Here is a 72,089-nt window from a genome sequence, read left to right on the forward strand (position 1 = left end):
AGATCTCACAACTTGAATTATGTAATTTTGTATTTATCCTTTATTTAACTAGGCAAGTCAGTTAAGAACAAATTCTTATTTACAATGACAGCCTACACCGGCCAAACCCGGACAATGCTGGGCCATTTTTGCACCACCCTATGGGACTCCCAATCACAGCCAGTGGATACAGTGGATACAGCCTGGATATGAACCAGGGTGTTTTTTGTGACGCTCTAACACTGAGATGCAATGCCCACGACCGCTGCACCACTCGAGAATATGTGTGTTTATTTATTATGTTTAATTATTTATTTTATTATGTTTTATTATGTTTATTATGGCTGTAAATGGTGATCTATAATATATTACTGCCATGCAAGCTCTTCATTAGCCTGCAATAAGCATTCATTAATGGATGTAGGTTATATGGCTAGGTGCTGTGCATCCTTTCAATGAGCTGGACACCTGTTGACTGTAGACCTGTAGTTTACATCAAACGTGTGCATTTGACATCACAGGCATCCTTCTCCAGACGGTGGTCGCACACAGACACAAAGGCTTGTTGTGTACAACTAATTCAGCGCTTTAGAGTAGCGGTGTGTAAATACGTGGTAGGGGGCAGCTGTTAGTGTTATGTTCAGTAAGACATTCTTATGCGGATTGGTGCAAGAGAGAGAGAGAGAGCTTTACATAATTACGTGCATGCTTTTTCACGTGAAATGCTCCGTTAGAAGCGAGTTCCGGTAGGTTAGAGGCACATCTTTAAGCAAGCGGACAGTAACGAGTAAGTAGGTCAGGGATATTTGCACTTTATTTGTATGAAAAATCGCATTCAAGATGGTGTCTTCCCACCCTTTACCGAATGGCTTCTCGGAAATTGATGTGTTCTCTTTAGGATCTTGTCTACTCGTTGAGGGTGAGTGTCACGTTTTCTGATGGAATTCTGTCATAAATGCGGTAACTACAGAATGCTATGTTAGATCTGATGCTCCTTGGTCAGGAGGTTATGCTCTTAAACCGTGCCGGCAGTGTTATGTGTCTTGATACAATATAGATGAAGTGCTGATGTTGGCCAGGAAATCACATGATATATCCTAGAATGTCACAACATTATTGTTTAGAAGCACTTAAAAAGAAACCGTGCCTGCTTTCATTTTTCAGGGAATTTGCGGCTTGGTTTTGCGCACTGTAGCCAAGTACCTCAACTCCGTGGATGAAGGATTTGAGCACAGACTGAAGTTGTTTTAAATTAGCCTCCTACTCCTTCCAGTCACTGCAGTGGATACTTAATCATGTAAATGATTAAACCCTTACATGCTGACCACACCAATGCGAGCTTTGCAAAAATAAATATACACACGTTATTCAATCATTGCACCCACACTGCTCGCGGGCCTACAAGCGTCTGAGTTTGCCAGGCGCAAAATAGAAGTTGCTTAAAAACTTATTTGTGATAGGTGGGACATTAGCATCCCGCCTGGCCAACATCAGGTGAAATTGCAGAGCGCGAAATTCAAATTAAATTACTATAAATATAAAACTTTCATAAAATCACAAGTGCAATACATCAAAATATAGCTTAACTTCTTCTTAATCCAGCCGATGTGTCAGATTTCAAAAAGGCTTTATGGCAAAAGCAAACCTTGTGATTATCTGAGGACAGCGTCCAGCACACAAATGCATAACAAATAATTTTCAATTAGGGAGTTGCGACACGAAAGTCAGAAATAGCCATATAATAAATGCCTTACCTTTGACAATCTTCTTCTGTTGGCACTCCAAAATGTCCCAGTTACATTACAAATGGTCCTTTTGTTCGATAAAGTCATTTTTTATATCCATAAAAACTCAGTTTAGCTGGCGCACTTCAGTCAATAATCAATAGTCAATTTCCCTCTTTCAAAATGCAAACAAAATTAATCCCAAACGGTACCAATAAATGTATCCAAACAAGTCAATCAACGTTTAAAATCAATCATTTGGTACCTTAATACGCAAATAAACAATACAATTTAAGACGGAGAATCGTTATTGTGTTTACCCGGAGATAAACAAAAAGAATGCGCTGACTCGGCCATGCGCTTGGAAACTACTGCCAAAATGGGAGCCACTTAGAAAAATTACAACTTCTCCCTCATTTTTCCAAAAACCAGCCTGAAACTCTTTTTAAAGACGGTTGACATGTAGTGGAAGCCCTAGGAACTGCAATCGGGGCTGATTTCGGCCTATTATAAAAGTGCCAGGCATTGAAATCAGTCGTATGCTGAATTAAAATAAATAAATAATGCTTTGTCCTCGGGCCATTTCTGTTCTGTTATACTCACAGACATTATTTTAACGGTTATAGAGACTTTAGAGTGTTTTCTATCCAAATCTACCAATATATGCATATCCTATATGCGCTTGTGCACAAATTGATTTTGTTCCCACACACCAAATGCGATCATGACAAGCAGGTTGGAATAGCAAAACAAACTCTCTACCAATTATATTAATTTGGGGACAGGTCAAAAAGCATTAAACATTCATGGCAATTTAGCTAGCTAGCTTGCAGTTGCTAGCTAATTTGTCGTATTTAGCTAACTTAATTTGTCATGGGATATAAAACATTGAGTTGTTATTTTACCTGAAATGCAGGTCCTCTACTCTGACAATTAATCCACACATAAAATGGTCAACCAAATAGTTTCTAGTCATCTCTCCTTCCAGTCTTTTTATAAAGTCCAAAGAAGAACAAAACTGGAAGGAGGAGAGATGACTAGAAATTATTTGGTTGACTGTTTTATATGTGGATTAATTGTTGGAGTAGAGGACCTTGTGCATTTCAGGTAAAATAACAACTCAACGTTTATGTCCCAGGCCAAATTAGCTAGCAACAGCAAGTTAGCTAAATAGAACAAATAAGCTAGCTAGCTAAATTTCCATAAATGTTTAATGCTTTTAAACCTGTACCCAAGTTAATATAATTGGTAGAGAGTATGTTTTGATATTTCAACGTGCGTGTCGTGATCGCATTTGGTGTGGGGGGACAAAATCAATTTGCGCACGCCTGGTTTCGGTATGGTGTTACTGTGTACCTATGTTTGTCCTCTGTTGTTGCCATACTTTTTAATCAAACATTATCCAAATGTGACTTGTTTCAGGAAAGATGGCTTATGTCACTGCAACACAGCAGAGGCAATTGAAAGTAAACCTTTTTTTTTCTTTTATCAAAATGTGTTTTTCTCACATGGAACTGCCTTCATTCTCAGAACAAGAATAGGCTGACGAGTTTCAGAAGAAAGTTATTTGTTTCTGGCCATTTGGAGCCTGTAATCAAACCCACAAATGCTGATGCTCCAGATACACAACTAGTCTAAAGAAGGCCCGCTTTCTTGCTTCTCTAATCCGAACAGTTTTCAGCTGTGCTAACATAATTGCAAATAGGTTTTCTAATGACCAATTAGCCTTTTAAAATGATAAACTTGGATTAGCTAACACAACGTGCCATTGGAACACAGTAGTGATGGTTGCTGATAATGTGCCTGTGTATGCGTATGTAGATATTCCATTAAAAAGCTGCTGTTTCCAGCTACAATAGTCATTTATAACATTAACAATGTCTACACTGTATTTCTGATCAATTTTATGTTATTTAAAACTTTTTTTGCTTTTCTTTCAAAAACAAGGACATTTCTAAGTTAACCCAAACTTTTGAATGGTAGTGTACATTTTCAGATATATGTTTCTAATTTTATTTTATTTTGTCACACTCACAACCGTGAACAATATTTTGTAATTATATTCCCATTCATTTGTAAATAATGATCTTGTTGTGAGTTTATTTTCCTGTAATAGTGAATACAAATAAGCTAAAGTGAAGACGTTGTCAGCTATATGATCATTGTTTGAACTGGCTAGCCAGCTAATTTAACGTTAGCTAGTAAGCTAACAAGCTAGAAACATACAAAAACATTGTTTAGAAAAGTTGCTTTTAGTTGCCTGGTTTGCTAGATTGATATATACTAAATTCATTTCTAAAAGGATGGGTTTATTGGTGTAAAATTACACCAGCTATGCTATTTTGGACCATCAGGCTGCTGATGTCATGCAGCCTGTAGTTTTTGTGTTAATACTTTTTAATAACGAAAATGTCAAGTTTAATGTCGGACAACAATAGAATGTTCATGATGTTATTGCGACAACCATCTACAGACATTGTCGATAGACGTAGTATAAACCAGCCTTTAGTCTTAAAATCTTTGGTTGTTTAGTACACTATTGTTCTCACTCTGTTTAGCACGTGGCCTCACATGTGAATCCTTAAAGAGATGGGTGGGGCTAAGACTTAAGAGGATGTGAACGATGCTGAATGAGTGTAGACAAAGAATAGCTCTCCAGTAGGTGTACCAAAACATTCAAGGGCCATTTTCTCAAAATTGTATCAACTTTCAAAACAGAATTACTTTCCCATTGTTCCTCAACTCTAGTGTATGATATACCATTTGCTAGCACTGAGTCCCTACCAATGTTCCCACTAAGCTGCGTGTGTGCATGGTCGTGCACCTCCTCTAGGACTGCCTCGCTGAAGAAATGCCAGACCTTGCAGAGAAGCAAGAGATTGAACTTCATGAGTTTGCACTATATAGATCAATATTTTTTCCGTGATCGAATCAACGTTATATATCAGACCAAAACAAATCTAACTTTGCGAGATTGAGTGTGATTTTGTTCGGGGCAGAGCTAGAGCACAACAGAGTACAATTCTATTGGAGGTGGTAGCCCATGAGCGGTGTTTCAATCACCCACGAATGAATGTGCTTTTCAGATCAGTTCAGAGCGCAGAGCCGCCCGAGCGTGTGCACATTTTTTGAAATTCTTTGCTAGTTAGCAAGTTATTAGCCCAGTCATAGATAAGTATAGGTCAGCAATGGGGAGTTACGGCTGCCTACAAGAGCACAAATCGTGTAGGCTAAATTTCAAGCTCATTGAAAAGCCAGTCAGGTAAAAAGCTTAGTCTTAGTTAAAGGGCCAGTGTTGTATTTTGAGACAGTCTTGCATATGTAAATAAGCCAATAGGCAGAGGGGTAACCTACATCGTCTAATTCTCTGTATGGTAATAATTACTTTTATTTTGTAAAGAGGTTTCTTGCATCATATAATGCAATTTACAGTCACCTATTTGGCTCATGGTGTTACAGACCAAGTAAAACATTTTTTGTATGTAAAAATGTTTTTAAAAGTCTCATGAAATGAACACCTCATAAAGCCTATCTCCTAGAAATCAAAAGCTATTTCCAAGTGGAAATGTTATTGGAATTACTCCATTGGTTTTGTTAGTAGGTCTACATTATGCTCAAATAGCCACAATAGTCCATTGGCTACTGCCTAAAACTGTAACAGTACAGCCTCAGTGTTCACTGTAAAAAAAAAAACATTAGAGGGAACATGGACTTTTATCCAATGCACAGTACCAGTCAAAAGTTGACATTCAAGGGTTGTTCTTTATTTGTACTATTTTCTACATTGTAGAATAATACAGAAGACAATCACAACTATGAAATAACACATATGAAATCATGTAGGATAAAAAAAAGGATAAAAAGTGTTAAACAAATAAAAATATATTTTATTTATTTCAATGTAGCCACCCTTTGCCTTGATGACAGCTTTGCACACTCTTGGCATTCTCTCAACCAGCTTCATCTGGAATGCTTTTCCAACAGTCTTGAAGGAGTTCCGACATATGCTGAGCAGAGCACCTGTTGGCTGCTTTTCCTTCATTCTGGGGTCCAAATCATCCCAAACCATCTCAATTGGGTTGTGGTCGGGTGATTGTAGAGGCCAGTTCATCTGATGAAGCACTCCATCACTCTCCTTCTTGGTCAAATAGCCCTTACACAGCCTGGAGGTGTGTTGGGTCATTGTCCTGTTGAAAAACAAATGACAGTCCCACTAAGCCCAAACCAAATGGGATGGTGTATCACTGCAGAATGCTGTGGCAGCCATGCTGGTTAAGTGTGCCTTGAATTCTAAATTAATCACAGACGGTGTCACCAGCAAAGCGCCATCACACCTCCTCCTTCATGCTTCACGGTGGGAACCACACATGCAGAGATTATCCGTTCACCTACTCTTCGTCTCACAAAGACATCGTGGTTGGAACCAATAATCTCAAATTTGGACTCATCCGAACAAGGATAGATTTCTCCCGGTCTAATGTCCATTGCTTGTGTTTCTTGGCCCAGGCAAGTCTTTTCTTCTTATTGGTGTCCTTTAGTAGTGGTTTCTTTGCAGCAATTGGACCATGAAGGCCTGATTCATGCAGTCTCCTCTGAACAGTTGATGTTGAGGTGTGTCTGTTACTTGAACTCTGAAGCATTTATTTGTGCTGCAATTTCTGAGGCTGGTAACCCTAATGAACTTATCCTCTGCAGCAGAATGAACTATGGGTCTTCCATTCCTGTGGCGGTCCTCATGAGAGCCAGTTTCATCATAGCACTTGATGGTTTTTGCGACTGCACTTGAAGAAATGTTCCCGTATTGACTGACCTTCATGTTTTAAAATAATGGACTGTTGTTTCAAAGGCTTAGGCTTATTTGAGCTGTTCTTGCAATAATATGGACTTGGTATTTTACCAAATAGGGCCATCTTCTGTATACCACCTCTACTCTGTCACAACACAACTGATTGCCATAAATTAACTTTTAACCAGGCACACCTGTTAATTGAAATGTATTCCAGGTGACTACCTCATGAAGCTGGTTGAGAGAATGCCAAGAGTGTGCAAAGCTGTCATCAGGACAAAGGGTGGCTATTTGAATCGCAAGTAGAAAATATATTTAGATTTGTTTAACACTTTTGGTGTTATTTCATAGTTGTGATGTCTACACTATTTTTCTACAATGTAGAAAATAGTAAAAATAAAGAAAAACCCCTGAATGAGTAGGTGTGTCCAAACTTTTGACTCGTACTATATGAAACACAATTTCAAAAATTGCTACAGAAGACCTAATCGAGCCGGTAGTTCACAAATACAACTGCCGACTGTTTCCTCATTGCTGTTGCTCTAAGATGGCAACTCAGCACAAATCCACATGTGCCAATTGAATCTCAACAAGGAAACAGTTGATGGTTGTATTTGATTAAGATTTTATTAAAACGTATGGATTTCAGCAAACAAAGGCACGCTACAGAGGACAAACTTAAGGGTTTAAGTATTAAAAGTCTGCTCTCAACTCCGTGGGTGAAATCATTTTGGAGTACTTTGCTATGCGCACTGCCGCTGTGTTTATAGCCTTTTCTGATATATGTTCCCTAAAGGTCTTCTGGGATTCTTCCTGAATGCTGTGACAGTCGCTGCTTTCATAAAAATAAGAGAACTGAGAACCCCCAGCAATTTCCTAGTCTTTAGCTTGGCGTTGGCTGATATGGGCATCTCCGCGAATGCAACCATTGCCGCTTTCTCCAGCTTTCTGAGGTGAGTGACGTAGAATAACCTACTAATCCTTTCCATCACCTAATTTACTTTCTACTCACACTGACTCATTGTTGCAACGTTTTCCACTGTGAAATACCATGAATTGAATGGAATATGGAATATTATATACCAGGGTTCTCCAACTGGGGAGGCAGGGTAGCCTAGTGGTTAGAGCATTGGACTAGTAACTGGAAGGTTGCAAGTTCAAATCCCTGCGCTGACAAGGTACAAATCTGTCGTTCTGCCCCTGAACAGGCAGTTAACCCACTGCTCCTAGGCCGTCATTGAAAATAAGAATTTGTTCTTAACTGACTTGCCTAGTTAAATAAAGGTAAAATAAAAACTGGCCCACAGGACAAATTTGGCTCACAAGTGGTTTTATTTTGCCCCCCCACGTTGTTTTAATTCAATCAATCAATCACATTTATTTATAAAGCTCTTCTTACACCAGCTGATGTCACAAATTGCTGTACAGAAACCCAGCCTAAAACCCCAAAACAGCAAGCAATGCAGGTGTAGAAGCACGGTGGCTAGGAAAAGCTCCCTAGAAAGGCCAGAACCTAGGAAGAAACCTAGAGAGGAACCAGGCTATGAGGGGTGGCCAGTCCACTTCTGGCTGTGCCGGGTGGAGATTGTAACAGAACATGGCCAAGATATTCAAATGTTCATAGATGACCAGCAGGGTCAAATAATAATAATCACAGTGGTTGTCGAGGGTTCATCGGGTCAGCACCTCAGGAGTAAATGTCAGTTGGCTTTTCATAGCCGATCATTCAGGGTATCTCTACTGCTCCTGCTGTCTCTAGAGAGTTGAAACAGCAGGCCTAGAACAGGTAGCACGTCCGGTGAACAGGTCAGGGTTCCATAGCCGCAGGCAGAACAGTTGAAACTGGAGCAGCAGGAGGGCCAGGTGGACTGGGGACGGCAAGAAGTCATTAGGCCGGGTAGTCCTGAGGCATGGTCCTAGGGCTCAGGTCCTCTGAGAGAGAGAAAGAGAGAAAAAGAGAGAGAGAGAGAATTTCAGGGAGCATACTTACATTCACACAGGACACCAGATAAGGCAGAAGAAATACTCCAGATATAACAGACTGACCCAAGCCCCCCGACACATAAACTACTGCAGCATAAATACTGGAGGCTGAGACAGGAGGGGTCGGGAGACACTTTGGCCCGTCCGACAATACCCCTGGACAGGGCCAAACAGTCAGGATATTACCCCACCCACTTTGCCAAAGCACAGCCCCCACACCACTAGAGTTAATTGTTGGACATAGACTTAAAAACACCAGGAATTTAACTCCAAGTGATTTTTATTTAAGAAATCTGTTCCCAAGTAAGCCCACGCATAATAGAGAGACACTTGATCATTTACAAATGTAAGCAAGGTTTGAAATTGTTATGTTTTAGTCAAAATATATCTGTTTTGGCTTCTTGCGGTCAATTTGCAGTCTACAAAGTATTTGAATTATGTTCTGGCCCCCCGACTATCCGCTCAATAAAAACTTGGCCCGCGGCTGAATCTAGTTGATGATCCCTGTTCTATACTATTCCTACAATAGTCTATAGTGGAGCAACGCAAAGGAGGTTGTCGCTCTCTCTCGCGCTCTCTGTCATATTCCAGTCAATTGGTTCATCAATATCTCTGCATAGTGTTAGTGTAGTAGATCGATAAGGCCGGGGCAAAGACCAACAGGGTTTAGGGCATACAGTACATGTAACAGACCTCCCGGGGACTGTGCTGTGTGAAGGCGGAGGATTTAGAACTTTGTAATCAGGGGGAGGAACGATGACGTTGCCGTCTAGGTGATTTAGGATGAAAACAGGCACCGGATTCACTTCACATTCAAAATGGTTATTAATGGAATTAATTAATCAGAAACAAGACCCTACAGTCTAGTTCTATGCTCTACCAGTAACCATTGGTTGTTGAGCATTGTAAAAGTCATTCACAACCAGCTGACAAATAGACTATGTTAAGGCCTAATGTATTGTCTTTCCTCCTCTTTACTATGTCCTTCTCCAGGTACTGGCCCTATGGCTCTGATGGCTGCCAGACTCATGGCTTCCAGGGTTTCGTGACAGCTCTCGCCAGCATCCACTTCATTGCTGCCATCGCATGGGACAGATACCACCAGTACTGCACAAGTAAGTGGAATGAGTTTCATAGGTCTCTTAAATCTCATACATATCCACATACACTCATCCCCAACAACAAATGCACACTAGATAGGACCATTTTATTTAAGGAGGCAAGTCAGTTAAGAACAAATTCTTATTTATAATAACAGCCTACCCCGGCCAAAGCCAGACGAAGCTGGGCCAATTGTGCGCCACCCTATGGGACTCCCAATCACGGCCGGATGTGATACAGCCTGGATTCGAACCAGTGCCTCTTGCACTGAGATGCCATGCCTTAGACTGCTGCGCCACTCAGGAGCACATAAACTAGTCTTTGGGTGCAGCTGTTCTTTTGGCCTCACAGCATCCCAAGAGGCCATCTGGCCTTCCGCCTAGGAGTCTATTAATCTGTTAGGTTGTCACTCATATGCATGGCTTTAATGACCTCTCACGAATACATAATCTGCAGATTACACTAACACTGACACACTTTCTATTGTGTGTCATGATTCTGTCAAACTATATATCATAGAGCAATAAGAGAGATACAGTACCACAACAACCAGAAGTAACCAGACTTCTGACAGAGAGAGCTACATTATGTGGCCAGGTCCAGATTGAAATAGGCCCTGGGGCTTTTACATTTTTTTGCCTACTTGCCTAGAATGAAATAGTCATCATTTAGGCAAATAATACAACTCAATCACTGTTTGCAAAAAATACTTCAATGTATGGCTGAGCGCATATAGTATAGAGTAGGCATAGGCTATATCAGATACTACACTTTATATCAATCAAATTGATTTATAAAGCCATTTTTTACATCAGCAGATGTCACAAAGTGCTATACAGAAACCCAGCCTAAAACCCCAAACAGCAAGTAATGCAGATGTAGAAGCATGGTGACTAGGAAAAACTCCCTAGTAAGAAGCCTAGAGAGGAACCAGGTTCTGATGGGTGGCCAGTTCTCTTCAGGCTGTACCAAGTGGAGAATATGAGTACATGGCCATTTACGGCCAGATTGTTCTTCAAGATGTTCAAACGTTCATAGCAGGGTCTTACAAGCTAAAATTAAAGCAGGAAGCACCAGTCACTAGATCAATAAAGTGGTCTGATGAAGCAGATGCTAAGCTACAGGACTGTTTTGCTAGCAGAGACTGGAATATGTTCCGGAATACCTCCGATGGCATTGAGGAGAACACCATATCAGTCATTGGCTTCATCAATAATTTCATCGATAACATCGTCCCCACAGTAATCGTACGTACATACCCCAACCAAAAGCCGTGGATTACAGACAGCATCTGCACTGAGCTTAAAGCCTGGGCTGCTGCTTTCATGGAGTGGGACTCTAACCCGGAAGCATATAAGAAATCCCGCTATGGCCTCTGACGAACTATCACCAGGCAATGCATCAATACAGGACTAAGATCGAATCGACCTACACTGGCTCTGATGCTCATCGGATGTGTCAGGGCTTGCAAACCAGACTACAAGGGAAAGCACAGCCGAGAGCTGCCCAGTGACACGAGTCTACCAGACGAGCTAAACTACTTCTATGTTCGCTTCGAGGCAAAAACACTGAAACATGCATAAGAGCACCAGCTGTTCCGGACGACTGTGTGATCACGCTGTCCGCAGCCAATGTGAGCCAACCTTTAAACAGGTCAGCATTCACAAGGCTGCAGGGCCAGACGACTTACCGGGACGTGTACTGCGAGCATGCGCTGACCAACTGGGAAGTGTTTTCACTGACATTTTCAACCTCTCCCTCTCCGAGTCTGTAATACCAACATGTTTTAAGCACACCAACATAGTACCTGTCTCTAAGAATACTAAGGTAACCTTGCTAAATAACTACCGATCCGTAGCACTCACGTCTGTAGCCATGAAGTGCCTTGAAAGGCTGGTCATGGCTCACATCAACACCATCATCTCAGAAACCCTAGACCCACTCCAATTTACATACCACCCTGCAATCTCCATTGCACTCCACACTGCCCTTTCCCACCTGGACAAAATGAACACTTATGTGAGAATGCTTTTCATTGACTACAGCTCAGCGTTCAACACCATAGTGCATAACCAATTAGCTAAGGACCCTGGGATTTAACACCTCCCTCTGCAACTGGATCCTGGACTGCCTGACGGGCCAACCCCAGGTGGTGAGGGTAGGTAACAACACATCTGCCACACTGACCCTCAACACAGGGCCCCTCAGGGGTGCGTGCTCAGTCCTCCTGTACTCCCTGTTCACTCATGACTGCACGACCAGTTACGACTCCAACACCATCATTAAGTTTGCAGATGATACAACAGTGGTAGGCCTGTTCACCGACAACGTCGAGACAGCCTATAGGGAGGACGTCAGAGACCTGGTCGTGTGGTGCCAGAACAACAACCTCTCCCTCAACGTGATCAAGACAAAGTAGATGATTGTGGATTACAGGAAAAAGAGGCCCGAGCACACCCCCATTCTCATCGACGGGGCTGCAGTGGAGCAGATTGAGAGCTTTAAGTTCCTTGGTGTCCACATCACCAACAAACTAACATGGTCCAAGAACACCAAGACAGTCATGAAGAGGGCACGACAAAACCTATTTGCCATCAGGAGACTGAAAATATTTGGCATGGGTCCTCAGATCCTCGAAAGGTTCTACAGCTGCACCATCGAGAGCATCCTGGGTGTTTTACATCACTGACTGTTATGGCAACTGCTCGGCATCCAAGGCACTACAGAGGGTAGCGCGAACCGCCCAGTACATCACTGGGGCCAAGCTTCCTGCCATTCAGGACCTCTATAACAGGCGGTGTCAAAAAAAGGCCCTAAAAATTGTCAAAGACTCCAGCCACCCTTGTCATAAACTGTTCTCTCTGCAATCGCACGTCCAAGAGGATTTCTAAACAGCTTCTACCCCCAAGCCATAAGACTCCTGAACTTCTAGTCAAATAGTCAAAAGTTTACATTAGCCTAATACATTTAAACTGAGTTTTTCCTGACATTTAATCCTAGTATAAATTCCCTGTCTTAGGTCAGTTAGGATCAGCACTTTATTTTAAGAATGTGTAATGTCAGAATAATAGTAGAGAGAATGATTTATTTGAGCTTTTATTTATTTTATCACATTCCCAGTAGGTCAGAAGTTTACATACACTCAATTAGCATTTGGTAGCATTGCCTTCAAATTGTTTAACTTGGGTCAAACGTTTTGTGTAGCCTTCCACAAACTTCCCACAATAAATTGGGTGAATTTTGGCCCATTCCTCCTGACAGAGCTGGTGTAACTGAGTCAGGTTTGTAGGCCTCCTTGCTTGCACACGCTTTTTCAGTTCTGCCCACATATTTTCTATAGGATTGAGGTCAGGGCTTTGTGATGGCCACTCCAATACCTTGACTTTGTTGTCCTTAAGCCATTTTGCCGCAACTTTGGAAGTATGCTTGGGGTCATTGTCCATTTGGAAGACCCATTTGCGACCAAGCTTTAACTTCTTGACTGATGTCTTGAGATGTTGCTTCAATATATCCACATAATATTCCTTCATAATGCCATCTATTTTGTGAAGTGCACCAGTCCCTACTGCAGCAAAGCACCCCCAGAACATGATGCTGCGTGTTTCACGGTTGGGATGGTGTTCTTTGGCTTGCAAGCCTCCCCCTTTTTCCTCCAAACATAACGATGGTCATTATGGCCAAACAGTTCTATTTTTGTTTCATCAGACCAGAGGACATTTCTCCAAAAAGTACAATCTTTGTCCTCATGTGCATTTGCAATCCGTAATCTGGCTTTTTTTATGGCGGTTTTGGAGCAATGGCTTCGTCCTTGCTGAGCGGCCTTTCAGGTTATGTTGATATAGGAGTTGTTTTACTGTGGTTATAGATACTTTTGTACCTGTTTCCTCCAGCATCTTCACAAGGTCCTTTGCTGTTGTTCTGGGATTGATTTGCACTTTTTGCACCAAAAATACGTTAATCTCGAAGGAGACAGAACGCGTCTCCTTCCTGAGCGGTATGACTTGCGTACTATTGTTTGTACAGATGAACGTGGTACCTTCAGGCGTTTGGAAATTGCTCGCAAGGATGAACCAGACTTGTGGAGGTCTACACATTTTTTTGGCTGATCTTGGCTGATTTCTTTTGATTTTCTCACGATGTCAAGCAAAGAAGCACTGAGTTTGAAGTTGGGCCTTAAAATACATCCACAGGTACACCTCAAATTGACTCAAATGATTAGCCTATCAGAAGATTCCAAAGCAATTACATACTTTTCTGGAATTTTCCAAGTTGTTTAAAGGCACAGTCAACTTAGTGTATGTAAACGTCTGACCCACTGGAATTGTGATAGAGTGAATTATAAGTGAAATAATATGCCTGTAAACAATTGTGGAAACATTACTTGTGTTTTGCACACAGTAGATCTCCTAACCAGCTTTCCAAAACTGTTGTTTGTTAATAACTTCTTAAGGTATAGCGGGCAGCATTTTCACTTTTGGATAAATAGCTTGGCAATTTAAACTTCCTGCTACTCATGCCAAGAATATAAGATATGCCTTGTATTAGTAGATTTGGATAGAAAACACTCGGAAGTTTCTAAAACTGTTTGAATCATGTCTGTGAGTATAACATAACTTATGTAGCAGGCAACCGTTCAGGACTAACCGTTAAGATTTTTTATTTTTTTAGGTCTCTGTCTGTTCACTGAGGTCTCATTGGCAAACGATATTTCTTAGGAACTTGTTTTCAGTTCCTACCGCTTCCACTGGATGTCACCAGTCTTTGGAATTTGGTTGAGGTTATTCATTTGAGGTTATTCATTTGTGCAATGAAGAAGTAGGGCCAACTAGGAACTGCGTAACACTGTTGAGAGTTGCGCAAGACTTGTTGTCTTCCTGTATTGAACACAGATAGACCCGTCTACAATTTGATAGATTATTAACGTTTAAAAATACCTAAAGTTGCATTACAAAAGTAGTTTGAAATATTTTGGCAAAGTTTATAGGCAACTTTTGATATATTTTGCAGTGACGTTGCACATTTTGGAAGCTGTTTTTTCTGGATCAAATGCGCTTCATAAATGGACATTTTGGATATATATGGACAGAATTAATCGAACAAAAGGACCAATTGTGATGTTTATGGGACATATTGGAGTGCCAACAAAAGAAGCTCGTCAAAGGTAATGCATGTTTTATATTTTATTTCAGCGTTTTGTGTAGCGCCTGCAGGGTGCTAGCTCCTTTGTTCACTGCTGGGGTGTAGACGGTGCAGGCTATCAGATAATAGCTTCTTATGCTTTCGCCAAAAAGTATTTTTTTTTTTAATCTGACATGTTGGCTGGATTCACAACAAGTGTAGCTTTAATTGAGTATCTTACATGTGTGATTTAATGAAAGTTTGAATTTTAAAGCATTTTATTTGAATCTGTCGCTCTGCATTTCCCCTGGCAATTGGCCGGTTGAGACATTTGCGTCCCGCCTATCCTTAAGAGGTTTTAAGAGGTTTTTTAAAGTAATGATGGACTGTCATTTCTCTTTGCTTATTTGAGATTGCCATAATATGGACTTGGCTTTTACACAACTGATTGACTCAAATGCTTAAGAAGGAAAGTGTCACATCTACTCCTGCCAAAACCCCTACTGGTCATCCGGTGTCTGCTTGACCTGCAGCCATTTCCCCAGTACACTCTCTCTCTCTCCCTCCCTTTCTGTTTGTGTGTGATTGTGGGCTTGAGTCAGAGCAGATCCCTATCAGCTGCAACTCGTTCCATTATCAAGACCTCTACAAATATTCAGTTCGGCCACTTCCACTCTGCCAGATCGTATTCTCTGCTCAGTCAGTTTATGCTTCTAGCCATTATTATTATTCAAGATCCAGTTACCTTGCTGTACCTGTTTCCCTGCTTGACGCTGTTTATCCTCTCACTGCAGTTTTGCTGCTCTGACTTTGGCTCCTGTCTCCTGTTCCACATCTCACCACCCTGCTACCCAGTTCTGGACTCACCACCGGACCTGTCCCAACCCAGCACACTCCAACTTCAGCCTCCACATCTGGTTTCCTACAACTCATCCAAGCTTCCCCGGATCTGCAATCCATATCTCCCTGTGTTACAATAAATACCTTTGTTCATTCATTTCTGTTTCCTCGTCTGAGTCTGCGCTTGGGTTCCCCTGTCCTGCTCCGCTTAACAGTACGATGTGGCCAAGATATGAAGCCAGCAGACTTGGATACTCTCCACCAAATGCTCATTGGTCAAGGCGCCCTGCTCAGTCAACATGACCAAGCTCTTATAAACCCTTCTGGAGACTATCAATAAGTTTTCATAGAACCTGTCTGTCCTACAGAGTCAAACCTTCACCCAACGCTCACAACCTGTCCCAAGTCCCTCCTCTCCGCCCGGGAGTTGTTTGTTCAACTCCAGAACGCTACGATGGTAATCTCAGGACCTGCAGAGCCTTTTTGGTACAATGTTCACTAGTATTTGAGCCACAGCCCTACGCTTCTGCTAATGAACAGGCCATGATTTTTTTGATTGGTTGCCTCTGTGGAGCAGCGCTTTCCTGGGCCACTGCTGTGTGGGAGAGACAGTCACCCATTTGCTTCTCCTATAGAAGATTCACAGAGGAGATGAGGAAAGTTTTCAACCACCCGGTTTGCGGATAGGACGCTGCTAAACGACTCCTGTCCCTGTCAGGATTTGGCCAGGATTGTTCAGGTTTTGGTCACTAGATGCCCCATTGTGCTTTTTTGACCCTTTTGTTTTTCCCTTGTTCTAGTTATTAGTTGCACCTGTGCCTCATTTCCCTTGAATGTATTTAAACCCTTAGTGTTCCTCAGTTCTTTGCTCTGTGTTTGTATGTTAGCACCCAGCCCCAGCCATGCTGTGAACTTTTGTTTCTCTAGTTGGATTTTCTTGAGGTACTCTGGTTTTGTTCTTGTTTATTTTTTATTATACTTTTGAGGTTTGTTTTTTCCCTGCTGTTCTTACCACTGTGAATTTTCCTTGTGTCTTGGAGGATATACGTTTTTTCTCTTGGAATTACTTTTGACGTTGTGGATTTATATTTTTGCCTGAAGATCTTTTCCTTTTTTCTTTATTAAATCACTGTCTCTAGTACTGCTGTGTCTGCCTCATCTTCTGGGTTCTGCCGACTATTAGTGGCTCAGTTTACTAAGTGACTTTTTCTCACACCGGAGACCCGAGTTTGTAACCGGGTCCTGACAGAAACACAGAGCCAACAAAATGAACCCAGAGGCAGCCAGTTATATTAAACATTCATGAAAATACAAGTGTCTCACATGTATCGAAAGCCTAGAATCTTGCAAATCCAACTGCGTTGTCAGATTTAAAAAAGTATTTACTGCGAAAGAATGCAATGCGATTATCTGAGCATAGAGCCCCATAATTTTTTAAAACCAGCACAGGGGTAACAATCACAAACTGCATTAAAATAAATTGTTTACCTTTGACGATCTTCGTCTGTTTGCAATTCCAATGCTCATTGTTACACAATGAATTATCTTTTGTTTGATAAAATCCGTTCTTATAGCGTAACACGAAACATTTTGTGAACCGCTTGTGTAGTGAGTTCTGTCTCATTCCATTTTCGACGACACATTCCAGGTAAATCACTCACACAAAACGTGACTTTTCCAGTCATGTTTGGTTTCACTGCAATCAACTGGTTTGTTTGTAACACAATCAAACCTGATGGGCCATTTCGTCCATCGCCCATCGTATTGACTGAAAGAAACCGATTTGAAGACAACAAGTAATGACATCATTGTGCACCAATGATTTGCCCGCTGTTTCGTTGATTGACTGTCTTTTAACCCAATGACCACTGATCGTCTTGAAATCTAGCTGGGTAGATAGCCAATGAGCTGAGCTAAACGACAATACGCCATTTTTATGTGTTGCAAGACCAACCATTGTAGTAAGCTCCAGCGTAAAGAGAGTCATGCGCTATTGAATTTTCATACCGGAAGAAGCTACGCATATTACGCACTGCATTGTTTGGTGAATGCACAGATTCAGCTGTTTATATATCAATCATTATGGCGACTAAGTCAGGGAAAGCTAAATCTAAGTCTAGATATACAGATGTACAGTGCCTTGCGAAAGTATTCGCCCCCCTTGAACTTTGCGACCTTTTGCCACATTTCAGGCTTCAGACATAAAGATATAAAACTGTATTTTTTTGTGAAGAATCAACAACAAGTGGGACACAATCATGAAGTGGAACGACATTTATTGGATATTTCAAACTTTTTTAACAAATCAAAAACTGAAAAATTGGGCGTGCAAAATTATTCAGCCCCTTTACTTTCAGTGCAGCAAACTCTCTCCAGAAGTTCAGTGAGGATCTCTGAATGATCCAATGTTGACCTAAATGACTAATGATGAGAAATACAATCCACCTGTGTGTAATCAAGTCTCCGTATAAATGCACCTGCACTGTGATAGTCTCAGAGGTCCGTTAAAAGCGCAGAGAGCATCATGAAGAACAAGGAACACACCAGGCAGGTCCGAGATACTGTTGTGAAGAAGTTTAAAGCCGGATTTGGATACAAAAAGATTTCCCAAGCTTTAAACATCCCAAGGAGCACTGTGCAAGCGATACTATTGAAATGGAAGGAGTATCAGACCACTGCAAATCTACCAAGACCTGGCCGTCCCTCTAAACTTTCAGCTCATACAATAGGAGACAGATCAGAGATGCAGCCAAGAGGCCCATGATCACTCTGGATGAACTGCAGAGATCTACAGCTGAGGTGGGAGACTCTGTCCATAGGACAACAATCAGTCGTATATTGCACAAATCTGGCCTTTATGGAAGAGTGGCAAGAAGAAAGCCATTTCTTAAAGATATCCATAAAAAGTGTTGTTTAAAGTTTGCCACAAGCCACCTGGGAGACACACCAAACATGTGGAAGAAGGTGCTCTGGTCAGATGAAACCAAAATTGAACTTTTTGGCAACAATGCAAAACGTTATGTTTGGCGTAAAAGCAACACAGCTCATCACCCTGAACACACCATCCCCACTGTCAAACATGGTGGTGGCAGCATCATGGTTTGGGCCTGCTTTTCTTCAGCAGGGACAGGGAAGATGGTTAAAATTGATGGGAAGATGGATGGAGCCAAATACAGGACCATTCTGGAAGAAAACCTGATGGAGTCTGCAAAAGACCTGAGACTGGGACGGAGATTTGTCTTCCAACAAGACAATGATCCAAAACATAAAGCAAAATCTACAATGGAATGGTTCAAAAATAAACATATCCAGGTGTTAGAATGGCCAAGTCAAAGTCCAGACCTGAATCCAATCGAGAATCTGTGGAAAGAACTGAAAACTGCTGTTCACAAATGCTCTCCATCCAACCTCACTGAGCTCGAGCTGTTTTGCAAGGAGGAATGGGAAAAAATGTCAGTCTCTCGATGTGCAAAACTGATAGAGACATACCCCAAGCATCTTACAGCTGTAATCGCAGCAAAAGGTGGCGCTACAAAGTATTAACTTAAGGGGGCTGAATAATTTTGCACGCCCAATTTTTCAGTTTTTGATTTGTTAAAAAAGTTTGAAATATCCAATAAATGTCGTTCCACTTCATGATTGTGTCCCACTTGTTGTTGATTCTTCACAAAAAAATACAGTTTTATATCTTTATGTTTGAAGCCTGAAATGTGGCAAAAGGTCTCAAAGTTCAAGGAGGCCGAATACTTTCGCAAGGCACTGTACAAACAACTTTAGAATAAATTGATTGGGAAGGTGAGACAGAGATTGTTGTAGGACGCTTCATTTAGCGATTGTGGAGTAATATTTTTTGAATGGGAGAGGACATCTTTATGGACTGGTAAGTTCTTATCATGCTAATGTCCTTGTTTGAAATTAATAATATAAAATATTATTTGTGATTTTTGTATTTATTTTAGAAGAAATATATAAACATTTAATGTCATGAAATGTGAGATGTGTGTGTCTGCCGCCCCACCCCAACCCACATGAAATAGCCTATTTGAGGCTGTTGAGGAGAGGGTAGGACCACATCAATGGCCAAAGTGAAATGGAGACAGTAGATACAGCTGGTCTGTTGTAATATAATAAAGACAGTAATATAATAAGACAGTAGATCTAGCTGGTCTGTCATAATATAATAGAGACAGTAGATCTAGCTGAAATGTCATAACATAAAAGAGACCGTAGATCTAGCAGGTACTAATAATATAATAATATATTCAACCTTCAACTCTCTATATATATCTGTTTATTATACCTGTTGATACAGGGCTCATATGTGAAACTATTCTAACTGAACATTTTCTTTCACAGTGACACTGACTACGAATGGGAGTCTTATCCGGTGTCCTGTGTGAATGTAAGTATGCTCTCTCTAATTCTCTCTTTCTCTCTCTCGGAGGACCTGAGCCCTAGGACCATGCGTCAGGACTACCTGGAATGATGACTCCTTGCTGTCCCCAGTCCACCTGACCTTGCCGCTGTTCCAGTTTCAACTGTTCTGCCTGCGTCTATGGAACCCTAAACTGTTCATTTTTACTCTTGAGGTGCTGTCCTGTTGCACCCTCTACAACCGATGTGATCTCCACCCGGCACAGCCAGAAGAGGACTGGCCACCCCTCATAGCCTGGTTCCTCTCTAGGTTTCTTCCTAGGTTTTTGCCTCTCTAGGGAGTTTTTCTAGGGGTGTGTTAGAATACCATTTTGGCATTTTGTATATAGTTATTTGTTTCAAAATGTATACCTTCACCAATTTGGCCACTTGGGTACATTTGGGCTACTTGTGTGGGACACCTGGGTGACTTCATGATAAATGTCATGTAGCACACTCATTTTGGAAGTTATCATTCTGAAACTTTGCACAAGTACTGTTGCCGTCTTATATTTTTCACTGAAATTGTCCCCATCATCCTATCTGAATGTTTGTTTTATCTTGTTCATTTTAAAGATGTTGATACAAAAAGAAAAAGCAAACGTATGTTTTTTTTCATTGTTTTATCTAAACAATATCTATTGTGTTTTATTCTCCTACATTACAATCACATTTACACAAACTTCAGAGTGTTTTCTTTCAAATGGTACCAAGAATATGCATATCCTTGGTTCTGTGCCTGAGCTACAGGCTGTTAGATTTGGGTATGTCTTCAGGTGGAAATTGCACAAAGTAGGGGGGGAGCTGCAAGAGGTTTTAAGGTCCTGGAGTGGCCTAGCCAGTCTCCAGACCTTAATCCCATAGAAAATCTGTGGAGGGAGCTGAAGGTTCGACATTCCAAACGTTAGCCTTGAAACCTTAATGACTTGGAGAAGATCTGCAAAGAGGAGTGGGACAAAATCCCTCATGAGATGTGTGCAAACCTGGTGGCCAACTACAAGAAACGTCTGACCTCTGTGATTGCCAACAAGGGTTTTGCCACCAAGTACTAAGTCATGTTTTGCAGAGGGTTCAAATACTTATTTCCCTCATTAAAATGAAAATAAATCTTTAACATTTTTGACATGCGCTTTTCTGGATTTTTTTGTTGTTATTCTGTCTCTCACTGTTCAAATAAACCTACCATTAAAATTATAGACTGATAATTTCTTTGTCAGTGGGCAAACGTACAAAATCAGCCGGGGATCAAATACTTTTTTCCCTCACTGTAGGTGTTCCTTTTGTCCAGGAGGGAAAGGGCAGTGTGGAGTGCAATAGAGATTGCATCATCTGTGGATCTGTTTGGCGGGAGGCAAATTGGAGTGGGTCCTAGGGTTTCTGGGATAATGGTGTTGATATGAGCCATTTACCAACCTTTCAAAGCACTTCATGGCTACGGACGTGAGTACCACGGGTCTGTAGTCATTTAGGCAGGTTGCCTTTGTGTTCTTGGGGACAGGGACTATGATGGTCTGCTTGAAGCATGTTGGTATTACAGATTACATACATGTAAAATGTGACATGACATTTGTTTATTTTATGAATGTGTTGTATATCTGTCTGGTCCTGGAAAGCAATGGGGGTGAGGGGATATTTCATATTTACATTGGAATGGTGGAGAGTAACGGTGTGAGTTTATTTCTCAGGGCACAGTACACACCTTTACTCTCTCTCCATTCCAATGGAAAATATACATTATTGAAATAGAATCTATTCTAATCATTGTATTTCTATGGTTGTGCTTCTCATCAGGGACAAAGCTACAGTGGAGCAGTGCCATCACTCTGACTATCTTCATCTGGCTGTTCACCACCTTCTGGTCCGCCATGCCCCTCATCGGCTGGGGAGAGTATGACTACGAACCCCTCAGAACCTGCTGTACTCTGGACTACAGCAAAGGAGACAGGTAACGAACATACCCACATACCTGCACACGCACATGAACTACAGCATGGGAGACAGATAACACACACACATCTTCACAAATGGCAAAACGACAGATTGATGGGCAGACAGACATATGCGCGTATACACACACACAAATGCACAAAAACATGGCCTACAACAAGGGAGACAGGTCATACTCACATACAAATCAGAAATACATTACTGTTCATTAAATTTGGGGTCACTTAGAAATGTCCTTGTTTTTGAAAGAAAAACACATTTTCTGTCCATTAAAATAACATCAAATTGATCAGAAATACAGTGTAGACATTGTTAATGTTGTAAATGACTATTGTAGCTGGAAACGGCTGATTTTGTTATGGAATATCTACACAGGCACATGCTCCAGCAGGTATATCTCACTGGTCACCCCCAAAGCCAATTCTTCCTTCCAGTTCTCTGCTGCCAATGACTGGAACGAACTGCAAAAATCTTTGAAGCTGGAGACTCTTACCTCCCTCACTAGCTTTAAGCACCAGCTGTCAGAGCATCTCACAGATCACTGCATAGATCATCTGTAAATAGCCCATCCAATCTACCTCATCCCATACTGTGTTCATTTATTTATTTTGCTCCTTTGCACCCCAATTTCTCAACTTGCACATTCATCTTCTGCACATCCTACCATTCCAGTGTTTAATTGCTGTATTGTAATTACTTTGCCACCATGGCCTATTCATTGCCTTTACCTCTCTTATCCTACCTCATTTGCAGATGCTGTATATAGATTTTTCTACTGTATTATTGATTGTATGTTTGTTTATTCCATGTGTAACACTGTGTTGTTGTATGTGTCGAACTGCTTTGCTTTATCTTGGCCAAGTCGCAGTTGCAAGTGAGAACTTGTTCTCAACTAGCCTACCTGGTTAAATAAAGGTTAAATAAAAAATAAAATAAATAAATAGGCGTACAGAGGCCCATTATCAGCAACCATCACTCCTGTGTTCCAATGGAACGTTGTGTTAGCTAATCCAAGTTTATCATTTTAAAAGGCTAATTGATCATTCAAAAGCCCTTTAGCAATTATGTTAGCACAGATGAAAACTGTTGTTCTGCTTAAAGAAGCAATACAACTGTCCTTCTTTAGGCTAGTTGAGTATCTGGAGCATCAGCATTTGTGGGTTTGATTACAGGCTCAAAATGGCCAGAATCAAATACCTTTCTTCTGAAACTCGTCAGACTATTCTTGTTCTGGGAAATGAAGGCTATTACATGCGAGAACTTGCCAAGAAACTGAAGATCTCGTACAACGCTGTGTACTACTCCCTTCACAGAACAGTGCAAACTGTCTTTAACCAGAATAGAAAGAGGAGTGGGAGGCCCCGGTGCACAACTGAGAAAGAGGACAAATACATTAGAGTGTTTTGTTTGAGAAACAGACACCTCACAAGTCCCCAACTGGCAGCTTCATTAAATAGTACCCACAAAACACCAGTCTCAACGTCAACAGTGAAGAGGCAACCACGGGATGCTGGCCTTCTAGGCAGAGTTCCTCTGTCCAGTGTCTGTGTTCTTTTGCCATCTTAATTTTTAAATGTTTTATTGGCCAGTCTGAGATATGGCTTTTTCTTTGCAACTCTGCCAAGTATTGTCTCTTTCTGTAGTGTTTTTGGCTCCCCAAATGCACTTATTTCATAACATCCTCTGTTCTTTCTTCTCCTAAACAGGAACTATGTGTCCTACCTCATCCCCATGGCCATTTTCAACATGGCCGTCCAGACTTTTGTTGTCATTACCTCCTACAAGTCCATCGGCCAGAAATTCAAGAAGACCGGAAACCCCAGGGTAAGAAGTGTTAACTCGAAATAACACAACGACAAGGTTCCAGTTTAACAACGTTTGCTAAACCGTATTAGCACACGACATGGTTGCCATTTGCACTCAGGCCAGGTTCATCAACAACGAGACTGCTGCTCAGGCCCACTAATAACAGAGTGATAGCCTGTAATAACAGAAAAATAGGGATACTTAAAACTTAACATCCTCCCACTTTTCTTTAAAGGCAAATAAAACATCAACAACATAATTAAATGTCCAAGTATTATTCAAGTCCCCCATTACAAATGGGTTGTGTGACAAAGTTTTTATTTGTATTCCTCATTCTGCCACTTTCCATTACTGAGAGCCTGTAGGAGCACAAGACCGGATGCTCCCTTGTTAGTCTGACAGTCAGCAAACTGTTCCTTTGTGGTCGACCACCAAATCTTATGGATTCTCTGTGCTTGAATAAGTTCTTTGATGCTGCTAATCTCAAGATTAAGTATTTTCTGTGACAGACTTGGTTGACTTCACAGCATCAACTAAGGAGTAGTTGTCAGTGACACAAACTACAGGTAGAATGTGCCGTTTTGTCTCACCATTTCCATCCACAAGAGAAAGTGTTTCTCCACAAGTGTGCTTCGGACAACCCTTCTGATCCTTTTGACTGCCAACAGATAGGTGAGAATCTTCCTCCTTCACCCATTAATACGATTAGATGTCCACCTTGAGTGCCTCCACTTGAAAGGTTCCCTAAGGAAGCATCACTGAAGACAATTCGTTTCAGAGTCATCTTTTCCAACATGCTGAAACTTTAGTCACTTGTTGTGATTTCAGTTTGCGAACAACTTTGTTTGCCTCATGAATGGCTTGTACAGTTGCGTGTTTTGTGTTGGATGCCGAGTTGCAGCCATCGAACATTACATCAGGTCTGCTCTGTCTAGCAACCCATAGAATTTAACCTATATTTGACCTCAATTGATCAGCTTCAATTCCACGGAGAGGGGAATTCCTTTGTACGGCTCTTGAAGAATCCGTGTGGATAGGTTGAAGATTCTTGATTTCGCTCTCCTGTTGCATCAGTATTGTTCCATCAAATGTAATAAACTCTATGCCAACGTAAAAAAAAAATGATCATGCTCCTCACGGCCGACCTGGAAAACAGCTTTGAGGTGTGGAATCCCAGTTGTAGCAAAGGTCTGTGAGCCATCCCAGATGAAGTCATCAACGTGACAGGCAAGTACTCCAGTCACATTGCAGTCTTGATCAAGCCAATAGAAGACTGCAGGATCCACTTTTAACATGTTTCCACCTGTACTCAACATTGTTGCCTTGACTTTGTTGTACCAGTAGAGTGATGCATCTGCCAGGCCATACACACACCTTTTTTAGTTTCCACAGTGTTCCTTCGCTCTTAGCTTCAGGCAGAGGTCAGATGTGAATGTCCCTTTACAGCTCTATTCCCTGCAAAAATACAGATATGATGTCTATGGAATGAAGATGGCAGATCACTGTCATCAGCAATCTGAGTGACTGAGGCACATGTCGGTGAGTCTTTTGCGAGTCCTTTAGCAGCCAGCTCCTCAAAACCTCTAGGCACTAGGCGTGCTTTTGTCACTATTCCAGTTAAGGATTCTTTAAGGGTACACACCCACCTTGTTGAGACACATTTTTGGGCAATGTCTTTGACTTCCTCAAACACTAAATTTTTCCTCCAATTACTGAACTCATCTAGCTTAGCTGAGTCAAATGACACGTCCTTTGTTTCAAGTACATCATCATTTTGAATGTCATTCTGTTTTTCTTGATTTTCCTTTGGTTCAATTCTGAGAATATCAGCAAGTGACAAGACAGCTGACCCTGTTGTACCAGAAAGTGTAGTTGGTTCAGAGTACTGCAAGTTGTACCAGTTCTGGTGTTTTCCTTTGGCTTTTCCTGCTCGCCCATTGACGATTGCTGCATGTAGAATACCACTTATTTAACAGTTTGTCCAGTTTTCAGATTGGAACAACCATGTTGTCTTAACACATGTGACTGTTGTTGAATATTTTCCTCATTTGAACGCTCAACAGTATTACCTGTGGCGTGGTTGAAGGTGTTTTCTCCATTTCCTATGTCAGTTTCAGTGTCCATATCATTTGATGACATCTGGTAGGTTTGTGTCTGTTAATGTGTCCTTTTTGTCATTTTCATAAGGAGGCTGATTCTCAGCAACAGCCCCTCTATCTTATTGATCATTTACTTTCCGCAATCTTGAGTGATTGCACCCTGACAATGGTGCCTCCGTGATTCACAAATATCACCACACCATCTTGGCCAATGAACACTCCCGGTCTTTTCCACTCTTGACAGTCAACTCATTTGTAGTATGCTTTGTTTCCAGTCTCGTACTTCTCATCGGTGGGTCGAAGCTGTTTATGCAGAGCCTTGCAAATTCTCTCTGAACACTCTGCTTCAATGAACGCTTTTCTCGCTGCATGTAGTGCTGAAAGGTGCTGTCGCACCCATGCACTCACACTGGTCTCTTCTAGTGCTGGTGGCTTGTCAACCAGTACAGAGGGAAGATTAGGGTTCTGCCCGAACACTAGTTGGTATGGGCTGTAGCCATGAACATTGTGCATTGAGTTTTTTGCCATCAAAGCCCAATCTAGGGCTGTTTTCCAGTCACATCCATTGTCTTGCTTCACTTTCAGCATAATCTCTGGGAGTGATTGATTATGTCTCTCCAGAAGTCCATTGCTCCATGGACTGTATGCAGCAGTTGTCTTTACTTCCGTGTTTAATTTCTCTGCCATTTTTCTTATTTCATTATTATTCAATTCTCCTCCATTGTCACTGTACAATTTCTGGGGCAGGCCATGCACACTTATCCAGGAATTAATGAATTGCTTGACGATTTCACTTAGTTTCTTTGTATTCACAATGCTTCCAGCACTGACGTGTGGGAAGTTGTCGATTATGTGAAGGTACCACACACTTGGTCCTAGCTCATGTAGATCTACAGCCACTGTTTCATTGTACTTGGAAGCCAGTTGCAAACCAACAGCTGGTCTTGGCTTAGGTTTGCTGTATTTCTGACATGTCTCACAACTGTTAACTATCTGCTGTAGAATGGAAATACTCTCATCATCATTATTCCCTGAACTGCTGAGTCATTTCTGAAGTCTGTCAACTATAGCATGTCCAAACTGTTTGTGAAGCTTTAACAATACTTTGTGTTTTTCCTTTGTGTTCTTGTTATCTGTGGCTGTCATAATCTCCATGTGCTCTGTGTCTGTCAGAATCACATTTTTACATGGACTCTGTGTGATGTCTTTGTCTAAAATGTTTACACAATAGTATCAAATCAAAGTTTATTTGTCACGTGCGCCGAATACAACAGGTAGACCTTACAGTGAAATGCTTACAGGCTCTAACCAATAATGCGGAGGAAAAAAGTATGTGTGTGTGTGTGTGTGTGTGTCCTAGACTTGGCACTCCGGTACCGCTTGCCATGCAGTAGTAGAGAGAACAGTCTATGACTGGGGTGGCTGGAGTCTTTGACAATTTTCAGGGCCTTCCTCTGACACCACTGGCAGGCAACTTTGCCCCAGTGATGTACTGGCCATACACACTACCCTCTGAAGTGCTTGCAGTCGGAGGTCGAGCATTTGCCGTACCAGGCAGTGATGCAACCGGTCAGGATGCTCTCAATGTTGCAGCTGTAGAACCTTTTGAGGATCTCAGGATCCATGCGAATTCTTTGTAGTTTCCTGAGGGGGAATAGGCTCTCTTCACGACTGTCTTGGTGTGTTTGGACCATTCTAGTTTGTTGTTGATGTGGACATCAAGGAACCTGCTCCACTACAGCCCCGTTGATGAGAATGGGGACGTGCTCGGTGCTCCTTTTCCTGTAGTCCACAATCATCTCCTTAGTCTTGGTTACGTTGAGGGATAGGTTGTTATTCTGGCACCACCCGGCCAGGTCTCTGACCTCCTCCCTATAGGCTGTCTCGTCATTGTTGGTGATCAGGCCTACCACTGTTGTGTCATCAGCAAACTTAATGATGGTGTTGGTGTCGTGCCTGGCCATGCAGTCATGGGTGAACAGGGAGTACAGGAGAGGACTGAGCACGCACCCCTGGGGAGCTCCAGTGTTGAGGATCAGTGTGGCAGATGTGTTGCTACCTACACTCACTACCTGGGGGCGGCCCGTCAGGAAGTCCAGGATCCAGTTGCAGAGGGAGGTGTTTAGTCCCAGGTTCCTTAGCTTAGTGATGAGCTTTGAGGGTACTATGGTGTTGAACGCTGAGCTGTAGTCAATGAATAGCATTCTCACATAGGTGTTCCTTTTGTCCAGGTGGGAAAGGGCAGTGTGGAGTGAAATAGAGATTGCATCATCTGTGGATCTGTCTGGGCGGTATGCAAATTGGAGTGGGTCTATGGTTTCTGGGATAATGGGATAATGGTGTTGATGTGAGCCTTCATTTCAAAGCACTTCATTGCCACGGACGTGAGTACCACGGGTCTGTAGTCATTTAGACAGGTTGCCTTTGTGTTCTTGGGGACAGGGACTATGATGGTCTGCTTGAAGCATGTTGGTATTACAGACTCATTCAGGGACATGTTGATAATGTCAGTGATGACACCTGCCAGTTGGTCAGCACATGCCCGGAGCACACGTCCTGTTAATCCATCTGGCCCCGCAGCCTTGTGAATGTTGACCTGTTTAAAGGTCTTACTCACATCGGCTATGGAACAGCTGATGCTCTCATGCATGCCTCAGTGTTGCTTGCCTCGAAGCGAGCATAGAAGTGATTTAGCTCGTCTGGTAGGCTCGTGTCACTGGGCAGCTCGCTGCTGTGCTTCCCTTTGTAGTCTGTAATAGTTTGCAAGCCCTGCCACATCCGACGAGCGTCGGAGCCGGTGTAGTATGATTCAATCTTAGCCCTGTATTGATGCTTTGCCTGTTTGATGGTCGTCGCAGGGTATAGCGGGATTTCTTGTAAGCTTCCGGGTTAGAGTCCAGCACCTTGTAAGCGGCAGCTCTACCCTTTAGCTCAGTGTGAATGTTGCCTGTAATCCATGGCTTCTGGTTGGGGTATGTACGTACAGTCACTGTGGGGACGACGTCCTCAATGCACTTATTGAGAAAGCCAGTGACTGATGTGGTGTATTCCTCAATGTCATCGGAAGAATCCCGGAACATGTTCCTGTCTGTGATAGTTTAGCATCTGCTTCATTCTTCCTGCTTTATTTTTTGCTTGTAAGCAGGAATCAGGAGGATAGAGTTGTGGTCGGATTTACCAAATGGAGGACGAGGGAGAGCTCTGTACGCATCTCTGTGTGTGGAGTACAGGTGATCTAGAATGTTTTACCCTCTGGTTGCACATTTAACATGTTGATAGAGATTTGGTAGAACTGATTTAAGTTTCCCTGCATTAAAGTCTCCGGCCACTAGGAGCGCCGCCTCTGGGTGAGTGATTTCCTGTTTGCTTATTTCCTTATACAGCTGGCTGAGTGCGGTCTTAGTGCCGGCATCTGTCTGTGGTGGTAAATTAACAGCCACGAAAAGTATAGCTGAGTACTCTCTAGGCAAGTAGTGTGGCCTGCAGTTTATCATAATATACTCTACTTCAGGCGAGCAAAATCTAGAGACTTCCTTAGATTTCATGCACCAGCTGTTGTTTACAAATATGCACAGACCGCACCCCCCCCCCCCCCCCCCCCGGTCTTAGCGGAGTGTGTTGTTCTATGCTCCTCGTCATTCAGCCACGACCCCGTGAAACATAGGATATTACATTTTTTGATCTCCCGTTGGTAGGATATTTGTGATCGTACCTCGTCTAGTTTATTGTCCAATGATTGCATGTTGTCGAGTAATATTGACGGTAACGGCAGCTTTCCTAGTTGCCTTCTGCGGGTCCGGACGAGGCATCCGGCTCTTCTTCCTCTGTGTCGCTTCCTTTTGCGAATAATTGGGATGTCTGCCCTGTGGGGTGTTTGGAGAATATCGTGTGAGTCCTGCTTGCTGCTGATGTTTTGTTGAAAAAATCTTTGTCTAATCCGAGGTGAGTGATCACTGTCCTGATATCTAGAAGCTCTTTTCTGCCGTAAGATATGGTTGCAGAAACATTATTGTCACGACTTCTACCGAAGTCGTTGCCTCTCCTTGTTCGGGCGGTGTTCGGCGTTCGACGTCACCGGTCTTCTAGCCATCATTGATCCATTTTTCATTTTCCATTGGTTTTGTCTTGTCTTCCCACACACCTGTTTTCAATCCCATTCATTACCTGTTGTGTATTTAACCCTCTGTTTCCACTCATGTCTTTGTCAGAGATTGTTTTATTGTCAGTGTTGTTTATTTTGTTGTGTTGGTGCGCGTCGGGTCCTCGTACCCATGTTTGTTCATGTCTGTACTTTTAGTGTTATGGAGCATGTTCCATGGACATTTATTAAAAGACTCCATTTACACTCCATTTTGACTCTCCTGTGCCTGACTTCCCTGCCACCTATACACACGGCGCTGACAGAATCTCTGACCAAAACATATTAAGTCAGCAGGAGAGGACACTACGCTCATGGAGGTGGAGGAACGTGTCCGGGAACAAGCGGAGGCGATTGACTGTTTGAGCACTGTAATGGATCACATTGTCCAGAATATGGATCGCTGGGAGAGACAGGGAGTTTCTTCAGCGCAACCACCACTACAACCGGAATCTCCCTTGAACGCTTTTTCCCCTCCGGAACCGAAGATCCATTTATCCCTACCCACGGGATACAGCGAAGATACTGTCAGCTGCCAGGGTTTCCTCCTTAAGCTGAACTTGTATCTGGCCACGGTCTCCCCAGTACCATCTGACCGTGAGAAGAGTTGCGCCCTCGTCTCATGCCTCACCGGGAAAGCCCTGGAATGGGCCAGCGCTGTGTGTAGAGAGGAGGATACGGCGTTGGACCATTTTGAGGAGTTCACCCGCCATTTCCGGATAGTATTCGACCATCCACCCGAAGGCAAAGCGGCGGGTGAGCGCCTCTATCATCTGAGGCAGGAGACGAGGAGTGCACAGGAGTTTGTTTTGGAGTTTAGGACCTTGGCTGCCAGCGCTGGACGGAGCAACAGGGCCCTGATCGACAATTACCGTTGTAGTCTACGCGAGGACGTCCGTCGGGAGCTGGCCTGTAGAGACACCACCCTCACCTTCGACCAGCTGGTGGACATGTCCATCAGGCTGGACAACATGCTGGCTACTCGTGGACGTCTAGATCGGGGTCTGGTTGTTCCATCCTCCCGCACCCTCTCTCCCGAACCTATGGAATTGGGAGGGATGGTGCGCAGGGAGACCGGAGGGGGTTCCCGCTCGAGCACCATTCATGGTCGCAGAGGGCACACTGCTGGTCGGTGCTGGGTTGGTTCCTCTGGGAATAGAGAAGGCAGGCAGGCAGGGCAGTCTGGCATCACCCCAGGTGAGTAGGCACCATTCTCATCCAGAGTCCTCTGTTGCACTAATGTTTGTCTCGGTCTCTTTTCCTGATTTTTCCTTGCTTTCCCAGTATAAGGCGCTAGTAGATTTAGGTGCGGCTGGGAATTTATTTAATAAAAGTTTAGCTCATAGTTTAGGGATCTCTATTGTTTCTGTGGATATGCCTTTCCCTATTCATGCCTTAGATAGTCGACCATTAGGGTCAGGGTTTATCAGGGAGGTAACCGCACCTTTGTGTATGATAACGCAGGAGGGTCACAAGGAGAAGATTAGTCTTTTACCTATTGATTCTCCTGCGTATTCTGTGGTGTTAGGCCTACCCTGGTTAGCTTGTCATAACCCCACTGTTTCTTGGCCACTGAGGGCTCTCACGGGGTGGTCGCGAGAGTGCTCAGGTAGGTGTTTAGGGGTTTCCGTTGGTGCTACTACGGTGGAAAGTCCAGACCAGGTCTCCACCGTGCGCATTCCCCCCGAATATGCCGATTTGGCTCTCGCCTTCTGTAAAAAGAAGGCGACTCAATTACCACCCCATCGACGGGGGGATTGTGCGATAGATCTCCTGCATATCCCAGGAGTCACGTGTATCCCCTGTCGCAAGCGGAGACGGTGGCTATGGAGACATATGTCTCTGAATCCCTGCATTCAGCCATCCATTTCACCCGTCTCTTCGAGTTTCTTTTTTGTGAAAAAGAAAGATGGTGGTTTACGCCCGTGCATTGATTATCGAGGTCTAAATAAAATCACAGTGAAATATAGTTACCCGCTACCTCTGATAAATACGGTTATTGAGTTAATGCACGGGGCACGCTTTTTCACAAAATTGGATCTCAGGAGTGCGTACAATCTGGTGCGTATTCGGAAGGGTGATGATTGGAAGACGGCATTTAGCACCACCTCAGGTCATTATGAGTACCTTGTCATGCCATATGGGTTGATGAATGCTCCATCAGTTTTCCAATCATTTGTAGATGAGATCTTCAGGGACCTGCACAGGCAGGGTGTATTGGTGTATATCGATGATATTCTGATATACTCCGCTACACGCGCCGAGCATGTGTCCCTGGTGCGCAGGGTGCTTGGTCGCCTGTTGGAGCATGATCTTTATGTCAAGGCTGAGAAATGCTTGTTCTTCCAACAATCCATCTCCTTCCTAGGGCATCGGATTTCCACTTCAGGAGTAGAGATGGAGAGTGACCGCATTACAGGCGTGCGTAATTGGCCGACTTCAACCACGGTAAAGGAGGTGCAGCGTTTTTTAGGGTTTGCCAATTACTACCGGAGGTTTATCCAGGGTTTTGGTCAGGTGGCTGCTCCCATTACCTCACTGCTAAAGGGGGGCCCGGTGCGCTTGCAGTGGTCGGCTGAGGCGAACAGGGCTTTTGGACACCTGAAGACTCTGTTTACCTCGGTGCCTGTGTTGGCTCATCCGGATCCCGCTTTGCCATTCATAGTAGAGGTGGACGCATCCGAAGCTGGGATAGGAGCAGTGCTCTCTCAGCGTTCGGGTACGCCACTGAAGCTTCGCCCCTGTGCTTTCTTTTTGAAGAAGCTCAGCCCGGCGGAGCGAAACTATGATGTGGGGAACCGAGAGCTGTTAGCTGACGTAGAAGCCTTGAAGGCGTGGAGGCATTGGCTTGAGGGGGCTAAACACCCTTTTCTCATCTGGACTGACCACCGCAATCTGGAGTACATCCGGCAGGCGAAGAGACTGAATCATCGCCAGGCAAGGTGGGCCATGTTTTTCACTCATTTTGTGTTTACTCTTTCTTACAGACCAGGCTCCCAGAAAGTTAAGGCAGACGCATTGTCTCGGCTGTATGACACAGAGGAGCGGTCCATGGATCCCACTCCCATACTCCCAGCTTCGTGTTTGGTGGCGCCATTAGTGTGGGAGCTGGACGCGGACATTGAGCGGGCGTCACGTGCAGAGCCCTCTCCCCCTGAGTGTCCAGCTGGTCGTCTGTATGTTCCGTCTGCTGTCCGCGACCGATTGATCTATTGGGCTCACACGTCACCCTCCTCTGGTCATCCTGGGATAGGTCGGACGATGCGCTGTCTTCATGGAAGGTACTGGTGGCCCACTTTAGCTATGGACGTGAGGATTTATGTTTCCTCCTGCTCGGTGTGCGCCCAGTGCAAGGCTCCTAGACACCTGCCCAGAGGTAAGCTACAACCTCTACCCGTTCCTCAACGGCCGTGGTCGCACCTGTCGGTGGATTTTTTGACTGATCTTCCACCTTCACAGGGTTACACCACGATCCTGGTCGTTGTGGATCGGTTTTCAAAGTCCTGTCGTCTCCTCCCTTTGCCCGGTCTCCCTACGGCCTTACAAACTGCAGAGGCCCTGTTTACACATGTTTTCCGGCACTATGGGGTGCCTGAGGATAAAGTGTCTGATCGGGGTCCCCAGTTCACATCAAGGGTCTGGAAGGCGTTCATGGAGCGTCTGGGGATCTCGGTTAGTCTTACCTCAGGTTTTCACCCCGAGAGTAATGGACAGGTGGAGAGAGTTAACCAGGATGTGGGTAGGTTTCTGCGGTCTTATTGCCAGGATCGGCCGAGGGAGTGGGCGAAGTTCGTGCCCTGGGCAGAGATGGCTCAGAACTCGCTACAACACTCCTCCACTAACCTTACCCCTTTTCAATGTGTATTAGGCTATCATCCGGTTCTGGCTCCTTGGCATCAGAGCCAGACCGAGGCTCCTGCGGTGGACAATTGGTTTCGGCGCGCTGAGGAATCCTGGGAGGCAGCCCACGTCCACCTTCAGCGCGCCATAAGGCGCCAGAAAAGTGGTGCAGACCGTCGCCGCAGTGAGGCCCCGGTGTTCGCACCAGGGGACAGGGTCTGGCTCTCGACCCGAAACCTGCCCCTCCGCCTGCTCTGCTGGAAGCTGGGTCCGCAGTTTGTGGGGCCGTTTAAAGTCCTGAGGAGAGTGAACGAGGTATGTTATAGGTTACAACTGCCCACTAATTACCGTATTAACCCATCGTTCCATGTGTCTCTCCTCAGGCCGGTCATGGCTGGCCCGCTCCAGGAGGCTGAAGTACGTGATGTTCCTCCGCCTCCTCTAGACATCGAGGGGGTCCCGGCGTACTCTGTTAGATCCATTTTGGATTTGAGACGTTGGGCGAGGGGCCTTCAGTACCTCGTGGACTGGGAGGGGTACGGGCCGGAGGAGAGATGCTCGGTTCCGGTGGAGGACGTGTTAGATCCTTTCATGTTATCAGAATTCCACCGTCTCCATCCGGATCGCCCTGCACCTCGCGCTCCAGGTCGTCCCCGAGGGAGGGGTGTACTGTCACGACTTCTGCCGAAGTCGTTGCCCCTCCTTGTTCGGGCGGTGCTCGGCATTCGACGTTACCGGTCTTCTAGCCATCATTGATCAATTTTTCATTTTCCATTGGTTTTGTCTTGTCTTCCCACACACCTGTTTTCAATCCCATTCATTACCTGTTGTGTATTTAACCCTCTGTTTCCCCTCATGTCTTTGTCAGAGATTGTTTTATTGTCAGTGTTGTTTATTTTGTTGTGTTGGTGTGCGTCGTGTCCTCGTACCCATGTTTGTTCATGTCTGTACTTTTAGTGTTATGGAGCATGTTCCGTGGACATTTATTAAAAGACTCCATTTACACTCCATTTCGACTCTCCTGCGCCTGACTTCCCTGCCACCTTTTTGGGGCTCCTGAACTATTACGGAAAGTTTGTGGCAAAGTTGTCCACATTGTTGCATCTGCTTCACCAACTGCTGCAGGCCGATACAAAGTGGAATTGGTCCCCACAATGCGAAGAAGCATTCGAGACTTGCAAACAGCATCTGCTAAAGAGCAAGTGGCTTGCCCACTACAACACAGAGATGAAGCTGAGACTCGCGCGTGATGCATCTCCATACGGAGTAGGAGCCGTCATCTCACATGTTCTACCATCAGGTGAAGAACACCCAATTGCATTTGCATCACGGACTCTGTCACCAAGTGAGAAAAAGTATGCTCAAATTGAGAAGGAAGCCCTGAGCATAATATTCGGAGTGAAGAAGTTTCACAAATACCTCTACGGAAGGAAGTTCCAACAGCTGACAGATCACAAGCCTCGGTTGGCCATCCTTGGACTAAAATCAGCTATACCAACCCTTGCTCATTGACGAACTGCCCATATCTGCTTCAGACATAGCAGAGGAAACAAGGAAACACCCAGTGCTTTCCAAAGTCTTGGACTTAACATTAAGCGATTGGCCAACCTTCATAAATGACGATAACCTTCGTCCATTCATCGACAAGAAAGACCAGTTGTCCACTGATCAAGGATGTGTTCTGTGGGGATCAAGGGTGGTGGTACCTCACAAATTCCAGAGGAGACTGCTATCTGACCTGCATGAGGGACATCCAAGGATCACTCGAATGAAAGCACTCGCTCGCAGTTATCTGTGGTGGCCTGGACTGGATCAGTACATTCAACAGCATGTAGGCCACTGCTCACCTTGTGAAGCTGATCGCAACAAGCCTGCTGCTGTACCTCTTCATCCATGGTCCTGGGCTGCTACACCTTGGGAACGCGTTCATGTGGATTACGCCGATGTACATCGATGTACATTCCAAGTGGATGGAAGTGTTCCCTACTCAACTGACCACAGCTGAGAAGACCATCAATCGTCTCAGAAACCTGTTCTCATCCTTTGGACTAGTCAAGGAGCTCGTTTCGGACTATGGCCCTCCTTTCACGTCAAACGATTTTGAAATGTTTCTTAAGAGCAACAGAGTAAGGCACATCCTGTCACCACCTTACCATTCGGCATCAAACGGAGCAGCCGAGAGAGCCGTGCAAACCTTTAAGAAGGCCTGGACTAGACTCGAAGTTCAGTCTGTGCCCAACCACCAAAGGCTTCCCCTGTTCCTGTTTTCTTACTGTAACACACCACACACAGTAAGGGAATGTACACCAGCTGAACTGTTTCTGAAACGCCAACCACGTACCCGCCTGACATTGTTGAAACCAGACTTGTCAAGCACTGTGGCAAAGCACCAGCTACAGCAGAAGAAAGCTCATGACAGACACTCAAAGACTGTCAGAGAATTCACAGAGGGAGAGAGGGTGATGGTACGTAATTTCAGACACCCCAAGCACCTGTGGAACTCAGGTGTGATCTTGCAATGCAGAGGACCTTTGACTTACCAAGTCCAAATTGGTCATCGCCAGGTCAACGTTCATGTGGATCATCTGCTATGGTCCAACGCCCCAGCAGAGACATGCCGAGAGAACAAGAACAATAACGACCCCCAGGACTATTCTCCTGACTGGACGTACGGTAGAGACAGAGCCTGACCTTCCACCTGAACCTGGCCCACCACCGGAAGCCCAGGAGGAGCGGAGATATCCTATTCGACAGCGAAGGGCACCTCAAAAGCTTGACCTGTGAGTTGAGCTGGTTAAGGAGGTAACAGACAGTAAAACAAACAAACACAAAAATATGTCCTCGATAAAAGGAAAGAAAAAGGACATTACCTGGGTTAGTTATTAGGACACAAACTCCATCTTCGGGGCAGAATAATTCCCTGGATTTGGGCTGGGCTCTGAAAAGTCTGTTTCAACCCAGTAGTTGAAAAATGTTTAAGAATGCATTGTTCAGATATTGCATTAGTAGTTCCCTAACCTCTATGGGGGAGGTGTGTAGTATCTGGGATCTACATCTGTTTATATTAGTTACTATGCTGTTACTAAGCAGTAATGTATTACGGCGGTGTTACATTACTACACCTAATAGGAAATGCACATGCGCACTAGGGTGCCGGGAACTGTAGAGCACGAGGGGTTTTTCACTAAACGAAAACTAACTGTACTCCCGTCTCCTGCCTGGTCATTTCTCCACAACACAAATATTATACCCTAGAGCGATAATACCACCGCAAGTGCTTGCTTTTTATCGTCCAGATTAGTGACCCGTGTCCAGGATCCCAAGTTAATTTTTCCAACTTTCATACAACCTCTTCTTATCGAACCGAGGTGGCACATTGTCGTTATTAGCCATCTTCTGCTACCAATGTTAACTCGAAATGACACAACGACAAGGTTCCAGTTTAACAATTTTTACTAAACCTTATTAGCACACTACATGGTTGCCATTGCACTCAGGCCAGGTTCATGAACAACGAGACTCCTGCGCAGGTGCACTAATAACAGATTTATAGCCCCGTAATAACATAAATATATGGATACTTAAATCATGAACTTAACAAGAAGCATGTCCACTATTATTGTCATACATGGCCCTGTTCTGATACTGTCAACATGCACACTTCCCTCCCTGCTACCTTGACGGAATCACTGCTCTAACATGGCTTGATAGGTGAATGCAAGTGATTCATTGATTATATTTCCAAATTTCACAGAACCAGTCATGTCATATCAGTGATACTTTCAAAGATTGCTGCATTTAAAAAAGTATCCACTCAGTTCCAATATGTTCCCCCTGTCTATCGATGACTGACCACTTAGGGAGGAGAAACAATCCCCATAGTGCTAATGTTAATCTATTTAGTTTTTTCAGCCCTGCAATGTGTAGACCAGGGGTGGGAAATTCCAGTCCTCGAGGGCCTGATTGGTGTCACAGTTTTGCAGCAGTGCCAGCTAACACACCTGACTCCAATAATCACATAATCATGATCTTCAGTTTAGAATAAAATGCAGTTTAGAATGCAATTTGATTAATCAGCTGTGTTTGCTAGGGATGGAGAAAAAGTGTGACACCAATTAGGCCCTCGAGGACTGGAGTTGCCCAACCCTGGTGTAGACCATGGAAGGCCCCAAGGTTTGGAATGCAGCCACTGTGACTTAAATTAATCTATTGTACTGTTGAATAGTCACAGTAGACTAGTAGAGTGTACTGTAGGTCCCACTTAGGGCATTGGCGGTCAAGAAATGTTGTCAGCCTGTGATTGTCAAGCAAATAACTGCCGGTCTCACGGTAATTGACTGGTAATTTACATCTTCTGGCTTCCACGGCATACCCTACAAGCCACCAATGCAGACATTTGGAACATCTACATTTTAAAAAGTCTAATAAATCTATTTAATATAGCTTACACCATCACAATAAATCCATTATTTAATTTAGACAGATCTAAAGAAACATGATATGAAGAAAATGTAGTCTATTTCAGAAGAATAGAATAGCAAACTGTTGTCCTTTTGTTAGGTCCTGATCTGACTATGCCATATGGCTTTGGGCTACACTAGTTCATTTAGCAGACAAGATTTGCTTAAAATTCCTTGTCATTATTTTATATTATTTTATTTTATAGTATGAAGAATACAGTTGAACATATCTGAATAAAATAAAAAGGAAATTTTCTCCAAATGATTTCCGAGAGTGTGCGCACATGCGGCTATTCTGTGTTGAGCAGTTAACGAAGAAACAGAAGTCCTCTGTACTTAATTTTGAGTTATTTATGTAACATTAGTTGTGATGCAAATGTTAGACTATTTGTTTTGATTTTTAAAACATTCTAAGGCTGCTTGATGCGACTAAATGTTCCAAACATACTCTGAGACAGTTGTGGGATGCGATAGATCCCAAATGAATACAACCACTCGCATCAAAAAAACTTTTAAAAGCAATGAGGCTGATGCAACAGATCAGAACTTAAAATGTTGATAAACTCTTAGGCTATCTCTTCACATTATAAGCGCAGCAATACACACACGGCAGTAGGCTATAAGCGCGAATGTTCTAAAATGCAATCAATTAGTGGGAAAACACCATTCTCAAAGTTGACCGCAAATGCGATTATGCATGTAAGGGAACACCCCCCTGAAATGGACAAAAATGAATGGGAAGTCATTGGCACTGGACAAACCATATACACGGTGTCCAATACCACTCAATTTAGGCGTTGTTTCGTTCAAAGTTGATTGCAAATGCCATATGGCAAATGCCAGGTGTAACACTTTAAAAATCCAACAGGTGGCGAGTGCGCTCCACTGTGGTTTTTCATATTGCAAATGCAACACAAGTCAACATCCAAAAGTAAAATTTTGAAAAAGTGAAAAAAAAACAACAACCTAGCAACCCCTTTAAAAAAGTGCTTTCTGGACCGTTTTTCAAAATTCTTTTGATTTTTGTGACAATTACACATGTATAAGAACTGTATCAACATACTTTAGTCATATTTTATTATCATATTTTTTTTAAAACTTGTGCATAAGGCATATGTTTACTCCATTTTGCAATATGATTTCATAGGAAGTCAAAAGTCAAAAGTCAAAAATAGCAAAATTTTTGAAACAACTTCACACACCCTTAAAAAAAAGCTTTCTGGAACGTTTTTCGAAATTGTTTCGAATTTTGTGTCAATTACACACGTATAAGAACTGTATCAACATACTTTAGTCATATTTTATTATCATCATTTTTTTTTTATGTACTTGTGCATTTAAGGTTTTGTCCATTTGCAATAAGATTTCATAGGAAGTCAAAAGTCGAAAATGTGAACTTTTTAAAAAAAACTTATCACCCCCTTAAAAAAGTGCTTTCTGGACCGTTTTTTGAAATTCTTTCAGTTTTTGTCAATTAATCATGTGTAAGAACTGTAAAATATACTTTTGTCAACTTTTATTATCATATTTTTTTTTTACACGTGCATTTGCAATATGTTTCAATGGGCATTTACCATCATGAATTTGACATGCTCAAAAATACTGCAGAAATGCAAAATTGAAATGCAAAAGTTCTCTCACTGTCACCCAAAAGCAAATGACATTGAGCGCCAGGCTTCATTTGGGGCCTACTTTTTTTCAAGGTCGCTGCACTCAGAGCGAGCTACGGTCAAGCGGGGCGTCTCGTTGAACTTGGCACAGTCTGGAGACTATGGTGATGCATTTTGGTGATGGTCCCTCTCCGTTTAAACATATTGCAAATGTACAAAAGTCAACTAGCAAGTCAGTGTCCATCAGTCAATTAGATGTCATTCTGACACCAAACTGATACCAATTGACACCAAACCCACTTTTTCCGACTCATTTAGAAGCCAACCATCACATATTTCAGAGCAGGCCCATAATTCAAAGCGCCTTCAGTATAAAACATAATAAAAACGTAAAACACATAGTTAGGTTCTAGCTGCGGGTCCAGTTCGGACATAATGTGTAGGCCTATGTGAGGCGACCCCGAATCCCGAGTTTCGGCTCGATAGGTCCTTCGGTGCCCGAGCAAGACCCTAATTGGTGCTTGAAAACCCACTTTTTTCCATGCCTTGCTACGGGGTCCTTGAATGAGCTAATCACACATATGACATTTCGGAAAGATCTGACTTTTTTAACCCTTCGAAACAGCCCCTGAGACACCAATGATGGCACTTCCGGTTGGCACAGGAAGCTATAAGTAAACACATATCCTCATTGGGGTATGCTTTTACAGAAACCTGAGTTTTAAGTCTTTACGTTAAGAACTGACTGATTTACACAGGGTTAAATGCACTATTTCTATCAAACTGCAGGTAGGGTATGGATATACACTTTTAGGGTGAATTTAATCACTTCTGGTTGCTCCAGGAAGCTTAGAATCAACACAGGTAGACCTCATAGTGGCCTGATGGACTGTCATCGAAGACAGGTTCATACGGCATTCATAACCCACATAGGCTTCAGGTTGAATTTAGGGGTGCAGGCAATGTATTCCTATGGGGAGAGAAGTCATTGTAATCTGTGAGTACAAAAAACCCTGATTTACTGTTAAGGGTTAATGCCACACGGTCAAGGTTAGGCTTGCACAGATCGGGAGGACCTCAGGAACGTACCTGAGGTCGAATTGTGCTTCTCACCCTAACGGTTCTCTCACTGTCACCCAAAAGCAAACAACATTTAGGGCCAGGCTTCATTTTGGGCCTACTTTTTTTCACGGTCGCTGCACTCAGAGAGAGCTGCGGTCAAGCGGGGCATCTCGTTGAACTCGGCACGGCCTAGAGAATATGGAAATGCCATTGCAGGCTCTGTGTGTCTTTAAGCACCTCACTTTGTCACTCCATCCTTGCTGTGTGTATGTGTGTGTGTGTGTGTGTGTGTGTGTGTGTGTGTGTGTGTGTGTGTGTGTGTGTGTGTGTGTGTGTGTGTGTGTGAGAGAGAGAGAGAGAGAGCTTTTCTTTGACATCTGTTGGGAGAAATGACTGACTTACAGTTCATGGGTGTTCCCTAATCACACATTGATTAGCTCTGACCTTTTTAACCCTTGGAAACAGCACCTATGACACCATTTTAAGGCACATCCGGTTTACACAGGAAGCTGAAAGTGAACACATATCCTCCTTGGGGTAGGCAATTATAGAATTTTGAGTTTTACGTCTTTATGTTAAGAAATTACTTAATTACTTAGTTTAGTGAGTGTATGTTATTTCAGAAAATCACAGAAAATCACAGAAATCTCGCAGAGCTCCGCAGCACACTTCGTATGAACACCCTGCAACTGGATCTGTAACTGTTTAAAAAAAAACAACGATTTTTGAACATCACCAATTTGACATTGTACGATTTCTCTTAAAAGACGATAGATAAATGTCTGGTTCTTTTTTTATTGACACCGTAGGTTCCTTTACTTTGACGTGAAGCAGAAAAATTATTGCTCTATTTTAATTTTGGACCTTTAATCCCAGAAAAATGGCCATAACTCAAAAACCGTTGAGGCCTAGACGCCATCTTGTTCGGGGCCAATTGCCCATTATGCCAAACCTACGCTCACCAAGTTTCGTCTTTTCCGTTTTGGAGATAAGGCCACGTCGTGATTCGTGGTGTTTTGTACATTTGCAATATGATTCCATTCGCCCTCTTGTGGGATTTATCGGGACAGCGGAGAAATGACCAAAATTGTATTATTTTATAAAACGGAAACCGATTGTCCGAGAGAGTTCATTTGATGACTTCCGGCCCTGCCGCATTGCTCGACGCCGTCCGCAAATTTTACAAACGTTTTCGGACGTCTGGTAAGGGACCGTACATTTGCAATATGAACTTTCTCACTAACCATATGGCGAATGTCAAAATGTTCCCTTAAGGTATGCAATGCTTTATTATAAAGGTAATTTTATGGTGAAAATGATCTCCCCCAACCTTGAAACTCACACACTGCCTATGTATGCCAGTTAGGCTCTACATCGGTTGTAAAGCAGATTAATGTGCTTAATTTTAAGAAGTTATTTGGCCACTTTATTTATGATACAAACCTTATAAATATATAGGCCTATTGGCTAGGCTACAACGTGTGACTACAATTTGAAAAAGTAGAGAAAAAAAGGCATGCACTGTTTCTTGCCATCAAATCAAACTTTATTTGTCACATGCGCCGAATACAACAAGTGTAGACTTTACTATGAAATGCTTACTTACAAGCCCTTAACCCAACAGTACAGTTCAAGAAGAGTTAAGAAAATGTTTACCAAGTACACTAAAATAAAAATCAATAATAAACAGTAACACAATAAGAATAACAATAACGAGGCTATATACAGGGGGCACCGGTACCGAGTCAGTGTGCTGTGGTACAGGTTAGTTGAGGTAATTTGTACATTTAGGTGGGTGTGAAGTGACTATGCATAAACAGCAAGTAGCAGCAGTGAGGGGGGGCCCGCCTTTTCCTGTAGTCCACCATCAGCTCCTTTGTCTTGCTCACATTGAGTTCTCTGACCTCCTCCCTATAGGCCGTCTCATCGTTGTCGGTGATCAGGCCGACCACTGTTGTGTCGTCACCAAACCTAATGATGGTGTTGGAGTCATGTTTGGCCACACAGTCGTGGGTGAACAGGGAATACAGGAGGGGCCTAACTACACACCCCTGAGGGGCCCCAGTGTTAAGTGTCAGCGTGGCAGACGTGTTGTTGTCTACTCTTACCACCTGGGGACGGCCCGTCAGGAAGTCCAGGATCCAGTTGCAGAGGGAGGTGTTTAGTACCAGAGTCCTTAGCTTAGTGATGAGCTTCGTGGGCACTATGGTGTTGAATGCTGAGCTGTAGTCAATTAACAACATTCTCACCTTTTGTCCATGTGAGAGAGGGCAGTGTGGAGTGTGCTTGAGATTGCGTCATCTGTGGATCTGTTGGGGCGTTATGCAAATTGGAGTGGGTCTAGGGTGTCCTGGAGGATGCTGTTGATGTGAGCCATGACCAGCCTTTCAAAGCACTTCATGGCTACCGACGTGAGTGGCATGGGGCGGAAATCATTTAGGCAGGTTACCTTCGCTTCCTTGGGCACAGGGATATGGTGGTCTGCTTGAAACATGCAGGTATTATAGACTCGGTCAGGGAGAGGTTGAAAATGTCAGTGAAGACACTTGACAGTGTACACGATGGGCATCATTCAGTGATAATACATAATTCACAAGTGAAAGGCTAATGTTATCACCCATCAGACTTTTCTTAATTCAAGTTTGTCTTTACATATACTAAATACTACTATATGTGTGAAATTAGTTTTGATTTAGAATGGACCATAATCATGTACCTGTCCTTGAAAAGGGTCAGGGGAAAAAATGTATGTCATCTATGTACTTAAATAGCGAATGGAGGACGCTTTTCCCATGATTCATTTTCATGCCAGCCAGGTAGGCTATACTCCTGTCGTAAAGTGAAGCAATTTGCTTAATATTAGCAAAGTTGAGGAATAAACATAGTAGGCCTAGATTATAGAAACCTGATGGGATCCTCCTCCTTTTTAATAAAGGCCACAATGTCATAGCCTATAGAAATGTTGCGCAACATGAGCTCATGGGCTCTCCTGAGTGTTTAATTTGATTTTCGAATGCATTTGCATTGATGTCAGAGTGATTAGAGGGGCAATAGAGTGCTGAGTACCAGGAAGTTATCAACTATGGTAGGCTACTAATGACCATCAGCGACATCAGAGCTTGACTAAACGGTCACGTTGAATTTGACTGCGGTCATGAATCATGACTGCCCGGTGACCATAACATCCCTAGGTCCCACGAGACTGGAGGGACTGAATCAGGTTGCCTCTCCCTTTATATGTTGCATAAGCCAATTACTCGCGGTGGTGTAGCTAGGACTTACACTGTGGTACCCGGAGCACAAAGGCGTCTATGCTGCAGGAAACAATGAGCTCTTCTTACTAAGGCAGCACTGTTACTGTTATGTAACCTTCAAATAGCATCACACACACAGACATGCTCTCTCTCTCGTGCTCTCGCTCTCTCAGATAAGCTTTATTAGCATGAATGATAAATGCCACTATTGCTAAAGAAAAGTTAGATAATGACAACAATAACAGTAAAAAATAAATAACAGTAATACTGATTACAGAAAGGGGAAAACATATATGTTCTCTCTTTGTCTCTCTCTGTCTCTCGCTCTCTTGCTCTCTCTCATACATACACACACACACAAGGCCCCACTTTCAAAGTGTGTCCAATAACTCAAATGCACAAATCACGTCATTATTACTTTGGAAACACAAAACACAGAAATCAAAGCCCCCTCTCCTCTCAGATGCCCCAGTGTTGGGTTTCTGCTAGGAAGGTCTACAACACTGTAAACAACCACGTCATTAACATTCCTGTATGGATACAAAGGTTGTATACATGGTAAGTGGCATTGCAGTCTTTGCGTCATTTGTACTCAAAAAGAACACATACTCTAACAAAACTGTTAACCCTAAGTATAGTGTAGTATGAGTATGAAACATGGAATTACTCTGAATGGTCAGTGAACAACATTTTACTGTACCTGTTTTGGTGCATTATGTCTTTGTTTAGAAGCAAAACTCTGAGTTGAGTTGATTATGAAATGATGGTAAGCCAGATATTGTGTTTTTATCCCAGCCGTTATCCAAGGCTTGTGACCAGACCGTCACATGCATGCAAGCCCCATGACCCGAGACGTTTTTCCGCTCTTTCTTCCAATATTCATTGTCGAACAGTAACAATCCTTTCTCTCTCTCTCCCTCCCGCTCCTCTTTTCTTTCAACCCTTACCTCTCCTTCTACTCCCCCTTACGCTGTTCTCTCTCTCCTCTCTCTCCTCTCTCTCTCTCTAATGAATTGAAATGGCATTATTTGAATGGAGAGTGTAACCACATACATTACCAAAGCAAACATAGAGGAACATATTAAATCAATGGTGATGGAAATAAGTAATAACACTGCCCCTCTCTCTACAGTTCAACACTGCCACTCCCCTGAAGACATTTTTGTTCTGCTGGGGACCCTATGGAGTTCTGGCCTTTTACGCTGCTGTTGAGAATGCCAACCTGGTCTCTCCCAAGATAAGGATGGTGAGGACAATACACATGTGTGCGTACACACACACCACACACACACATACACACACGCATCTCATCTAACAGTAGACCGCATATAGATTTCTCAAGGTCATATTACTTTGTCTGTGACAAAAGTCTTTGACACCATTTACCAAATACACAAACACTTTTGGTTTCTGTGTAATATAGTAGCCATTAATTGCACTGCTTGATGATCTAACTAATGGTCCTTTGGTCCCCAAAGGGGCCATTACACTACTTGTGTAGTGCAATGGCCCATGCAGCAATCAAGCTCACAACTCTGGTGTGCCAAATATCGTACTCCAACCAACTGAGTCAATCAAGCCCTCTATATATATCTGTATTTTATCAAACTTGCTGTACAGTACTTTGACACAAATGTGTACCACCTTTTTGAACTTGCTAGTACTGAGACATTGACATTGCTCTGTTTGGCTTTGTGTTTGTAGCTGGCTCCTATTCTGGCAAAGACCTCTCCCACCTTCAACGTTTTCCTATATGCCCTGGGCAATGAGAACTACAGAGGAGGCATCTGGCAGTTCCTTACTGGGGAAAAGATTGAAGAGCCTCAAATTGACAACAAGACCAAATAAACTAAGCATGCGACAATCACATAAACATGTTTTTTAATTTAACTAGGCAAGTCAGTTAAGAACAAATTCATATTTACAACGATGGCCTAGGAACAGTGGGTTAACTGCCTTGTTCAGGCAGAGGAGTTGATCTAGCACCGTTTTGGTTGCTGGCCCAACGCTCTAACCACTAGGCTACCTACCGCCCCAAACAAACTGTCCTTGTTGTTTTCTAACAGGTACGAACGTTGTCGTGGATTCATTCATGTCAATGGACCTGGACTTCACCTTATTGCATTTGTGTGTGTTTGTGTGCAAGTCAAATCAAATCAAATTTATTCATATAGCCCTTCGTACATCAACTGATATCTCAAAGTGCTGTACAGAAACCCAGCCTAAAACCCCAAACAGCAAGCAATGCAGGTGTAGAAGCAAGTGACATTTTAGTCAGGGGTTAACGTGGAGTGATATTGTGGTGTTTGTTGTGACATTGGGATGTATTTTATGTTCACATTGTCATGCCCTGATCTGTTTCACCTGTCCTTGTGATTGTCTCCACCCCCTCCAGGTGTCGCTTATTTTCCCCAGTGTATTTATCCCTTTGTTTCCTGTCTCTCTCTGCCAGTTCGTCTTGTATGTTTGTCAAGTCAAACAGTGTATTTTTCCCATTCTCCTTTTGCTATTCTCTTTTTGATAGTCTTCCGGGTTTTGACCCCTGACTGGACTACTTTCCCGCCTGCCTGATCATCCTGCCTGCCCTGACCTTGATTCTGCCAGCCCTTCGGTACTTTTTGAGCTCTGAAATGTTTTTGACCCTTTTGCCTTACCATTCTCTTGCCTTACCCTATTGGATTATTAAATATTGTAGGACTCCAACCATCTGCCTCCTGTGTATGCATCTGGGTCTCGCCTTGTGTCATGATACAGTGCCTTGCGAAAGTATTCGGCCCCCTTGAACTTTGCGACCTTTTGCCACATTTCATGCTTCAAACATAAAGATATAAAACTGTATTTTTTTGTGAAGAATCAACAACAAGTGGGACACAATCATGAAGTGGAACGACATTTATTGGATATTTCTAATTTTTTTAACAAATCAAAAACTGATAAATTGGGCGTGCAAAATTATTCAGCCCCTTTACTTTCAGTGCAGCAAACTCTCTCCAGAAGTTCAGTGAGGATCTCTGAATGATCCAATGTTGACCTAAATGACCTAAATAATGATAAATACAATCCACCTATGTGTAATCAAGTCTCCGTATAAATGCACCTGCACTGTGATAGTCTCAGAGGTCCGTTAAAAGCGCAGAGAGCATCATGAAGAACAAGGAACACACCAGGCAGGTCCGAGATACTGTTGTGAAGAAGTTTAAAGCCGGATTTGGATACAAAAAGATTTACCAAGCTTTAAACATCCCAAGGAGCACTGTGCAAGCGATAATATTGAAATGGAAGGAGTATCAGACCACTGCAAATCTACCAAGACCTGGCCGTCCCTCTAAACTTTCAGCTCATACAAGGAGAAGACTGATCAGAGATGCAGCCAAGAGGCCCATGATCACTCTGGATGAACTGCAGAGATCTACAGCTGAGGTGGGAGACTCTGTCCATAGGACAACAATCAGTCGTATATTGCACAAATCTGGCCTTTATGGAAGAGTGGCAAGAAGAAAGCCATTTCTTAAAGATATCCATAAAAAATGTCATTTAAAGTTTGCTACAAGCCACCTGGGAGACACACCAAACATGTGGAAGAAGGTGCTCTGGTCAGATGAAACAAAAATTGAACTTTTTGGCAACAATGCAAAACGTTATGTTTGGCGTAAAAGCAACACAGCTCATCACCCTGAACACACCATCCCCACTGTCAAACATGGTGGTGGTAGCATCATGGTTTGGGCCTGCTGTTCTTCAGCAGGGACAGGGAAGATGGTTAAAATTGATGGGAAGATGGATGGAGCCAAATACAGGACCATTCTGGAAGAAAACCTGATGGAGTCTGCAAAAGACCTGAGACTGGGACGGAGATTTGTCTTCCAACAAGACAATGATCCAAAACATAAAGCTAAATCTACAATGGAATGGTTCAAAAATAAACATATCCAGGTGTTAGAATGGCCAAGTCAAAGTCCAGACCTGAATCCAATCGAGAATCTGTGGAAAGAACTGAAAACTGCTGTTCACAAATGCTCTCCATCCAACCTCACTGAGCTCGAGCTGTTTTGTAAGGAGGAATGGGAAAAAATGTCAGTCTCTCGATGTGCAAAACTGATAGAGACATACCCCAAGCGACTTACAGCTGTAATCGCAGCAAAAGGTGGCGCTACAAAGTATTAACTTAAGGGGGCTGAATAATTTTGCACGCCCAATTTTTCCGTTTTTGATTTGTTAAAAAAGTTTGAAATATCCAATAAATGTCGTTCCACTTCATGATTGTGTCCCACTTGTTGTTGATTCTTCACAAAAAAAATACAGTTTTATATCTTTATGTTTGAAGCCTGAAATGTGGCAAAAGGTCGCAAAGTTCAAGGGGGCCAAATACTTTCGCAAGGCACTGTACACACTCTAGTTTAGGATGGGCTGTTTGCAGTAGATACATCATGCCCACGGCTCCTATATTGTTCAATGTTGTGAAAATGTTAAGCTTTAAATGATAAGCAGTTTTTACAGTTATTACATTTCAAGCCTGTTGTCAGACTTGGGCAAAAAATACATTATTTTAAATTAGATATTAATATTTTATATTATTATATAAATTATTACTTCCTGTCCAGCTAAAATAGCCTACAACATATTTCATCTCCATTGACTGAAATAGATAATTTGGTAACACTTTACTTAAACTCTTGAAGCTAGGGGGCACTATTTTTATACTCGGAAAAATAATGTTCCCAAATTAAACAGCCTATTTCTCAGGACCAGATGCTACAATATGCATATAATTGACAGATTAGGATAGAAAACACTCTAAAGTTTCCAAAACGGTCAAAGTTTTGTCTGTGAGTTAAACAGAACTGATATTGCAGGCTAAAACCTGAGGAAATTCCAATCAGGAAGTGCCCCTGTTTTTGAAACCTCTCTGTTGTTATGCATCCCTATTGCCCATTTAAAGGGATATCAACCAGATTCAGGCTTTTATTATGAAGAATGAGCGTGAACGACCACATTGTGTAAGTGGATAGGTGGAGGCTCTCAGAGTGGATTGTGCGCAAAAGAGAAAGGCGGCCATTGTTACTCCTGGTCCTAGTGAAAACTACGGGAACGTTATTTTTCCAAAAATGAAAATACTGCCCCCTAGTCACAAAAGGCTAACTGGGAGTCTTGTGAGTGAAAACATCCAAAGATCATCAAAGGTAAACGATTAATTTGATTGCTTTTCTGATTTTCGTGACCAAGTTACCTGATGCTAAGTGTACTTATTGTTTTGTCGAGCGATCGATAAACTTACACAAACGCTTGTATTGCTTTCTCTGTAAAGCATAATTTCAAAATCTGAGACGACAGGTGGATTAACAAAAGGCTAAGCTGTGTTTTGCAATATTGCACTTGTGATTTCATGAATATGAATATTTTCTAGTAATATTATTTGACTGTGGCGCTGTGCTATTCAGCTTGCTGATGACAATTTTACCGGATCCGGGATGGGTGGTTCAGGGAGGTTAAGTCTGCAGGTATAATGATTAATTCTCATCCAGTTTAAATAGCCTAGAACATATTTCCTCTCCATGGAATAAAATAGATAATTTTGTAACACTTTACTTTAGTCTTCTGCTGTAATGCTTCACCACTTGTTATGAGCATGTACAAGCCTTTATGATGTCTTATTATAAGACTTATAATACATTATGTCGCTGTTATTTATTCATTTTGTTTGCCGGCACTGTTTATATTTTGGTGCAGAAATGCCACAATACTTTTGCGATAATATTCTATACGAATTGCAGGAACTCAAGCAGTAAAACATTTGAGGTGCCGGTACTTAACCAGTGAGCTCCTGCCCAAGCACTGATTATAATGGTTCATACTGTACATGGGTATAACAACTCTTGCTACAACAATACATTATAACCACATCAAAGAGCATCATACTTGCTGGCTTTAAGCAGAGTGTTACCAATTTTTCATTCGTCAAACATGACGAATTGCATTGAATTTGCATTCCTTTGAAGCTGGATAAGTTAATGTAAAGAGTAGACATTGCCAGTCAGAAATCCCTTATTAGCTCTAGTCCCAATGTAGCTCTATAATGGTCATCCATATATTGGGAATTCCAATCTTGCTTTGTAGGCTATAAGGGGCAAAGGTCCTGGTTGAGCTACCAAGCAGTAAAGCAGCAACACTCGGTAATCCTACCAACAATGGTGCTTTCCATGAAAAAAAAATCCCACCAGCCACCTTGATATCATAAGAAAGAAAGAGATTTATTGTACGTCCTCTTCTCACCTCCAGGCTTAGTTTCAAAGACAAATAGAAGTCTTTGTTTTGTTATCACATCATTCATTTTAGAAAGTAAACTACTAAAATAGAAATACAGATTTTAATTGTTGATATGTTATAACTGTTTACACAAGTTATAACTGGTCAGTGAATGTAAGCAATCACCTTCATTAGGATGTGCCAAATGTGGCATTAGACAATCACACATGGATTGATTAAGGTGATGTTACTGAGATGATGTTCCTTGACATTAATTGATTTGAATTAAAGAGCAAAAGTTAGTGTTTGAGACCCATTCATTCCACCTAACTCTTAGATGTGTACTGTATGTATGATTCAGGTTACGTGGAGAGTACAGTACAGTATGGCAACCAGCTTTGGTTAATATGTGTTGCCTCTTCAACATGATTACCTCAATACTGTAGTAAAATGGCACAGTAGTTTTCAGTGTTACTTAGGTGTCATTGTAAGATCATGTTGGACAATGGGAACGTAGAAACAAAGAAACGTATAACAAAACTGATTATCATATATTCAATATACCGTTACTGATGGTTGATGCTCGGAAAAGTAAGAATGCACACAATACTTTCATAGGAAATATAAAATAGTATGGGAGATCAGATAGCTACAATAACGAATAACAATGATGAGGTAATAAGTTGATTCTATTGATACAGTGGTAACACTTTTCTTAAAGCCTGCTTTATAACATACTATAAGCATGTAAGCCTTTCTAATTTCTTATAATATTATATTTTTATATTGATAAAAAAAATGTGTGTTTAATAGTTAAGATTATTATTTGATGAAAGGACATTATATGGGATCATATGTGTTTATGGCAGGTCTTACAATTAATTGATAATGCCCTCTAAGCTGGTTTTTGGAGGATATATTGGCACGGGTGTTGTTAAACCTGAGATGAAGTTGTGCCAATATATCCTCCAAACACTGGCCTCGAGGGCATTATCACTTTTAAACAACTGGTTTCCAACAAATTCAAATAATAATTGACATATTTTAAATTGGAACATATTTCATCCTATCACAAGATATAGTCCCGATACAAGTCTAGCGTTGTTACCCATGCTGCCTGGTCGTTCATTATATCAGTTAGGCTGCTAGAGGTGAACCAGTCATGAAGTGTTTTTGTTCTATATCTACAAACGTTCGCTCAAAATGTATCTTTATCATGCTGGCTGGCAAAGTTCTTATTCCTTGCTTGCTATCGGCACAGTCACGTCAAACAGCCAGAATAATAGAAAAGTAGCTGCATTTGCACGTGACATTTATTTTGATAAGCCTACATCCATAAAATGAACTAGTGATGTGCGATTTTGCCTGGCATAGATATTTCCATCATTTAACGGCAGCTCTTATCCAGAGCAACTTACAACAGAGTTCATACATTTTTCATGCTGGTCACCAGTGGGAGTTAAACCCCTAATCTGACTGTAAGGGGTGTTCAACTGGCGGCAGAAAAGTCAGACGCAGGAGAGAAATAACTGGGTTTCCAACAGAGCAGTTTATAAAAACAAAAACACCGGAAAACATAATAATAAAAATCTATGGGTTAACATAACCTGACGCACACCAGTACAGACGTACACAAACACTTACAATAAACAATCTCCAACAAGGACATGCGGGGAAACAGAGGGCGCACAACATATAATTGATGGGATTGGAACCAGGTGTGATGGAAGACAAGACAAAACCAATGGCAAATTAAAAATGGATCAGTGATGGCTAGAAGGTCGGTGACATCGAACACCGCCCGAACAAGGAGAGGGACTGACTTTGGTGCAAGTCGTGACAGTACCCCACCCTGACGCGCGGCTCTAGCTGCGCGTCGGCACCGACCTTGGGGACGACCCGGAGGGCGAGGCAAAGGGCAATCCGGTTGGAGACTGTGAAAATCTCGCAGCATAGAAGGATCCAACAAGTCCTCCACCAGGACCCAGCATCTCTCCACCGAACCATACCCCTCCCTGTCCATGAGGTACTGAAGGCCCCTCGCCCGACGTCTCAAATCCAGTATGGAACGAACAGAGTACACCGGGGCCCCCTCGATGTCCAGAGGGGGCGAAGGAACCTCCCGCACCTCAGACTCCTAGAGTGGGCCAGCCACCACCGGCCTGAGGAGAGACACATGGAACGAGGGGTTAATGCGGTATTCGGGGGGAAGCTGTAACCTACCTCGTTCACTCTCCTCAGGACTTTAAATGGCCCCACAAACCACGGACCCAGCTTCCGACAGGGCAGGCGGAGGTGCAGGTTTCGGGTCGAGAGCCAGACCCTGTCCCCCGGTGCGAACACCGAACACACTGCTGAAGATGGACATGGGCGGCGTCCCATGTCTCCTCCACGTGCCGGAATAGTCGTCCACCGCAGGAGCCTCGGTCTGACTCTGATGCCAAGGAGCCAGAACTGGCTGATACCCCAATACACACTGGAAGGGAGAAAGGTTAGTGGAAGAGTGGCGGAGCGTGTTCTGGACCATCTCTGCCCAGGGCACAAACGCTACCCACTCCCCCGGCCGGTCCAGGCAATAAGACCTCAGAAACCTACTCACATCCTGGTTAACTCCTTCCACCTGCCCGTTACTCTCGGGGTGAAAACCTGAGGTAAGGCTGACCGAGACCCCAGACGTTCCAAGAATGCCCTCCAGACCCTCGACGTGAACTGGAAACCCAGATCAGACACTATATCCTCAGGCACCCTGTAGTGCCGGAAGACGTGTGTAAATAGAGCCTCCGCAGTCTGTAGAGCTGTAGGTAGACCGGGCAAAGGGAGGAGACGACAGGGCTTAGAAAAATGATCCACAATGACCATGATTGTGGTGTTACCCTGTGAAGGAGGAAGATCAGTCAGGAAATCCACCGACAGGTACGACCATAGCCATTGTGGAACGGGTAAGGGTTGTAAACTTACCTCTGGGCAGGTGTCTAGGAGCCTTGCACTGGGCGCACACCGAGCAGGAGGTAACATAAACCCTCACATTCTTAGCTAAAGTAGGCCACCAGTACTTCCCACTAAGACAGCGCACCATCCAACCGATACCAGGATGACCAGAGGAGGGTGACGTATGGGCCTAATAGATAAACCCATACGGTACGCTCCTCTGTGTCATACAGCCAGGAAATTGCATCCGACTTAACGTTCTGAGAGCCTGGTCTGTAGGAAAGGGTAAATACAAAATGGGTGAAAAACATGGCTCGCCTTGCCTGGCGAGGGTTCAGTCTCCTCGCCGCCCGGATGTACTCCAGATTGCGGTGGTCAGTCCAGATGAGAAAGGGGTGATTAGCCCCCTCAAGCCAATGACTCCACGCCTTCTAGGCATTGACGACAGCCGACAGCCAACAGCCCCCGGTCCCCCACTTCATAGTTTTTCTCTGCTGGGCTGAACTTCTTCAAGAAGAAGGCACAGGGGCGGAGCTTTGGTGGCGTACCCGAGCGCTGAGAGAGCACCGCTCCTATCCCAGCCTTGGACGCGTCCACCTCCACGATGAATGCCAAAGAGGGATCCGGGTGGGCCAACACGGGAGCCGAGGTAAACAGAGCCCTCAGGTGACTAAAAGCCCTGTCCGCCTCAGCTGACCACTGCAAGCGCACCGGGCCCCCCTTCAACAGTGAGGTAATGGGAGCCGCCACCTGACCAAAACCTCAGATTAACCTCTGGTAGTAGTTGGTAAACCCTAAGAACCGCTGCACCTTGTTTACCGTGGTGGGAGTCGGCCAATTATTCACGGCTGTAATGTGGTCACTCTCCATCTCCACCCCTGAAGTGGAAATGCGATACCCTAGGATGGAGACGGACTGTTGGAAGAACAGGCATTTCTCAGCCTTGACGTACAGGTCATGCTCCAACAGGCGACAGAGCACTCTGCGCACCAGGGACACATGCTCAGCGTGTGTAGCGGAGTATAACAAAATGTCATCAATATACACCACTACACCCTGCCTGTGCAGGTCCCTGAAAATATTGTCTACAAAGGCTTGGAAGACTGATGGCGCATTCATCAACCCGTATGGCATGACGAGGTACTCTTAGTGCCCAGAGGTGGCGCCCTCCCTGCTGCCTCGATTCCCAGAGGAACCAACCAGGCACCGACCGGCAGTGTGACCTCTGCGGCCACAGATGGTGCACGAGCAGTAAACCCCTCCGGTCTCCTTGCGCACCGCCCCTCCCAGCTCCATGGGTATCGGAGAGGGGGTGCGGGAGGATATGACCACCAGACCCTGATCTGGACGTCCGCGAGTAGCCAGCAGGTTGTCCAGCCGGATGGACAGGTCCACCAGCTGGTTGAACGTGAGGGTGGTGTCTCTGCAGGCCAGCTCCCAACGGACATCCTCGCACAAACTTCAACAGTAATGGTCGATCAGGGCCCTGTTGTTCCATCCCGGGTCGGCAGCCAGGGTCCTAAACTCCAGGGCGAACTCCTGGACGCTCCTCGTCTCCTGCCTCAGATGGTAGAGGCGTTCACTCACCGCTCTACCCTCGGGCGGGTGGTCGAAGACTTCCTGGAAACGGCATGTGAACTCCTCAAACTGGTCCAAAGCCGCATCTCCCTCTCTCCACACGCCGTTGGCCCACTCCAGATCTTTCCCCGTGAGGCACGAGACGAAGGCGGACACCCTCTCACAACCCGATGGACCTGGGTGGACGGTTTCCAGGTAGAGGTCTACTTGTAACAGGAACCCCTGGCAGTTCGCAGCCCTCTCGCCGTACTCCTGGAGCAAGGAGAGACGAATCCCACTGGGTTCAGGTGGGAAAGAGGGGCTCAGGGTAGACCCCGGCTGTGCTGGTGGAGGCGCCGGAAGTCTCTCCCAGCGGTCCATTGTCTGGACAACGCGGTCCATGGTGGTGTCAAGTTGGTGTAGTATTGCTGCATGCTCCTGGACGTGCTCCTCCACTCCTATGGCCGGTGTACCGTCTCCTGCGAAAAATGGATCAGTGATGGCTAGAAGGTCGGTGACGTTGACCGCCGAACACTGCCCGAGAGGGACCGACTTCGGCGCAAGTCATGAAACTGGCGTTGCAAGCGCCATGCCCTACCAACTGTGGTCACTCGGCACGACACTGTTCAGAGGAGCGAGCCAACTACAGAGCTAACATAATCATTTAAAACTGAATCTGGAAAGACAGCAAATTAGCTGCATTTGGTTTCATTATAACAATTTTTCTATCGACTTTTCTTTGTATATTGCATATCCATAAAAATTATGCTGATTCATTTTTTTGACTGGCTGTGAAAAGTTGTCAGTCTTGTCCTGACACGTTATTCCTCAACAGTGGAGATTGTTTCAGTATTGAAATTTTATGTTATAAAGGTCGGAGAGACACACAGCAATGTTTATAGGAATCTCTACTGATGAAAATCAGATGCTAGTCTAAAAGAAAGGGAAAATAATGTCTAGATGCTTTTCTACACAGGAGATCAAGTTCATAAATTCCCTGGTTGGGCTAATGAGACAGTGGATTCCGCAATAAAAATGGAACAGCAAATAGGCATTTCAACCTCATAGCCGGTGATAACTTCTGGAATGGACACCGGCTGGAACGTGGTTTTAACCAGTCAGCATCCAGGATTATACCCACCTGTTGTATAATGCGTTATAACTGAATCAGGAGAAACTAAGATGATCTGTTTTGCAATTGTAAAAATGTTGGGTGTAGGACTATAATTATGGTATCTGGAGTCTTGTTCAACAGTTCTGTGTCCAGTGGCCTCACTTATCAACCGTGCATGCATTTCTCTCTAAATTCTGGCATACGTGGAGATTCTAGGATTTGCATGCTCAACAAATTATTGAGATATGGAGATAGATTTATATCAAAATATTGTAAATACATAAGTAGTAAGTCACAAACAGAAGAGATATTGTGTGAATACAGAATACACAGTCTGCCGATATGCCCACATAGTTTCATAAACGTATCTCATTATCCAAAAGCAAATGAGCCATCATTAACAAAAACAAACGACGATTGGCAAATAAATGCAAGACTGGTTTTGATAGTTTTTTGCTCATTAACACTGCATAATTTACAAATATATTTATTGCTTTGCAAACACAAATTGGCAAATATTTTTTTCTGAATGTGACCACATTTGCGACTACACATTACATTTGTGACCTGCATTTTACATATTTCTGACTTGCATTACATTTTTGACTTGCCTCAGATTTGTGAGTTTCTCCACATATTTGTGAGTTGCTCCACATATTTCTGAGTTTCTCCACATATTTGTGAGTGGCCTCAGATATTTGTGAGTTGCGTTTTACAGATCAATTTGTGCAGATTATTATTTCACTGTTAGTCTACACCTGTTGTTTACGAAGCATGTGACAAATACAATTTGATTTGTAGACCATTTTGTGGTTTGGTTGGAATGCACTTCATTTTCAGAAAGCTACCGCTAAGAGTGTTGTTTATAAAGTGTACATGATGCTGCCTTGTTTGACTCGCAGTTGATCGTTTGTTGATAGTTGGAGCATCTATAGTATCAACTAAGTACAGTGTGGGAAAAAAATATTTGATCCCCTGCTGATTTTGTATGTTTGCCCACTGACAAAGAAATGATCAGTCTATAATTTTAATGGTAGGTTTAGTTGAACAGTGATTTTTTTTAGGTTGATAATCTTGATTATGATTTATGTTTATACATTTTTCAATTGTCCATTATTGTTTGGTTTATTATTAGGTTAGGCATAATGTCAGCAGTGTGGTTAGGGTGAAGGTTAGAAATAGACCGTGTTTAGTGTCAAGACTGTCCTGTGAGGATCCAAATGGGTCAGATCAGGTTTGTAATGAATAATTCAACCAGACCCCCTTTCACCCACACATTCAAAAATTGAAAACTGGAACAATATTTCTAACATAAGTATGTGGAGAATGGTCAGTGATGAGTTATAGAAAACGAATGTTGTTTTTATTTTGTGATGTGTGAGGATCGACGCTGGAGACAGGAAGCAGGTACAGAGAGAGCATTTAATAAACTACGGACAAAGTAACGACATCAATGCTGACACAGGGATGAGGCAATCAAATAATGGAGTTCAGGTGGGTCCCAATGAGGCACAGGTGTGCGTAATGACGGGGAAAGGTGTGCATAATGATAGGCAGTCTGGCGCCATCGAGCACCAGTAAGGGAGAGTGGAAGCAGGCGTGACATTTGGCGCTTTACATGTTATTTTTTAAGTCTTGGACATTTCATAAGTGTGAAGCCGAAAGAGGAGACAAAGTTGTAAAGTTTGTTTTTAATCTTACGATAGAGGGAAGGCAGAATGTTGTTTGAGTAGGGGTCATATTTTTGACTACTGGTAAGAATAGGATAGTTTGTTATGCGCGCTGGGCTATGTTGGGCTGTAAGGGATTCAGGTGTGAATAAGAAAGTTTCGTGATAAGTTTCTGACGATTGTTGCTTGGTTTATTGTTTAGGTAACTAGTAAATTTTGAGCAGGAAGTTAATGTATTCTAACATTATAACCTGTTTCCATTACGTGGAACAATGTCAGGTCATTAAAGTGGATGTTAAGGTTTTCTTCCGTCGAAGGAGAGGAGGACCAAAATGCAGCGTGGTTATTTCAATACATCTTTAATAAAAGATAAACACGAACAAAACAATAAACGTGAAAAACCTAAAACAGCCCTATCTGGTGCAAACAAAGACAGGAACAATCACCCACGAAACACTCAAAGAATATGGCTGCCTAAATATGGTTCCCAATCAGAGACAACGATAAACACCTGCCTCTGATTGAGAACCACTCCAGGCAACCATAGACTTTTCTAGACAACCCCACTATCCACAATCCCATAACCTACAAAAATGACCTATTATCTGACACACCACAATAAATAACCCATGTCACACCCTGGCCTGACCAAAATAATAAAGAAAACACAAAATACTAAAACCAGGGCGTGACAGTGGATTACAGTTGGAGTTTGATTGTATTTTTGCTGACTGTGTTTTTTTATTTTTATTGAGATGCAAACATAAGTCCCTGAGCAACTTTGTCATCTGAACCATTACAGTAGTGAGTTCTTGGATAGCTTGTTATTTGAATGCATTTATCACTATCATCTGCATACATGGGAACTTCAGACCCTGTACAGACAGAAAGAAGATCATTAATGTACGAGCTGAACAGTATTGACCTTTGGGTCATGCAAACATTGTAGCTATGAGTGGAGAAAAGTTAGTTTTGACTATCACACTGATGAGAGAGAACCACCTTTTTAAAGGTTTTAGATTTGTTAAAAAACAGGTTTGTTTTTACTAAATTTATGCAACAGGTTGAAATGATTAGATTGCTGGAAAGGGGTTCTGGGTTTGTTCATTGTTTACTGTTTATTGTTTATTTTAGGTGTTGATTTCACTTGATAAAACATTGTATTATCTGATGTGTTTGAGTAGGATTCTTTCTTCCGGGACGGATGGAAGTCACCTAAAGAATGTATGTTTTTTGAGATATAGGAGAACACGTCTACATTTGTATTAAATGCCTGGGATTAAATATCACTACACTAGTAATATTTACTACATTTGCAACAGAGGAAAAATGATTACATTTAGAAAGTAACGACACCAGGATAATTGTGTCTAAGGGTAGCGCATGTTCAATTAAGCATACATATACATTGATGTAGATTAAAATTAATGATTTGAGGGAGTACAGTGGAATTATCATTATTATCAGGTTTTGATGGTAGTTAACTTTTGGGCACTGATTCTTCTGGTGTCCTTTTCGTCTTCTTCAGATAGCTTTGCAGTTCAAAGTGGATAGCCATGATAATGTCCCAATTTCAATGTCTCACCTTAGACGTCATCACCTTTACCAACCATTATGTCTTGTCCATTCGTCAACCAGTATACCAGCAACATAAGAGAAGTTTAGAACAGATTTCTCTCAGTGCTCACTCCACGTGGACTCCTCTCACACTCCTGAGAGAAACATGAGAGAAAATCAGTTGATAGCTTAGATCGGATACTGTACACCGGTTTCTCTCGGTAGAAGTGGTGTGGACAGGGCCGTATTCAACGCCTTTGTCACTCTTCTTCAGCCAGTTAGAGGGGGGGTTGAGGTACACACACTGTTCGGTCCAATTATCTCTTCCATGCATTAAGATACGTTCTCGAAAGAACAGATCAGAACAACAGTTTAGTTCAGTTCATTAAGTATATGATAAATTATTACTTTTACCAATTATTCTTAATACAAATGTCTAAACATATGTCAAATAGAATAACAACACATTCTATTGAAACTATTCTTTCAAATTGTCTTATAATCCCCAACACACTGTCAACTTCATCGCAGAGCCAAAGGATCAGGAAGATAGACATATAACCCATCGGGAGTATCCACTTTGAATATCAGAAAGGGAAGAGGACAGGAGGGACCATTGTCTTCATATGTGAATGTATCTGGTAAAACGTCTTAGGCCTGAAATCCCGTTAACGGGATCGATATGACAATAGTCAGTGAAAGTGCAAGGCGCCAAATTCAAAACAACAAATCTCATAATTCAAATTCCTCAAACATACAAGTATCTTATACCATTCTAAAGGTAATCTTGTTGTTAATCCCACCACCGTGTCCGATTTCAAATAGGCTTTACAGCGAAAGCACCACAAACGATTATGTTAGGTCAGAGCCAAGTCACAAAAACACACATAGCCATTTTTCCAGCCAAAGAGTGGAGTCACAAAAATCAGAAATAGAGAATGAATCACTAACCATTGATCTTCATCAGATGACATTCATAGGATTTCATGTTACACAGTACATGTATGTTTTGTTCGATAAAGTTCATATTTATATCAAAAATCTCAGTATACATTGGCGCGTTATGTTCAGTAGTTCCAAAAACATCCAGTGATTTTGCAGAGAGCCACATCAATTTACAGAAATACTCATTATAAATGTTGATGAAAATACAAGTATTATACATGGAAATATAGATAAACGTCTCCTTAATGCAACCGCTGTGTCAGATTTCAAAAAAGCTTTACGGAAAAAGCAAACCATGCAATAATTTAAGTACGGCGCTCAGACAACAAATACACATATTCGCCATGTTGGAGTCAACAGAAGTCAGAAATATCATTATAAATATTCACTTACCTTTGATGATATTCATCAGAATGCACTCTCAGGATTCCCAGTGTCACACCCTGACCGTAGTTTGCTTTGTATGTTTCTATGTTTTGTTTGGTCAGGGTGTGATCTGAGTGGGCATTCTATGTCTAGTTTGTCTATTTCTATGTTTGGCCCGATATGGTTCTCAATCAGAGGCAGGTGTTAGTCATTGTCTCTGATTGGGAACCATATTTAGGTAGCCTGTTTGGTGTTGGGTTTTGTGGGTGATTGTTCCTGTCTCTGTGTTTGCACCAGATAGGGCTGTTTTGGGTTTTCACGGTTCTTGTTTTGTTAGTTTGTTCATGTGTAGAGTCTTTATTAAAGAACCATGAATAGAAACCACGCTGCATTTTGGTCCGCCTCTCCTTCAACTCAAGAAAACCGTTACACCCAGTTCCACAATAAATGTTTGATTTGTTCGATAATGTCCATCATTTATGTCCAAAGAGCTACTTTGTTAGCGCGTTTTGTAAACAAATCCAAAGTCACGAAGCGCGTTCACTAGGAGCAGAAGAAATGTCAAAAAGTTCTGTTACAGTCCGTAGAAACATGTCAAACGATGTATAGAATCAATCTTTAGGATGTTCCAACCGGAGAATTACGTTGTCTTCAGAGCAAAGCAACCTCTCACATGAGCTACCTCTCATGTGAATGCGCGTGACCATCTCGTGGCTGCTGGCAGACCTCTGACTCATTCCCCTCTATCATTCAGCCCCCCTTCAAAGGGGAAGCCTCAAACAAGTTTCTAAAGACGGTTGGCATCTAGTGGAAGCCTTAGGAAGTGCAATGAGTTGAAAAACGACCAACCTCAGATTTCCCACTTCCTGGTTGGATTTTGGGAAATGGGACTGAGTAGCAGGCAGTTTTACTCTGGGCACCGTATTCATCCAAGCTACTCAATACTGCCCCCAGCCATAAGAAGTTAATGACAGCTTTGCACACTTTTGACATGATCTCAACCAGAACTCAAGGAGTTCCCACATGATTCAGCACTCAATCCCTCTCCTTGGTCAAATATCTCTTATACAGCCTGGAGGTGTGTTGGGTCATAGCCCTGTTGAAAAACAAATGATAGTCCCACTAAGCGCAAACCAGATGGGATATCGCAGCAGAACGTTGTGGTAGTCATGCTGTTTAAGTGTGCCTTGAATTCTAAATAAATCACTGACAGTGTCACCAGTAAAGCACCATCATACCTCCTCCATGCTTTACGGTGGGAACCACACATGCGGAGATCATCTGTTCACCTACTCCGCGTCTCTCAAGGACACGGCGGTTGGACCCAAAAATCTCTACATATTTTAAGGACAGTTTTCCATCGGTCTAAAGTCCATTGCTCGTGTTTCTTGGCCCAAGCAATTCTCATTTTCTTATTGGTGTCCTTTAGTAGTGGTTTCTTTTCAGCAATTCGTCCACAAAGGGTTGATTCTCGCAGTCTCCTCTGAACAGTTGATGTTGAGATGTGTCTGTTACTTGAACTCTGTGAAGCATTTATTTGGGCTGAAATCTGAGGTACTATTCACACTAATGAATGTATCCTCGGCAGCAGAGGTAACTCTGGGTCTTCCTTTTCTGTAGTGGTCCTCGTGAGAGTTAGTTTCATCAAAGTGCTTGATGGTGCACTGCACTTGAAGAAACTTTCAGTTCCCAGATTGACTGACTTTCATGTCTTAAAGTAATGACGGACTGTCATTTCTCTTTGCTTATTTGAGATGTTCTTGCCATAATATGGACTTGGTCTTTTGCCAAATAGGGCTATCTTCTGTAATACCACCCCTACCTTGTCACAACAAAACTGATTGGCTCAGACGCATCAAGAAGGAAAGAAATTCCTCAAATGTACTTTTAATAAGTACATTAAAAAGATACACTGCTTCTTAATGCAATCGCTTTGTTACATTTATTTTTAACGTTACAGAAATCGGTCACTATTCAATATTCTGAGACGGCGCTCAGATATAAGCTATATTTCTACGCTATGTTGGAGTCAACAGAAACACAGATTTCAGCATAAATATTCCCTTACCTTTGATGGTCTTCGTTCAGAATGTACTGGAAGGGTTCATACTCACCCAAAACATTGTTTGGTTTCAAGTCTTGCGTCTTTGTATTAGCTACTGCTAATAACATCAGCTGAAATGCACCCAAAATGTCCTCTGGTCCGGAAAAGTTGCGCATCAAAACTTCAAAATTACATATTATATGTCGACTAAACAGGTCAAACTAAGTGAAGAACCAAGCTTTAGGATGTTATAAACATAGAAAACAATTTTCTATTCAACCGGTCATTGTTTGTCCTTCTCCGGATTGCTGGAACAAAGGAATGGCTGGGACCAATTCGCGCCCTAACGCACAGGTATTTTCTCGCGGCACTCACTCAATTCACTCCCATAGGGCCAATTCTCGCGGGATTTGAACGATTAAACGCTCTACTGAATGAGGACATCTAGTGGAAGACATAGAAAGGGTCCCCAGATCCATAGATGGTTGGGAAGGGTGGGGGCGACGACGTCAAAGTTGCCCCAACTTTCATGACCACAAAACTAGTTTGGAAGAATGCCTGCCCTGTGAGTTCTGCTATACTTACAGACATAATTCCAACGGTTTTAGAAGCTTTAGAGTGTTTTCTATCCAATAATAATTATTATATTCATATATTAGCAATTTTTGACAGATCTTTTTTCAGTTTACTATGGGCACGCAATTTCTCCAAAGGGGGCAGTAGTCAGCCATATCTTTAACAGGTTTTAACCTGTTAACCTCTCTTATTTTCACATCCGGATGAAAAGCGTGCCCAAAGTAAACTGCCTGTTACTCAGGCCCAGAAGCTATATTATGCATATAATTGGTAAATTTGGACAGGAAACACTCAAGTTTCTAAAACTGTTAAAATAATGTCTGTGAGTATAATAGAACTGATTTGGCAGGCAAAAACCCGAGGACAAACCATCCATTAAAAAAAAAAAAATGTCAGCCTACCACTTTTTCCAATGGTTCTCATGTTTATTATGGGCCAAAGTCCTCCTAGATTGCAGTTCCTAGAGCTTCCACTAGGTGTCAACAGTCTTTAGAAAGAGTTTCATGCTGGTTTTTGGAAAAATGTGCCAGAAATTGTAGTTTTTCTAGGTGGCTCCCATTTTGGCTGTAGTGTTTCCAAGCGCGTTCTTTGGTATTTTTCTCCGGTAAAGACAATAACGATTCTCCGCCTTAAATTTGATCATTTATTTACATATTAGGGTACCTAAGGTTTGATTATGAATGTTGCTTGACTTGTTTGGAAAAGTTTATTGGTAACATTTTCGATTCATTTTGTATGCATTTTGATGGAGGGAAACTGGGTTTCAATTATTGAACAAAATGACCATTTGTGATAGATTATAAATTGATATATTGACTATAAACATCGTTTGTCATGTTTCTATGAATTTACTGATAGTATTTAGATTTTTCGTCTGCCTGTTGTGACTGCCTTTGAGCCGTTGGATTACTGAACAAAATGCGCAAACAAAACGGGTTTTTGGATATGAAGAGGGACTTTATCAAACAAAACAAACATTTATTGTGTAACTGGGAGTCTTGTGAGTGCAACCATATTAAGATCATCAAAGGTAAGTGATTAATTTTATTGCTATTTCTGACTTTTGTGACTAATCTGCTTGGCTGGCAATAATGTTTTGTGTGCTGTGCTCTGTCTTCAGATAATCGCATGGTATGCTTTCGCCTAGTTAAAGACTTTTGAAATCTGACACAATGGTTGGATTAACAGAGGGTTCATCTTTAAGCCGATGTATAACACTTGCATGTTTTTGAATTTGGCGCTCTGAAATTTCACCGAATGTTGGCCAGGTGGGACGGTAGCGTCCCTCACCCCCTAGAGAGGTTAACAAGAAGTTAAGCTTTATTTTTGATGTATTACACTTGTGATTTTATGAAAGTTAATATTTGTAATTCTGTAGTTTGAATTTCACGCTCTGCAATTTCACCGGTATTGGCCAGGTGGGACGCTACCTACCCATAAGAAATTAATTGAAATGCATTCCAGGTGACTATCTCATGAAGCTGGTTGAGAGAATGTCAAAAGTGTGTGAAGCTGTCATCAAGGCAAAGGCTGGCTACTTTGAAGAATCTCATATATAATATATTTTGACTTGTTTCACACATTTTTGGATACTACATGATTCCATATGTGTTATTTCATAGTTTTGATGTCTTCACTATTATTCTAAAATGTAGAAAATAGTGAAAATATAGAAATACCTTTGAATGAGTAGGTGTGTCCAAACGTTTGACTGGTACCCTACATAAAAAATATATACTCTATATATTTTTTCATGTTTATTTTTGAAGGATTAGCAAATCCACAGTAATCTGGATTGGGGAGATTTGCATCACGCTGCTCTTTAGAAAGCTCCCTGTTCTATTTCATTAACCTTTTCACATGTGAGTTCTAAATATCTCTAACGGTCGCCCCAGCATGAGTTTTTGTGCACGTGATGTCAGAATGAATTCACTGTTCCAAAATGTGATTGTTATGCAACAGGACAGTTAATCTTCGCTGCCCTCAAACCAGGACACACTTCCTGCTTTTATTTATAGGCTGTTTCAACTTGCCAAATTCAAAAGATTTTCTTACAAGTTTTATTTTCTAACAACAGTTTGAATTGAGGTGTCATTAAATGACAAAAGTAGCCCATTTCATTTTACAGGCATTTTATTTTTTAGGCTACTATCAAGTTTCAGGAGAAGACCCAGATGCAGACAGTGTCGAAGTTTATTACTAGATCAGAAAGCAGGCAGAGGTCAGTAATCCAGATGAGAGTCCATAACATACAGAACGGCAGGCAGGCTCATGGTCAGGGCAAGCAGGATGGTCATAACTGGGAAATCAGAACTAGAAAAAGTCAGGAGCAAGGGGAAAACCACTGGTAGTCTTGACGAACAAAACAAACTGGCAACAGACAAACAGAGAACACAGGTATAGATACACTAGGGATAATGGGGAAGATGGGCAACACCTGGAGGGGGGTGGAGCAAGCACAAAGACAGGTGAAACAGATCAGGGTGTGACATTTACTGAACTGGACAAAATTCTCCAAGCACTTATTAATTGTTTCCGAATATTAAGTATGCAGACATTTGCAAATCTCCAGTCAGAACAGGACCTGCACAAACTTTTTCCAATTTTCCAGCTGGTGCCCGCATTGCCTTCATTGTTGTTTTCCATACTACATGATAATAACTTTGTGTGTAAATAATGTGTGTGTTTCTATCAAAGCAAGTGCCTTATTACATTATAATTGTTTTCGTGCTGTCATTTCTACTGTAGCGCACTGTATGTATGGATCATAATATATTTGTGTATATTCCTTATAACAGCTGACATGCAAGGTACTAATTGTATAACCTTTATGGTGTTATACTCAATTGTGCTTATGTAGCTAGATACATTCTTCTATTAGCTCTGTAAAACAATACTAATTGCATCAGATAAATATTAGCTTTTGTTGTTTTTTGAAGCTACTCTGGCCTTATGACCATGGTTTGTTTTCATTTGGCCTATTTAGCATAGCTCTGTTCCGCCCTGCCCTGCCCCCTTGTGAAGCTTTCTTACTGTTATATAACTCATTTGTGTGATTTTCTTAATGCAATTTTTAAAAATGGTTACTTCTTTGTAACATTTATTTTTTTGCTATATCCTGATATTGTATTGTACTAATAATTCCTATTTTTTCTGTACTTTCCGAAACCTGTATTGAACATTATTTGCAAATATCATAACTGGAACTGGACATCTTTCGAGCTGAAGATTGAGGCAAGCTTTGGTATACTATCAACATACTGTTTGAACGTACACTCGTTAAAAGTTTTAGTGGATAAAAACACAGCAAGAAAACATACAGGCCTATATGTAATAGCCAACTATTTTATTGAAGTATTGATGGTGGTTGAAAAACAACAACAAAAACTAGTTATACTAGAGGAAAAAACTGCAAGAAGAAACAGCATAGCCCATATTTCATATTCATGCAGTGATTGAACAACAACTGCATCTCCACTCCCCACCTCTAAAGGCATAGTATGATGGTACGTCACCTTTCAAGTCAGTCAGTAATTGCTGCAGATGTGCTCAATAGTGCTTGTGCATATGGTACTCCCAAAAGCATGGTGAAACACAGAGATGTGTCACAAACTAAACAGATGTACAGTACATTGTCAACCTCCTCTGCTTCCTTCTCCTGGTGCCAGACAGGCAGAGTTTGCAGTGCCTCGGTGTGCGACTGCCTTGAGCAGCAGTGTGTGGGTCTTCGCAGAGAAAATGCCATGCAGTGAGGCGTAAGGGATTGTCTGCAGCAGGACAGTCCCCTGTGTATGGGCACCGAGCGGTGTGGTGCTCCTTCAGCAGCTCTCTCATTAGGTTCTCAAAACAAATCAAATGTTATTTGTCACATGCGCCAAATAGAACAGGTTATAGTCAAATGCTTACTTACAAGGACTTAACCAACAATGCAATTATGAAAAATAAGAGTTAAGAAAAATATTTACTAAATAAACAAAAGTAAAAAATAAAAGAGCAACAATAACGAGGCTATATAATGTGCGGGGTTAGTCGAGGCAATTGAAGTAACATGTACATGTAGGTAAGGATAAAGTGATTATGCATGGATAATAGATACTATACAGCGAGTAGCAGCAATGTAAAAAAAGGTCGAGAGGGTCAATGCAAATAGTTTGGGTAGCCATTTGATCAGCTGTTCAGCAGGCTTATGGCTTGGGGTTAGAAGCTGTAAAGAAGCCTTCCGGACCTACACATGGCTCTCCAGTACCACTTGCTGTGCGGTAGCAGAGAGAACAGGCTATGACTAGGGTGGCTGGAGTCTTTGACAATTTTTAGGGCCTTCTACTGACAACATCTGGTATAGAGGTCCTGGATGACAGGAAACTTGGCCCCAGTGATGTACTTAGCCGCACGCATTACCCTCTGTAGCGCCTTGCAGTCAGATGCTTTGCATTTGCCATACCAGGTGGAGATGCAACCAATCAGGTTGCTCTCCATGGTGCAGCTGAATAACTTTTTGAGGATCTGAGGACTCCCGAGGGGGAATATGCACTGTCATGCCCTATCTTGGTGTGTTTGGACCATGATAGTTTGTTGCTGATGTGGACACCAAGGAACAGTCTCACTCCTTAACCTCTTAGGGATATTGAGACGTCTAGCCAATAGCCTCGTGAAATGCATAGCGCCAAATTCAAATAATACGCGATAAAACTCAAACTTTCATTAAATCACACATGCAGGGTACTCAATTAAAGCTACACTCGTTGAGAATCCAGCCAACATGTCAGATTTAAAAAATGCTTTTCGGTGAAAGCATGAGAAGCTATTATCTGATAGCATGCACCCCCTGAACCAGCTGATCCAGTTGTAAACAATAGAACTAGCGTTAGCAGGCGCTACACAAAACGTTGAAATAAAATATAAAACATGCATTACCTTTGACAAGCTTTTTTGTTGGCACTCCAATATGTCCCATAAACATCACAATTGGTCCTTTTTTCGATTAATTCCGTCCATGTATACCCAAAATGTCCATTTATAAAGCCCGTTTGATCCAGAAAAAACAGCTTTCCAAAACGCAACGTCATTACAAAACTTTTCAAAAGTTGCCTATAAACTTTGCCAAAATATTTCAAACTACTTTTGTAATCCAACTTTAGGTATTTTTAAACGTTAATAATCCATCAAATTGTTGACGGGAAATTCAATAACAGCAAGTCAACAATACATGCACGCTATCTAATTTCCCTTGACAAAGACAATTCAGGGAACTGTCAGAGGGATTTTTATTTCATTTTTTCTGAACAGTTTTTCCTTGGGGTTTTGCCTGCTACATAAGTTCTGTTATAGTCACAGACATGATTGAACCAGTTTTAGAAACTTCAGTGTTTTCTATCCACACCTACTAATCATATGCATATAATATATTCCTGGCATGAGTAGCAGGAAGTTGAAATTATGCACGCTTTTTATCAAAAAGTAGAAATGCTGCCCCCTATCTCTAAGAAGTTCTTCATCCCTCTCCCCCTTCTCCCTAAATCCTATAGGTTATATCAGCTGTGTCGGTGAACCCCTCCTTCATCTGAACTGGCTGACACAGAGGGCACAGCATGATCATACTGTAGGTGAGAGGTCACTTGGTCGGTTCAACAGGAAGCATTATCAAAGAGATGCTTTACATTGAAATATAGACAGAGATGTAGTAGCCCCAGAGTTAATGATTCTAGGTCAGTTTTGCATTTCACCTCCTGATTATGATGACTGCCCGTGTTAGAATAAAAAAAAAACATGGCTTAATCATGCTCTTTCATGTCTCTCGTCTGCAGGTATGTTTTGATGTAAGAGAGGAAGCCAGTCCCGTCATTACCACCTCACCCGCTCTTAAGATAACCTTCGGCCCAACTGGGGGACCAAGGAGGGGTAGGAGACACCGCAATTGTGATGAACTGAGGGAATATTAGGGTAGCACTGTAATTCATTAATAAATGCTGTCTTCCAAGCTCTTCTGTTCCTACCTATTTCCATTTCTCTCTTCTACACCTCTCTCGCCACTGCCTCTTTCTTCCTCTTTTTTTTGTAATGCACACCATATGTGCATTGAAGTACAGATTGAACTTGTATTTCTAATGTAATATTACAATTATCATAACTATAATGCATGTATTTATAACACCCCGATAACAAACTTCTTTCAATAAAGCAATTCACATTCTTTACTGGTTGAAATTAAGTATCTCATAGTATTTCTATCCTGAGTCCTCAGATTAATGGAGATGAAGGTAGTTAGATATGCATAGGAAGTGCAGTGTACTGTTTTTTTTCTGTATATATGAATTATAAATCAGCCTTTACTTTAATCATGTTTCTAGCCTGTTGCATAGTTACAATGCGTAATCATTGATGTCCCAGGAGCAGGAGTTATAAACACTGTTGAAGTGTATAATTGTAATACATACATGCTATAAGGGCACATGTCGAGACCTAGATGAAGACATGGGAGGCTGATGGTTCGAGTTTCTGATATTTATTGTAATCCAAGGGGCAGGCAAGAGAATGGTCATGGCAACAGATAATAACAAGGTCAGAGTCCAGGAGGTACAGAGTGGCAGGAAGGCTCGAGGTCAGGGCAGGCTGAATGGTCAGGCAGGCGGGTTCAGAGTCAAGGCAGGCAAGGGTCAAAACCGGGAGGATGAGCAAAAAGGAAGAAGGTGCACGGAATAACACACTGGTTAGTAATAATGCTTATAGATGAGTAGGCCTAAGCCGCCACTTTCCTTGGGGTTTTGCAAGTGGGCTTAACCCCAGACAAATGACAAGATTGCCAAGTCCAAATTCTTAACAAATTGTTTTGTTTTAGCTCCTATCCAATTCTACCAATTATATGCATGTCCTGGCTTCTAGGCCTGAATAACAGGCAGTTTAATTTTTACTCAGTCAGGCGGAAATTCAGGAAACTAGACCCTAACAAGTTAAGACCTCGGATATTAGGATCATCCCTTATTTGTATCGCAAGGGGTTCAAGGGCAACAGCGAAGAGCAACGGACTGAGTGGGCAGCCCTGCTGGAAAGATCTACTCATTATGCATTGGGGTCCCAAGGTTTTTATATGGCCTATCATATCAAGTGGTTCCAATAAAGTTAATTTACGGAAATTGCTATTTAGCAAGTTATCTGAATAGCTAAAATTAGCCAGCTAGCTAGTGTTATGACAGGAGAATGAATTTGTAATTCGTGTTGTTTGATGTTTTAGCAACTCCGAAGAAAACCAGCAAACCAGGCTGTCGTCTTATGAAACAGTGGATGTAAAGAATCTAGCTAACAAAAGCATGTACTGCAAATTGAATGTACAATTGTGCAATATTGCCTTGCAATGCAGCTGAAGTAACATAGCTAGCTAACTACTTACTTGCTTATTGTGTAGTGGAGGATAAAAATAACTGTATGCCTATGGATGTGTAGCTAGCTACAGTATGTAGCTGATTTGTGTATGGACCCTAAAACGTTAGATTGGTATGAATATTAGTTCAGAACCTATGAACCTCAGCTATCATAGTTGTTGTATCAATTTCAAGTCTGAATGGCATTAATGAAGCATATGGCTAGAGTAGAATATAATAACTTCATTGTGCCAAGGATGCAAGGCATATACAGTGGGGAGAACAAGTATTTGATGCACTGACGATTTTGCAGGTCATAAGTCACAAAATAGTGTTCTTGTTAAAAACAGAAACCTTACTGACCAATGCTAGATGATGGAAAACCCAAAATCATGGACATTTGAAGCATTGCATTCATCAGGATGAGAGCCTGATTGAGGCCTTTGTCATGCATGTAATCTGACAATGTAAGGCCAAATACTAACTTGAGACTCACCCAAGTGCAACTCTGACTTTAGTCGTAAAACAGTTAATTAATATTGCTGGAAGATCTGCATGAATGTGCCCTTGGATCTCAATTTAGGATTTCCCACAAAATCTACTGAAGCATGTTGGGGAATAATCAGAATTGGTTGGTAACATAGGTAAGATGTTTTATATTCATCATATGTTTGTAAGTTACTTCTCATCAGAATGTTATTTTTGTATAATACTGTGGCGGGGTTACAGTATCTGTATCTGTTCTATGTCAAGACTAAGTTGCTTGGGCCGGAGAGAGGGGAGAGGTCAAGCGTGTATCTCTTGGCTCCACAATGTCTGTGTGCCAGTCAGTGTGTCTCTGTGATCTTGTCAAGATAGGATGGATTTGATATATGCCTGTTGATATGGAGGATTGGTTTATGGTTCTGAGTTTGAGAAAATAACATAGTTTAGGAGACAAAGCTGAACGATGAATTATGCCGATGCTGTCTTATCCTGTGTGTGTCTTTGCTATAAAGGATCTCAGTTGAAATGTGGAAGGGACTCTCAGAGAATTCATTGATAGACACTGAATTGATCTGAGAGTCACAGGGTTGTGATAGAGCTCATATAATTAAAAATGGACTTTGTGATAACTAACTCTGACTTGTGTGTGGTTTGCTCTCATGATTTGGTAAATAGAGGAAATTTCCACGACAAGCACCATCTCCGCTTTCAATTCCACCTACCTAGCAATCAATATATCAACCAATCAAAACAACCCAAAATGGGGCGATGTGAGTTGCTGGAGAGGACCAGGTGGGGCTTGGACGAGATCTCCATGTACTCCACATCAGTGTCGGGTTACCACGGGTGCAGGGACTGGTGCGAGTAGAACCCATTGCCGTTCCACTTGTACACTGTCGTAGAACCGGCCTTGGAACTGTCTGCAATCATGAAGAAGGACTCACCGTCGATGCGGAACGTCATTGGGCTTGCGAATCTTCAGGATGTTGATGTCCTGGATCTTGATGAACTTGTTGGCAAAGACGCCACGCTTGTAGATGTGCGAACCGCCAAAGAGTTGGGCAACGATGATGAAGAGCTGGTTGTCA

At 42.5% G+C, this 72,089-nt stretch overlaps 1 protein-coding gene and 1 pseudogene across 1 annotated transcript; one reads left to right on the top strand and one right to left on the bottom strand.

The window, feature by feature from the left end:
* The first annotated feature begins 568 nt into the window (after positions 1-568).
* Positions 569-46,863, top strand: LOC139416603 (RPE-retinal G protein-coupled receptor-like). The gene is made up of 7 exons (XM_071165472.1): positions 569-898; positions 7,286-7,442; positions 9,466-9,587; positions 21,736-21,889; positions 23,598-23,715; positions 45,293-45,406; positions 45,865-46,863. Exons 1-7 carry the CDS (start codon positions 820-822, stop codon positions 46,006-46,008), a joined length of 888 nt encoding a protein of 295 aa, XP_071021573.1. The 5' UTR covers positions 569-819; the 3' UTR covers positions 46,009-46,863.
* Positions 46,864-71,730: 24,867 nt separating this feature from the next.
* The window catches only part of LOC139406748 (leucine-rich glioma-inactivated protein 1-like), a 7,237-nt pseudogene continuing 6,878 nt past the window's right edge, over positions 71,731-72,089 (bottom strand).

Source organism: Oncorhynchus clarkii, chromosome 1 (assembly GCF_045791955.1).
Source record: "Oncorhynchus clarkii lewisi isolate Uvic-CL-2024 chromosome 1, UVic_Ocla_1.0, whole genome shotgun sequence".
In the NCBI taxonomy this organism is placed as follows: Eukaryota; Metazoa; Chordata; class Actinopteri; order Salmoniformes; family Salmonidae; genus Oncorhynchus; species Oncorhynchus clarkii.

What these genes read in the sequence shown, in the direction of transcription:
- LOC139416603 (XM_071165472.1), top strand. Translation starts at nt 820, where the DNA reads ATGGTGTCTTCCCACCCTTTACCGAATGGCTTCTCGGAAATTGATGTG. An exon ending in ATCTTGTCTACTCGTTGAGG is followed by an intron (nt 899 to 7,285) that starts GTGAGTGTCACG and finishes TGTTCCCTAAAG; the next exon opens with GTCTTCTGGGATTCTTCCTG. An exon ending in GCTTTCTCCAGCTTTCTGAG is followed by an intron (nt 7,443 to 9,465) that starts GTGAGTGACGTA and finishes GTCCTTCTCCAG; the next exon opens with GTACTGGCCCTATGGCTCTG.